The sequence below is a fragment of the Drosophila innubila genome, chromosome X (genome assembly GCF_004354385.1).
Source record: "Drosophila innubila isolate TH190305 chromosome X, UK_Dinn_1.0, whole genome shotgun sequence".
NCBI lineage: Eukaryota > Metazoa > Arthropoda > Insecta > Diptera > Drosophilidae > Drosophila > Drosophila innubila.
In genome coordinates, this window is record NC_047626.1 from 39,610,697 (window position 1) to 39,682,785 (window position 72,089).

Here is a 72,089-nt window from a genome sequence, read left to right on the forward strand (position 1 = left end):
AATATCACCTATCGATAGCCGCCTATTTAAATAAATAACAAAATATATCGACAGCGCCGATAATTAAGGAAATACAAATAACAAAAAACATCGAGCTGTCACAAACGATAAAACACGAACATAACAAAATTAAAGATATAAAATAATTTAAATTATTTCTACATACAAAATGGTTTTTGTTTACTTAATTTATAAACTTTGGTAAATTTTCTACCATATTCTGAAATAACTGTTTTGGAGTTCAAAGATCGTCCTTGGCGGATGGGGCTGAAACATACTGACCAAGTCGTTGTTCAACATTTGACCAAAGATTTTCAATTGCACACCATGTCGCCACCTAGTTGAAAAGGTAAAGATGTTTCAAAATAACCATATTTCTTGACTAATAAAGTCCAAAATAGATAAAAAAAAAAAGCCCATCTGCCATGTTTTCAGAAAATGCACATAATCATATCTCCACATAATACACTCAAGTAATTATTTTTTTTTAAGAATCTTTTAAAATTTGCATTTTTTTTCTTGCCTTAGTTTAGAGGTGCGCCCACTTTTGTCAGCATTACTCGAGAATGCCAAAACCGATTTTCAAAAGCTTTACTTTTCCTGAAAGCTAATGTCATAATATATCTGTTACTAATTTAAACACAGTCTAAGATTTAAGCCATTAGTTGAAGAGCTATTAATTTTAGAATTAAGAGAATGTTGTTTTTTTTTAAGCTTTTTATACTCTGAGCCCATTGAAAATGGGCAAAAATGGGCATAATGTGTGTAATAGGCAGAAGGAGGCGTGGCAGACCCCATAAAGTATATATATTCTTGATTAGGATCAACAGCCGAGTCGATCAAGCCCTGTCCGTCTGTTTGAACGCGTCGATCTTAGAGACTATAAGAGCTAGAAGATTCAAATTTTGATGTAGGTTCTTGGATACCATACGCAGGTCAAGTTTGTTTCCAATATTCTATGTCACGCCCACAAATCGCACAAGCAATAAGTAAATGTATTATCGATATTATGTAATGAAATTTTTGATGTATAATTTATGTATATACAAATATACAATTAGATTAAAATATAATTGTGTTAATATATAAATATGTATTTTGCATGGCAAAATTCCTTATGACGTCACAATTTTCAATATAGTAGGGCAGAAGCTGATTGCTATGCATGAAATTGCATGAGAGGAAAAGCGATCATTTTGCAGCACTACTTTTGCATCTTTACCGAGCACTGAAAGCTGCAAAATAATAATTTTAATTACTTATATTTCCGATTTCTCACACATACATATGATAAGTATCTGCTTATTATCATTGTAATAAAAAAAAAATCTCATAAAATTAGACATTGTCTTTTAATTCAAATTTCAGGCGCAGTGCAGCAGCCTTTGGCAGGCTCGAATTTGTTGCGTGAGAGGGAGAGAGCGAGAGAGGAAAATGGGTGCTGCCAGAATGCAGGCTGAGCAAAGTTGTAGTTTGTGGCTACTCTTGACACACTCTACATCGATTCCGAGCGATTTATCAACTTATCAATTTCTAATTAATTTTAAATACGTTTAATATAATACCGAGTGATATATTAGTTCAGTGGTGCATTAATAACGCAGTCTGCAGTGATAAACACAGTGACTTAAGAAAGCCGAAAGTTGTTCATAGTTTCGCGTGTGTAATTTTTATACCCTGAGCCCATTGAAAATGGGCAAAAAAGAGTAGAATTTGTTTGGCAGAATGTATTTAACAGGCAGAAGGGGGCGTGGCAGACCCCCCAAATTATATATACTCTTTATCAGGATCAACAGTCGAGTCGATTGAGTCAGGGTATAATGTTTATTTTTGGATCGGAACTCTATATCATATAGCTGCCATAGGAGCGCTACATCGAAAATGAAGTTTTAGTATAGAAAAGTTTTTTATTTGTTTATTTATTTATTTATTTTATTTATTTATTTATGCACGACTTAAAGCAGTCGGCAAAGAAAAAATTACCAAGTATAAAAATTAAGTTAAAGATTACAAATACAAGTAAAATTAAATATAAATTATGAACTGTAAAGAAAAAAAACTAAAGTTAGATCTGGGGTAAGCAAAAATTATAAAAGATCCAAAATTTGTTGCAAGGATTGGAGGAAACCCAGAAAAACCCAATCAGATCAATAAAGATTAGTATTATTAATAATTAATAGAATGAATGTCAGACCAGTATAAAATAACATGACAAGTTATTAGTTTTAGTAAGGTCAGGGATTTGACATGATATGTATTGGAAAAGTGCGGATTTTAGGGAAGGAAGAGGGAGAGAGAGTTCTGAAAAGAAAACGTGAAAGAGGCTATTCTAGGTAGTGCATAAAACACAAGAAACGAATCGAATGAAGTGTAATCAGTTGTGCATGTAGATAAAAATAAAGGCTTGTAATTCCTAGTAGACCTGCGGGGGACCGAAAAGGTGAGGCGGGCCAGAAGGGAACTACAATCAATCTCGCCAATAATCAATTTGTGACGAAAAACAACACCAAGTGTTTTCCTACGATTAATTAAAGACGGAAGATTGAGAAGACGAAGCCTATGGGAGTACGGTGGTAAACGAAGGTTGGGATCCCAGTTAAAACCACGTAAGGCGAAAAGCAAAAATTGCTTTTGAACTGATTGAATTCGATTCTGGTTTATTTGATACTGAGGGCTCCATATGCATGAACAATATTCCAGGATGGGACGAACTAAAGAAACGTAAAGGAGTTTAGTGGTGAAAGGATCATTAAATTCTTTCGACCAACGTTTAATAAAACAAAGTACTCCTTTGGCGTCATTAACTATAGTGGAGATGTGCAATTTGAAGCATAATTTGCAATCAAATAAAACTCCAAGATCCTTTACATTTTTTATACGTTGCAAAGTGGTATTGTCAATCGTATAAGTACCTAAATAGGGCCTAGAACGACTAAATGTCATGAACATACACTTTGAACAATTGAGATACAACTTATTGGCCGAGCAACATAGTTGCATAGCGTTCAAATCGTCTTGCAGACGATTATGAAGAAGGGGATCAGTGTATGAAAAGATAAGCCTTACATCATCTGCATACATTAAAATATATGAATGGGACAGAATAGTGGGTAGATCGTTAAAAAACAGAGTGAAAAATAAAGGCCCCAAGTGACTACCTTGAGGTACACCAGAAGTAACGTAAACCGAACTCGAAATGGTTGACCTAAGAAGCACTTTTTGGGTCCTACCTTTTAAGTAGGTGGAAACCCACGTACAAAGGCGGGAGGGAAACCTATGCAATTAAGTTTGTAAAGTAAGAGGTCATGGTTCACAGAGTCAAAGGCTTTACTGAAGTCAGTGTATATGACATCAGTTTGCTTTTTCTCTGAAAATGCATCATTTACCAAGGAGGTAAATTCAAGCAAGTTGGTCGTAGTGGACCGACCCTTAATAAAGCCGTGTTGTGCAGGGGAAATGATCGATTTACAGAGATGCTGCAAAGAAGAAACAAGGATTTTTTGAAAGAATTTAGGAATGGCTGATAGCTTTGCAATGCCTCTGTAGCTCGAAATATCAGACTTACTACCTCTTTTGTGGAGGGGAATGATATAAGATTCTTTCCAAAGATATGGAAAGATTGAAGATTCAAGGGATAGATTAAAAAGCTTATGCAACGGAGCAGCTAAAGAAGATCAGCATTCCTTAAGGAGACAACTAGGAATGATTATAGAAGAAGAGATTATAGTGTTATAAGAAATAGAGGGAGCAAACAGAGTGTTTGATTGAAAAATAGAATAAGGATAAGATGAGTTGGAAGTGGAGATTGGAGAATAGGTGGATTGAAAAAAATTAGCAAATAGTTCAGCGGCTGCAGAGTCGTTGCTGGCATTATCTATCCCATAAAAAAAAGAGGAAGGTAAATTAACAAATTTGTAAAATTGTTTAGGGTGACTGGAAAACTGTCTTTTGCATCGAGTTAGATAATTCTCGTAGCATAGCGAGTTTAAATTGGGGAATTCCGACTTGGCTACTGTGTACTTAGACCAGTCAAGACTCGAACCAGAGTTCTTATATTTTTTAAAATATTTAGATTTAATATTTTTTAAATAAGAAAGTCTGGGTGTAAACCAAGAAGGCTTTATAGAACCAGACGGTGGAACATAATTGGGAATGCACACATCTATGAGTGCATTTAGGGTCTCATAGAAAGAACTAAGGGCAATATCGATGTCAGTAGCTTTCTCTAAAAAGCACCAGTCGGTAGCAGGGATAACTTCATTAAGCAATGAATAATTTCCCTTGCGAAAACAACGACGAGGTGATTGCTGACATAATAGAGGTGGACTAAAAGGTTTTGAGATTGAGATAGAAATTTCTATAGTAGGGTGATGTAAATCTTCAGGGATACTTAATGGGGATGCCCTAGAGACGGCAGTATTTGCGAAAGCATTAATAAAAACCAGATCAAGAATTCGATCATTATGATTTCTTATTCAATTCATTTGAAACATCATATCAAAACCAAACTTAAAGAATAGGCATCTGGGCTGGTATTATACATCCTGGCCAAGTTTGGTTAAAATCGGTCTTCTATATCATATGAGTGCAATAGAGACGCTCAATCAAAAATTAAGTCTCAGCATGAGATATCATAACCAAACTGATAGAATATGCATTAAACTTACTTTTGTCCATTCTGGTCGAAGTTCGCTCAAATCGGGCGACTATATCATATAGCTGTCATTGGACCGATCGGTCAAAAATCAACTTTTTGTATGAAAAAGTTTTTTGTTTTTTGAGATTTCTTATGTAAACTGTTAGAATATGCATTTAAGTTGGTTTTTCAGATTCTGACCAAATTTGGTTTAATGTAGTTCCATATATCATATAATTGCTATAGGAACAATTGGTCGAAAATCAACTTTTTTAAAAGAGTACATGGGCTCAGGGTATCCTACTGTCGAGCGTGCTCGACTGTAGCCGCACCTCACCGCGAGCGAATCGAGCTGGGGGTAGGCGAGCGAAGCGAGCAGGGGGCGGAGCCCTATTGTTTTACTTTAAATTTCTTAGCTTCTGTTTTAATTTTCTTTTGCAAAGCTGCATCAATTGAGCGTCATTTAAGATATGATCAATTAAAATCTCTGGAGAAACGGCGATATAATACAATTTTATATGTATGAATGTTTTTCTTGATTTTTATGACTTCGTTGTAGAGCGGCATGACCTTTAGTATGGAATTTTTTTGTGTTTTTTGAGAAATCCTAACCAAGCTCACAGAATTTGAATTTCTTATTGTCTTACACATTATGACCAAAGTTGGTTAAAATCGGTCGAATATATTATATAGTTGCCATAGGAGCGATCGGTCGAAAATCATGTTTTAGTATGAAAAACTTTTTTATATTTTGAGATATTTTAACTTAACTGACAGAATAAGCATTTAAAATGGTTATTTGAACTATTAAATTTGTTTCTATATAAAGAGTGTTTTTTTTTCGAGGCCCATTCAGCGAAATAATGCGCTCATCGAATGTTTCTTTTAATACATCGATTGTGACGTGCGCTGTGTGGCATGTAGCGCCGTCTTGTTGGAACTAGATATTATCCACATTCATGCCATCCAATTAGGGAAAAAAATAGTCGGTTATCATGGCTCTATACCGGTTTCCATTATCGGTAACTGACTCTCCAGCATCATTTCGGAAGAGGCACGAATGGTGCGAAAATCGACTAGCAATATATACAGCTAATTTGGAAAATTTGCTATGACTGTCGGATCAGATCGAGTTATATACCGATCGAAAGGATTAGTTCTAACTTCCAGCATGGAATGCTACAACTTTTTGTAACTCACCTGGTTCATGAAATACGGGGGTGTAAGTGGGAGGGGAAAAATTTCAATGATTGGAACTAATGGGGATGTTGGGGTCTTTGTGTAAAATAATTTATTTTTTAAAAATTCTACTTAAAAATACGCGTCGATTGATACCTCGATCACCCAAACCCGATAGCTGGTTCAAAAGATAAATAAATTTAAAAATTTTAGTGGACTTCTCAAAATGAAATGAAAAGCTTGTATCAAAGCGCTAAAAAAGCTTAGATGTAATGATGGGGATTTATTCCATTTCTAAAATCTAGAAATGTTTGTTCTACGACTTTTTGAAAAACTTTAGGCGTTCCTTTAAACTTTTTTTTAAGCATATAATAAAGTTTTTTAGCTTACATTTTGGCGATTTCTGACAAAACGGCTCTAACGGTTTTTATTAAATTTGAGTATGTTGTCGTACGTAAAATTTTTTGGTATATGAAACATAAATTTTGGCTGAGGGTTTGGGAGATATTACCTGTTAACTGAATATATACATTTTTCTATCGGTCGAAAGTTACTTTTAAGTACAAAAAAACTTTTTGGTTGTATGAGATATCTCAACCAAATCTGATACAATATGCATTTAACTTGGTTTTATATATCCTGATTAAAGTTGATTATCATATAGCTGTCATAGTACCGATCGGTCCAATATTAAGTCTTAGTGTGAAAAACTTTTTTGTTTTATGAGATATCGTAACCAAACTAATAGAATATGCATTTATGTTAGACTTATAGATCCTGACCAAAGCTGGTTCTAATCAAACCACTATATCATAAAGCTGTCATAGGACCGATTGGCGAAATCCAAGTCTTTGTATGAACAAATTTTTTTTTCATAGTAAGTACGGGATCTCCGACAGTAAAAATCGGCATTCGGCACTGCGCAAAAAGTAATTTTTATGTACAAAGAAGCTTACCCTTTTTGCGCACAGTGCACAATGCCAATTTTCACTTTTTTTTTTATTTTATATTTTTATTTAAAATTTTTAGATTAAACTGAATTTTGTTCGTCACAAAATTGGATATCAGAAATTTTGGGGCTAGAAATTGCTTTCGTCACTAGACTTTTACCTCGTGTAGAGGTTTTTTTTGTGGGATTGATTTATATTTACAAAGAAGCTTACCCTTTTTGCGCACAGTGCACAATGCCAATTTTCACTTTTTTTTTTATTTTATATTTTTATTTAAAATTTTGTATAAAACTGAATTTTGTTCATCACAAAATTGAATATCAAAAATTTTGGGGCTAGAAATTGATTTGTCACTAGACTTTTACCTCGAGTAGAGGTTTTTTTTTGTACTAATTACACTAGGCAACAGCCAAAGAATTACACGAACCAAACCCACTTTTTTTAAAAGATATGGGGCCTCATATTGCAAAAAACATTTATTTTTCTATGGTGAGATTTTTTCCGAATTTCTAAAAAATCGTACTTTTTTTTAAAGGTGCGCCCACATTTGTCATCATTACTCGAGAATGCCAAATCCAATTTTCAAAAGTTTAACTTTTACTGTGAGCTAAGAAATATACCCCTAATTCATTCATACAAAGTCTAAAATTTAAAACAGTTGTTTAAGATGCATCAATTTTCAAATTAAGAAAATTATGATTTTGTGTTAAGCTGTTGAAAAAATCCACGGAGACTAATATAAATACAAGGTAAATGGCTAATATGAATGTATACGATGATGAATTTTAAGAATAATTGCCCAAGAATTGACCATGGGTCTAAAATCAATATTGAGCTTCCACTTTTTACACAAAGCTATAACTATTTCATATATTGGCAATTGTCTGTTAGGTGTTACTTACCCCTGCTCGCTTCGCTCGCGGTGAGGTGCGGCTACAGTCGAGCACGCTCGACAGTAGGATACCCTGTGCCCAGTCTCTTTATTAATGCACCACTGAACTAATAAATCACTTGGTATTATATAAAACGTAGTTAAAATTAATTGGAAATTGATAAATCGTAATCGTAATCGCTCGGAATCGATGTAGAGGGTGTCAAGAGTAGCCACAAACTACAACTTTGCTCAGCCTGCATTCTGTCAGCACCCATTTTCCACTCTCACTCTCTCTCTCTCTCTCTCTCACGCAACAAATTCGAGCCTGCCAAAGGCTGCTGCAGTGCGCACGAAATTTGAAACATTGTCTAATTTTATAAGATTTTTAAAGCGGAAAATGTTAATTTTTTTTATTACAATAATAATAAGCAGATACTTTTATATATATAAAATTCTTTGTCCAGTACATTCGTTCATTCATTCAATCACTCATCCATATATCATTGTAAAGACCAAACCGCTCAAGACACAAATTTGAAATTTTGGGACAATAAACTTAAGATAATTTCATTAAGAGATAAGGCTGCGTTTGGCCAAAATCCACCTGTAAGTGAGTCAAAATGGAGTTCAAAGTTCACATGTACTTTCAGTTTACATGTAGTAGAGTCTGGTCTGGCGCAGCAAAGTGGTGCAGAGGGTGGTGTGTTAGATTCAGAAGCAGAAGCTCCGGGTTCGAATCTAGCTTGATCATGGCTTTTTTATAAAATCAATTTAACAAAACAACGACATACATTTATTTAATTAACAAATAGCAGTGTTTGGTCAGCTAGCGAGTTCAGTACCTAAGTAGTGCTGAGGATGGTGTGCTTACCCCCAGGTGCAGGAATGCGCGGGTTCATTTCACACACCAGTATGGATTTTTATTTTATTTTTTTATTTAATTCTATCAACATATATTTAAATTTTAGGATATTTTACAATATGGTCAAAATCGGGTTACTATATCATATAGCTGCAATAGGAACAATCGGGCTCAGAACTGTTTTTGTTTTTAAAGTTATCTCAACCAAACTCACAGATTGTGTTTTTTTTTTACCATATTTTACTCCCTGACCAACTTTTGTCAAAATCGGATAACTATATCATAAAGCTGTCATAGGTACAATCAAGCAGAAATGAACCTTTAGTATGAACAACTTTTTTAGTTCTTAAGACATGTCAACCAAAATCACAGATTATGTATTTGAGACTGCCTGTTACACCCTGACCAAATTTGGTGAACATTGGGTAACTATATCATATAGCTGCCCTTGGAACAATTGAATGGAAATTGACTCTTAGTATGAAAATTATTTTTGTTTTTTGAGCTATCTCAACCAAGCTCACAGAATATGTCTTTTTTAAATGTTACACCCTGTTTAAATTTGGTGTTAATCGGATAACTATACAATATAGCTGCCATATAAACGTGGGTTTCAAATTAACCTGTAATATTAAAAACTTTTTTAATTTTTGAAATTTCTTAACAAAATTCACAGATTCGCTTTTGCACGCCAAATATCGAAGTTTTCTGCCAAATCTAGCCGCGTGCGTACAATTATTCGCTTCTTTTACAAAAAATTTTATATTATATAAATTTGTTGCTACTTATTGCATTCAGCATGAAGTTTCCAACGACAAAAAATTTCAAAGTTTTTTCAAATTACTGATAGCTGATAATAATTGCATCGTACGAACGGTGAAAGACGTAGTAGTCTGATTTGTATAAGAAGGTATCATGTCATTTAGCAGAAGTAAAAAATAATAATAGACTGATAAAAATCGTGCCGAACAAACCCAATGTTAGAAATAACGACCTGTTGTTCTTAAATGGCAGAAACTGCAGTTTAAATGCCTTCATTTGCACATATATTTGTTACTTATATTATTTTCTTACCTACAAACACGTTAATGTGATTGGAATTCAAAATAAACAAATTTGTGGGGTGCCCGGGTTACAGAATATCTTATAAATAAAAATTGAGTGTCCGAATTATAACGTTGTCCGAATTATTGAAATAGTTGAGTAATATAGTTTTGTATTAATGAAGTTTATTCAAGAAAAATATAAGAAGAGCTCCTCTTTTCAATACATCAATTCCGAGAGCGAAGCGAGTCGGGGGTTGGCGAGCGAATCAAGCAGGATGCGGAGCCCCCTAGTATTATATATGTGTAATAAATCGGAAATATAAGTAATTAAAATTATTATTTTGCAGCTTTCAGTGCTCGGCAAAGATGCAAAAGTAGTGCTGCAAAATGATTGCTTTTCCTCTGATGCAATTTCATGCTTAGCAATCAGATTCTGCTCGACTATATTAAAAATTGTGACGTCATAAGGAATTTTGCCATGCAAAAATACATATTTATATATCTAATTGTATATCACTGCGGACGGCAGTTCGCGTTAGTGACGAAAGCATCACGAAGGGTGCGAAAGGCGACTAACAATATATACAGCTAAGTTGGAAGATATGCTACGACTGTCCGATCAGATCGAGTTATATACCGATTGAAAGGTTTAGTCCTAACTTACAAAATGGCATACTTAAACTTTTTCTAACCAACCTGGGTCATAAGATACGGGGGTGTAAGTGGGAGGGGAAAAATTTAAATGATTGCAGCTAATGGGGCTGTTGGGGCCTTTTGGTAAAATTTTGAATTCGCGTCGATTGATACCTCAATCACCCAAATCCGATAACTGGTTCAAAAGATAAATAAATTTGAAAATTTTAGTGGACTTCTCAAAATGAAATGAAAAGCTACTTACTTTGTTTGTCTGTTTGTCTCAAAGCGCTAAAGAAGCTTAAATGTAATGATGGGGATTTATTCCTTTTCGAAAATCTAGAAATGTTTGTTCTACGACTTTTTGAAAAAACCGCTAGCTTAGCGCGAAAACGCAAAATCCCGCTAAAATTGCAAACCATAGAAGCTACAGATATGTTCTAAATATCATTGAAAAGGTGTGTTAGAGGGCTTTTAGGCGTACCTTTAAACTTTTTTTGTAAAGTACTCAGGTAACATTTTCCAGGTGAAATAAAGTTTTTTAGCTTACATTTTGGCGATTTCTGACAAAACGATTTATCTTAAATTTTAATATATTGTAATACGTACAATTTCGCATATACAATTTGGTATATTAAACATAAATTTTGGTTCGTGTGTTTGAAAGATATTACCTGTTAAGTGAATAAATACCTTTTTTGTATCGGTCGAAAATCACGTTTTAGTACAAAAAACTTTTTGGTTTTATGAGATATCTCAACCACACTGATACAATATGCATTTAACTTGGTTTTATATATCCTGACCAAAGTTGGATCAAATTGGACCACTATATCATATAGCTGTCATAGAACCGATCGGGTCAAAATTAGGTTTTAGTATGAAAAACTCTTTTGTTTAGTGAAATATTTTACCCAAATTGATAGCATATGCATTTAGGTTAGTTTTAAAAATCCTGACCGAAGTTAGTTTTTATCGGACCACTATATCATATAGCTGTCATAGGACCAATCGGGCAAAGATCAAGTTCTACTGTGAAAAACTTTTTTGTTTTATGAGAAATCTTAACCAAACTAATACAATACGCATTTAACTTGGTTTTATATATCCTGACCAAAGTTGGTTCAAATCGGACCACTATATCATTTAGCTGTCATAGGACCGATCGGTTCAATATTAAGTCTTAGTATGAAAAACTTTTTTGTTTAATGAAATATTTTAACCAATTTAATAGAATATGCATTTAAGTTAGACTTATATATCCTGACCAAAGTTGGTTCGAATCGAACCACTATATCACATAGCTGTCATAGGACCGATCGGGCGAAGTCCAAGTCTTAGTATGAAAAACTTTTTTATTCATAGTAAGTACGAGGCCTCCGACAGTAGAGTATGCTCGGCTGTAGCAACGCGAGCAAGGGGCGGAGCCCCCTATTTTTTCTTTATAATGAAAGAAAAATTTTTTTTAAATATGAAATACGTTCAACAACTAAATTTATATATATTTTACTATTTGCCTGCATTAATGATATTGTTACAATGTCAAAAGCAAAAGCAATTGCAAAAATTTCTGATATCCCACAAAAAAAACCTCTATACGAGGTAAAAGTCTAGTGACGAAAGCAATTTCTAGCCCCAAAATTTCTGATATCCAATTTTGTGACGAACAAAATTGAGTTTAATCTAAAAATTTTAAATAAAAATATAAATTAATAAAATAAAAGCTAAAATTGGCATTCGTCACTGCGCAAAAAGTAATTTTTATGTACAAAGAAGCTTACCCTTTTTCCTCACAGTGCACAATGCCATTTTTTGGTTTTTTTTATTAATTTATATTTTTGTTTAAAATTTTTAAATTCAACTGAATTTTGTTCGTCACAAAATTGGATATCAGAAATTTTTGGGCTAGAAATTGCTTTCGTCACTAGACTTCTACCTCGTATAGAGGTTTTTTTTGTGGGATTTGTATATATATAAATTATACATCAACAATTTCATTACACAATATCGATATTACTTTTGCTTATCGCTCGATTCTTAATCTGTACCCAAAAAAAAAAAAATGGGTACTATTTCATACTGGCTTTGTGCGCGCCTTGCATAGAAACGTATGCATGCCGGCTCGCTCGCACGTTCAATTTGCCATGCAAATGTAATTATTGAATTATTGAAATAAATGTAATTCCGAAATATCTTCTATATTTATGGGTCAATCGTTTTGAAACTTTTAGGGTCGTTTAATAGACTTACTTCCCACCTGATTGTTCAGTTATGGAGTAATATCTTAAAAATTGCGCCTGTTATTCGTCTTGTGTGTTTTTTGGGCGAAGGGGGCGTGGCATCCAAAATTGAAAACAAACTCAACCTGCGTATGGTATCCAGAAACCTACACACCGTATTTGAAGTCTCTAGCTCTTGTAGTCTCTGAGATCGACGCGTTCAAACAGACGGACAGACAGACAGACACAGCTAGATCGACTTGGCTGTTGATCCTGATCAAGAAAATATATACTTTTGGGGGTCTGCCACGCCGCCTTCTGCCTGTTACATACATTCTGCCAAACACAATATACCCTTTTTTTGTCAATTTTTAATGGGCACAGGGTATAAAAAGACCAAATTTTAATAATTTTCTGCAGCATCAAAAGTCATCGTCAACATGGAAGCGCTTTCATCGTTGGAGTAAGCTGCTGTAATTGATTTAATTCTTTTAATGTATCATATAATTTTTTAGCATTGCTTTCAGCTTTCCTCGCAATACCAAAGTATAGAACATATACTTTTTGCGAGTACTGTGATGAAAATACTAGAAAACGCAATCAGCTGTTTTATGCTAGCAGTCGGCTCGTTTTGAATTTTCAATATTTGTGAGCTTTCTATATTTTGTAGTTGCAATCAATGATCATTATGTGCGTCTCATTTTTGTCTTAATTATTTTATACACCGCTGAGACATTTCATTCACTGAACAATCCCATGCTCAGATGCATATTAACCCTTATGTGGCCCGGAAAATTTCTTATTGTAGAATAAATTTTCGAACTTACTTTTCCTGATCATTTGTTATAATATTTACAATATTTAACGCATGTCTGCGTATTTGTTTTTAAATTAAACTAAGTTTTTTTTTCACTTTATACTTGAATATTTGGTTTTAAGTGCATTTTTCTCTGTGCGACAATAATATTGATGTTTTTTATTTCTTTTTTGCGAAAATTGGTTTTGTACCGATCGGTCCTATGGCAGCTTTATGATATAGTGGACCGATTTGAACCAACTTCGGTAAGGATGCATAAGACCAACTTCAATGCATATTCTATCTGTTAAGTTAAGATATCTTAAAAACAAAAAAGTTTTTTATACTAAAACTTGGTTTTGTACCGATCGGTCCTATGGCAGCTATATGATATAGTGGACAGATTCGACCCAAATTGGTAAAGACGTCAAGGACAACATAGAAGGCACAATTTGTGACTTTGGTAAAAATATCTTAGAAAATAAAAGTTTTTCATACAAAAGGTGGATGTTCGACCGATCGTTCCTATAGCAGCTATATTGAATAGTAATCCGATTTGAACCAAATTTGGCATGGATATATAACACATTACCAGATATACACCCTGTGCAGACATTGTTGACCGATTTGAGCCAAATATGGTCAAAATGTGTTAAATAACAACAAATTTATATTGTGTGAGATTGGTTAAGATATTTAAAAAATCACAACAAATTTTCATACTAAAGGTCATACCGCTCCACAAGGAAGTCATCAAAGTCGACAAAAACATGCCTTGACACAAAATAATATTATATCGCCGTCCTTCCACAGATTTTAATAAATCATATCTTAAATGATGCGTAATTAATTCAGCTATGCAAATAAAAAATAAAAAAAAAGGGTTTCCTTGAATTTTAAAGTAAAAAAAGCTAAGAAAAAAGCTAAAAAAAAAACCTTATTTTTCTTAATTCAAGAATTGATATCTCTTAAACTACTGGTTTAAGTCTTAAACTTTATATTAATGAATTATAGATATATTCATTAGGTTTCAGAAAAAGTAAAGGTTTGGCAAATCGCTTTTGGCATTTTTGAGTAATAATGACAAATGTGGGCGCACCTTTGAAAAAAATATAAAAAAAGCCAAATTTTAAAAAGGTTATTCGTCGTTTGAAGCCCCATATCTAAAAAAAAAAAAAAGTGGGTTAGTTTCTTTTAATAACCAAAAAGTTCAAAATTCAAATTTAACCACCATGGGATGACAAAGGATCGTCATGGGCAATATTCAAGGTTCTGGGTATTAACTCTGAGGGGATCCATAGTTTCCACACCAGGTCACCAGGTCACCGGAAGCATGTTCTGTTCGGCGATATATAAACTAGACATCTGCATGAATGCATTCATTTCCTACACCATAGTACGGTACAGTAGTATAGTGTTGTTAAAATACTGCACTCATTTTTTGCTGTGCAGTATTTTCCAGTGTGCAGAAGAATCGAGTACAACATTATACTGTTCTCACTCTAGGTGAGAGCAGTAGAAATGTAGTATTCAAGTATTTCATCATAATTGTTAATGTTAAACCAGTGTTCATCGTTGGATAGCTCAAATGCGGTGACACTTTTTAAGCAGTACACAACTAACATAAAAGCAAAATTATTGGCAAATGAACTCAAGCCATCTCCTAATCGAGGCCGGAGCAAAGTTTGGGGCACTTTTTCTCGAATAGTCGATGAGGCCGGCATAGAGAACCCTGATGTAGTGGTGTGCAATACATGCAAAAATGTTTATAAATTTGATAAGAGCACATCGAATTTAGTGAAGCACAAATGCTACCTAATGGCGAATACACGTAAGCGCAGCCATCCTGAAGTTGATGCAGATGTGGAAACAAAAAAAATGTGCATTAAGCTTGCAACTGAATGGACAATTAAGAATGGGCGATCTTTCAACACTATTGCCGACTCAGGACTCAAAAATATGGCCCAATATTTAATATCTGTTGGTGCGAAGTTCGGGGAAAATATTAATGTAGAATCGTTATTGCCACATCCCACAACAATTTCACGGAACATCGGAGCTCTCTACGAATTTCATTTTAACGAAATAAAAAAAGAAATAGTGGATGGCACGAAGTTCGGATACGGCATAACATCAGACATATGAACAGACGACTTCTACAAAATTTCATACATACGATACACTACGTCGCAGAAGGAACCCTTAAAAATCGCTTGCTTGCAGTTAAATCAATGGAAGGAAAATCCTGTACCGGTAAGAACTATGAAATTTTATTGATTATTTGGGAATAAATTTTATAAAACCAAAACTTTGTAGGTGACAGAATCAAAGGCAAAATTGAAAACATTCTACGTGACTTCGGGTGTGATTTGCTAATGGATGAACCCATAATAGTCACCGACCGAGGCGCTAACATGAAGGCTGCATTTAGTGGACTAAACACTTTAAACTGTGTCAATCATTTAATTCACAATGTAATTGGCAAAGCTGTGAATGCGGTGCCAGAATTGGAGAAGATGGTGATTCGTTGCAGCAAACTCTTGAAGTATTTTAAGAAGTCAGGTCAAAATTTCTTTTTAAAAACCACCTTAAAGAGCTACTGCCCAACACGTTGGAATACGATATTCCACCTGTTTAAATCCATCGAGTTGAATTGGATGGAATTATCCAACATATTAATTGAAAAAAATGAAATTTTTAGAATTCAGGAAATTAATTTAAATGATGTAAGCGCATTGGCAAACCTTCTGGCTCCTTTTGAAGAGTGTTCAAAGCAGCTTGAGGGTAGCAACTATCCAACATTACACCTTGTTATTCCACACATCAATAAGTTAAAAAAAATATCCGCGCCTAATGGTAACGATGTGGATATTGTAAAAAAAGCTTGCTCTTAGGTTAAGTTTAATTTATATAGTTCAGAGTAATTTAAAAATTTTTCATAACATTGCCCTTTTTTTGTTTCCGCCCACAAATAAGCTATCGCAATTTTCGGAATTAGAGAAGGAAGAAACATTAAAAGGTCTAGAAAAAATTATGATAGATTCGTTTTTAAAAAACAACACTGAACCAAATGATATTCCATGCAACCCCGAAATAGATGATATTTTCGCTGACTATGCACAGCCTACAGAAAACAATACATATTCTATAATAGGCAATGAAATTCGAACATTTCAAAATGTCCAAATTCCTTATAGTGCAGACTTTAATGTACTGAATTGGTGGGCAAACAATAAACAACAATTCCCCCAACTTTTTAAGGTTGCCTGCAAAATTTTAGCCGTTCCAGCGAGTAGCGCAGCATCCGAAAGAGCCTTTTCGGTTGCTAAAAACCTTATTAATAATAAGCGCTGCAAAATTGCAACCAATGATGATTTAGTAAATAAGATAATGGTTTTGCACTCGAATATAAACGTTTTGTACAATGATTCATTTTTAGAAATAAATTTATAAAAATAAAAACTATATTGACTATATTTTTCTTGGATAAGACAATCTGATTTTCTGACTATCATTTACAAAATAATGTTTTTGCACTCGAACATAGAAATTTTGTTTGAAGCGTCATCAATAACAACTCACTGTACAGTGAGTTTACTGCACACCAAAATAGTGTGCAGTAACAAAAACTGCACACTTGTTTTAGTGTACTCATTAACTGCTGTACATCAAGGGAGTGAGTGAGACGACCAGCTGTCGATACAGACAATTTATACAACACTCACTCACACCCATTTAAACTGTGCACAAAAAAGGTGTACAGGTTTTTATAATGAATGATTCTTTTGCCCATTTGGATGCATTCATGCAGATGTCTAATATAAACCCCTTTATAACTTTTAAGTCCGGTATCTGGTTGTTGTTTTGAGTAATTTTAGCATCTTAATACCTGTAAGATTTGGACTGTAATGAGGTGACTGTAAATCAACTATTTGGTCTGTCTTTATTGCCGATAAATCCTCAGTATATGTTCGAGACAGAGCATCGGGCACAATGTTTTTGCCACCTTTTCGATGCTGTATCTCAAATGTGTAAGCCTGCAGTTTGAGAGCCCATCGTGCTAAGCGGGTACTCAGGTCGCTTTGTGACATAAGCCTCTTCAATGAGGCGTGATCTGTGATCACGGTGAATGGGTGTCCATCCACATAGGGTCTAAATTTCTTTATACTCAGCATCGCTGCGAAGCATTCCTTCCCAGTGACAGAGTAATTACGCTGACTTTTGTCACAGCATTTGCTTTTTTTGAATGTTTATTGTCAATCTTGCAGCTGACAAGCTAGCAGCTATTTTCCTCAAGACGTCAAGATGTCTTTCAATCAAAAATTAAGTCTTAGTATGAAAAAGTTTTTTGTTTTTTGAGATATGAATCTTAATCAAACTGATAGAATATGCATTTAACTTGGTTTTATTCAACCTGGCTGAGGTTCGTTCAAATCGGTCGACTATATCATATAGCTGTCATAGGACCGGTGGTTTTAAAATCAAGTTTTAGTATGAAAAAGTTTTTTGTTTTTAAAGACATCCTAACCAAACTGATAGAATATGGATTATGTTGGTTTTGTACATTCTGACCAGATTTACTTCAAATCGGTTCCATATATCATATAGCTACCATAGCCGCACCCCACCGCGACACAGAAATTCCAAGTAATTTATGCAACTGCTTTTACAAAAATTGAGACGCAAAACGCTGTGGCTCTCAAAATATTGAACTGAGCGAATTCAATTAGTGATGGAATTGTCGAAAATCATATAAAACGGTTAGACCGCAAAAACGTTAAGATACGTTAAGATTAAATTGGATTTCAGTGATAACCGACAGTGATGATGGAAGTGGAATAGGCTTTCGTTACTAGACTTTTACTTCGTGTAGAGGTTTTTATGTGTGATTTTTTATAAGATTGATTAAAGTAAGAAGACGACGTTTAAACTTTACAACGGAGGATAAGATTTGATTCAATTTTTATAGATTGGCTCAATATGCACGACGCCTGCGGGCCTCCTTCTCTTTTTCCTTCAGCTTAGAGCAATATGCCAACAATCCCTTCTCCATATCTTAAAAACTATTCTTTTTATTTATTTTTCAAGTTTGGCGCATTTTAATATGTAAGCAAACCACAGCTGAAGCACCAATAAGACCACTTAGCATTTGTTTACTCTTTGGTGTTGCGTTGGTCACACTAATTTTCGACGCTGAGCGTCTAAATTTGTGACTTTTTTTCTCTCGTCACAAAGTTTAGTGAGTACCTTCCTTTAGCTTCAATTCTCACAGCCCTTTTTTGACTGACATATCCAGCTGGGACATCTCAGTAATTATTCTGCACTAAAGATATAGTTATTTAATTATCAATTCTTGAAATGCAGGTAGCTCTCTAAAAATGTAAATTAACACCAAGTGTGGCCACATAATGTTATCGAAATGCACGGAATCATATATTATTGAAATGAAATAATTATGAAATTGTAGCCTCTTCACATTGAGCACGTCTACGGGGAACGCATCGGAATGATGGTAGATGTGAAACAGCAATTCACACTGCGAACGTCTACCATCTACCATGAGGAATTATTATACATTTGCTTGAAAAATTAAGTTCCAGAAGAAATTGGCTGTTGTTATTGCTGCTGAAAAGCTTAGCAATGATTTAATTAACAATTCATTGGTGGCATACAGACGACGAAATAGAGCAGGAGGCAGACAGACAAGAAAACGACTTGCCGTTGGCTGCCAATTTTCAAATAAAAGTAAACCATAAATAGAGTCATGTTTTAATTACTTATTATTAGCATGAATTGTAGCTAACTTCTTATCAATGTAATGTATTTTAAAAATTCCCTTTATCGACTTATGCTGCTCTTCGCGTGATTCGGGCTCTGCTTGTATAGTTGCACTCGCTCCCGCACTACTTCACATCAGCTCTGCTTGGTGATTAACTGGAGGTACCTCTGTACTCTGGCTTCGGGTCACCTGATGATGGTACTGGTGCTCAGCTCAGGCACCTTTGGTTTGAGCTCGATCGGGTCTTCTACATATTCCACGAAAACTGCAAATAGAGCATGTGTACATTATTTAAATACTAGTATTACTAGTCTAGTAATCTCAATTATATAAACTGACTGCAGTTGTCCATGATCGACAAGTTTATTTTTGTACGGACTCTTCCTGGAACAGTAAAAGCTGCTTTTTCCCTAGACTTCTCCTCTAAAGGGATCTGTCAAAAGGCATCCTTTAGATCGATACTCGTTATAAATTCAGCCTTCGGCAATCGGCTCAGGATTCCATCTATTATGGGAGTTGGATAGGCATCTTTGCGAGTGACGGTATTCAACTTGCGGCTATCACGACGGCTGCAGGAAATAAGGCCGCAAGAGAAGAAACGAAATAAGGTCAGTTTGGGGTGTTATTTCATAATGAAATAACACCCCAATTTATTTCATTATGAAATAACACCCCAATTTCCAAAATGAAATACCACCCCTATTTTGGTTGTTCTTGTTATACCCTGAGCCCATTAAAAATGAGCAAAAAAGGGTATAATGTGTTTGGCAGAATGTATGTAAAATGCAGAAGGGGCGTGGCAGACGCCCAAAAGTATATGTATTCTTGATCAGGATCAACAACAGAGTCGATTGAGCCATTTCCGTCTTTTTGAACGCGTCGATCTCAGAAACCATAAAAGCTAGAGACTTCAAACTTGGTATGTTTAAAGTTTTAGTGTGAAATAGTTTTTTGTTTGTTGAGATATCAGAACCAAACTTATAAATATGCACCTAGGCTGGTATTATACATCCTGACCAAATTAAGTTAAAATCGGTTAACTATATCATATAGCTGCCATAATAACGATACTTCGAAAATGAAGTTTTAGTATGCAAAAGTTTTTTGTTCGTTGAAATATCAGAACCAAACTTATAGAATATGCATCTCAGCTGGTATTATACATCCTGATAAAATTAAGCTGCAATAGAGACGCTCAATCGAAAATTAAGTCTTAGTATGAAAAAGTTTTTTGTTTTTTGAGATATGTCTCTTAATCAAACTGATAGAATATGCATTTAACTTGGTTTTATTCATCCTGGCTGAGGTTCGTTCAAATCGGTCGACTATATCATATAGCTGTCATAGGACCGGTGGTTAGAAAATCAAGTTTTAGTATGAAAAAGTTTTTTGTTTTTAAAGACATCCTAACCAAACTGATAGAATATGGATTATGTTGTTTTTGTACATTCTGACCAGATTTGCTTCAAATCGGTTCCATATATCACATAGCTACCATAGCCGCACCCCACCGCGACACAGAAATTCCAAGTAATTTATGCAACTGCTTTTACAAAAATTGAGACGCAAAACGCTGTGGCTCTCAAAATATTGAACTGAGCGAATTCGTGAATTAGTGATGGAATTGTCGAAAATCATATAAAACGGTTAGACCGCAAAAACGTTAAGATACGTTAAGATTAAATTGGATTTCAGTGATAACCGACAGTGATGATGGAAGTGGAATAGGCTTTCGTTACTAGACTTTTACCTCGTGTAGAGGTTTTTATGTGTGATTTTTTATAAGATTGATTAAAGTAAGAAGACGACGTTTAAACTTTACAACGGAGGGTAAGATTTGATTCAATTTTTATAGATTGGCTCAATATGCACGACGCCTGCGGGCCTCCTTCTCTTTTTCCCTCAGCTTAGAGCAATATGCCAACAATCCCTTCTCCATATCTTAAAAACTATTCTTTTTATTTATTTTTCAAGTTTGGCGCATTTTAATATGTAAACAAACCACAGCTGAAGCACCAATAAGACCACTTAGCATTTGTTTACTCTTTGGTGTTGCGTTGGTCACACTAATTTTCGACGCTGAGCGTCTAAATTTGTGACTTTTTTTCTCTCGTCACAAAGTTTAGTGAGTACCTTCCTTTAGCTTCAATTCTCACAGCCCTTTTTTGACTGACATATCCAGCTGGGACATCTCAGTAATTATTCTGCACTAAAGATATAGTTATTTAATTATCAATTCTTGAAATGCAGGTAGCTCTCTAAAAATGTAAATTAACACCAAGTGTGGCCACATAATGTTATCGAAATGCACGGAATCATATATTATTGAAATGAAATAATTATGAAATTGTAGCCTCTTCACATTGAGCACGTCTACGGGGAACGCATCGGAATGATGGTAGATGTGAAACAGCAATTCACACTGCGAACGTCTACCATCTACCATGAGGAATTATTATACATTTGCTTGAAAAATTAAGTTCCAGAAGAAATTGGCTGTTGTTATTGCTGCTGAAAAGCTTAGCAATGATTTAATTAACAATTCATTGGTGGCATACAGACGACGAAATAGAGCAGGAGGCAGACAGACAAGAAAACGACTTGCCGTTGGCTGCCAATTTTCAAATAAAAGTAAACCATAAATAGAGTCATGTTTTAATTACTTATTATTAGCATGAATTGTAGCTAACTTCTTATCAATGTAATGTATTTTAAAAATTCCCTTTATCGACTTATGCTGCTCTTCGCGTGATTCGGGCTCTGCTTGTATAGTTGCACTCGCTCCCGCACTACTTCACATCAGCTCTGCTTGGTGATTAACTGGAGGTACCTCTGTACTCTGGCTTCGGGTCACCTGATGATGGTACTGGTGCTCAGCTCAGGCACCTTTGGTTTGAGCTCGATCGGGTCTTCTACATATTCCACGAAAACTGCAAATAGAGCATGTGTACATTATTTAAATACTAGTATTACTAGTCTAGTAATCTCAATTATATAAACTGACTGCAGTTGTCCATGATCGACAAGTTTATTTTTGTACGGACTCTTCCTGGAACAGTAAAAGCTGCTTTTTCCCTAGACTTCTCCTCTAAAGGGATCTGTCAAAAGGCATCCTTTAGATCGATACTCGTTATAAATTCAGCCTTCGGCAATCGGCTCAGGATTCCATCTATTATGGGAGTTGGATAGGCATCTTTGCGAGTGACGGTATTCAACTTGCGGCTATCACGACGGCTGCAGGAAATAAGGCCGCAAGAGAAGAAACGAAATAAGGCCCCAAGTTTGGGGTGTTATTTCATAATGAAATAACACCCCAATTTATTTCATTATGAAATAACACCCCAATTTCCAAAATGAAATACCACCCCTATTTTGGTTGTTCTTGTTATACCCTGAGCCCATTAAAAATGAGCAAAAAAGGGTATAATGTGTTTGGCAGAATGTATGTAAAATGCAGAAGGGGCGTGGCAGACGCCCAAAAGTATATGTATTCTTGATCAGGATCAACAACAGAGTCGATTGAGCCATTTCCGTCTTTTTGAACGCGTCGATCTCAGAAACCATAAAAGCTAGAGACTTCAAACTTGGTATGTTTAAAGTTTTAGTGTGAAATAGTTTTTTGTTTGTTGAGATATCAGAACCAAACTTATAAATATGCACCTAGGCTGGTATTATACATCCTGACCAAATTAAGTTAAAATCGGTTAACTATATCATATAGCTGCCATAATAACGATACTTCGAAAATGAAGTTTTAGTATGCAAAAGTTTTTTGTTCGTTGAAATATCAGAACCAAACTTATAGAATATGCATCTCAGCTGGTATTATACATCCTGATAAAATTAAGCTGCAATAGAGACGCTCAATCGAAAATTAAGTCTTAGTATGAAAAAGTTTTTTGTTTTTTGAGATATGTCTCTTAATCAAACTGATAGAATATGCATTTAACTTGGTTTTATTCATCCTGGCTGAGGTTCGTTCAAATCGGTCGACTATATCATATAGCTGTCATAGGACCGGTGGTTAGAAAATCAAGTTTTAGTATGAAAAAGTTTTTTGTTTTTAAAGACATCCTAACCAAACTGATAGAATATGGATTATGTTGTTTTTGTACATTCTGACCAGATTTGCTTCAAATCGGTTCCATATATCACATAGCTACCATAGCCGCACCCCACCGCGACACAGAAATTCCAAGTAATTTATGCAACTGCTTTTACAAAAATTGAGACGCAAAACGCTGTGGCTCTCAAAATATTGAACTGAGCGAATTCGTGAATTAGTGATGGAATTGTCGAAAATCATATAAAACGGTTAGACCGCAAAAACGTTAAGATACGTTAAGATTAAATTGGATTTCAGTGATAACCGACAGTGATGATGGAAGTGGAATAGGCTTTCGTTACTAGACTTTTACCTCGTGTAGAGGTTTTTATGTGTGATTTTTTATAAGATTGATTAAAGTAAGAAGACGACGTTTAAACTTTACAACGGAGGGTAAGATTTGATTCAATTTTTATAGATTGGCTCAATATGCACGACGCCTGCGGGCCTCCTTCTCTTTTTCCCTCAGCTTAGAGCAATATGCCAACAATCCCTTCTCCATATCTTAAAAACTATTCTTTTTATTTATTTTTCAAGTTTGGCGCATTTTAATATGTAAACAAACCACAGCTGAAGCACCAATAAGACCACTTAGCATTTGTTTACTCTTTGGTGTTGCGTTGGTCACACTAATTTTCGACGCTGAGCGTCTAAATTTGTGACTTTTTTTCTCTCGTCACAAAGTTTAGTGAGTACATTCCTTTAGCTTCAATTCTCACAGCCCTTTTTTGACTGACATATCCACCTGGGACATCTCAGTAATTATTCTGCACTAAAGATATAGTTATTTAATTATCAATTCTTGAAATGCAGGTAGCTCTCTAAAAATGTAAATTAACACCAAGTGTGGCCACATAATGTTATCGAAATGCACGGAATCATATATTATTGAAATGAAATAATTATGAAATTGTAGCCTCTTCACATTGAGCACGTCTACGGGGAACGCATGGGAATGATGGTAGATGTGAAACAGCAATTCACACTGCGAACGTCTACCATCTACCATGAGGAATTATTATACATTTGCTTGAAAAATTAAGTTCCAGAAGAAATTGGCTGTTGTTATTGCTGCTGAAAAGCTTAGCAATGATTTAATTAACAATTCATTGGTGGCATACAGACGACGAAATAGAGCAGGAGGCAGACAGACAAGAAAACGACTTGCCGTTGGCTGCCAATTTTCAAATAAAAGTAAACCATAAATAGAGTCATGTTTTAATTACTTATTATTAGCATGAATTGTAGCTAACTTCTTATCAATGTAATGTATTTTAAAAATTCCCTTTATCGACTTATGCTGCTCTTCGCGTGATTCGGGCTCTGCTTGTATAGTTGCACTCGCTCCCGCACTACTTCACATCAGCTCTGCTTGGTGATTAACTGGAGGTACCTCTGTACTCTGGCTTCGGGTCACCTGATGATGGTACTGGTGCTCAGCTCAGGCACCTTTGGTTTGAGCTCGATCGGGTCTTCTACATATTCCACGAAAACTGCAAATAGAGCATGTGTACATTATTTAAATACTAGTATTACTAGTCTAGTAATCTCAATTATATAAACTGACTGCAGTTGTCCATGATCGACAAGTTTATTTTTGTACGGACTTATTTCCAACCACCAGGCAATCCGGCGACTTTGAGTATTAGGGTTATTTCGCGTTTTCCTCATTAATTAGCAGATCCTCCAACTCTGCTGACCATGTGACCCTGCAGGCAGTTTCTTTCTTTCTACATTCAATATAAAAACGGTTTTAACTTATCTGATTCGGTTATTTCTCATTGTTTTTAATCTTGTTCTTTTGGTATTTGCCATTCATTTTAGTTGACATTGTTTACGTTTTTGTAACGTTTGACACATTTCTAGTGTTGCATTCGGAAAAAAAAAGTCCTAAAAGTGATTGGGAATGTTTGGGATAGGAGCATCAATAGTAGATATTGGAACGAATGGCAAAATTTCGGCACGGGTAAAACTATGGGACCATCACGAAAATTGATGGTAGATGGTAGGTGTTGCTCTGTGTGAATTGACTATTAGCCTCAGAACAGATTTGGTGAAATCTTTTAGGGCTACCACACTTTCCGTACAATTTTCCTGGCAGCCCCACACATTTTGTATGGAGCAGCTGTAACAAAAAAATCTGTTTCAGGAATACCCCCATTGAGAAATTAAACGATAGATGTTTAGTCAAACATCGATGCACCAATTAACATCGGTATCAACAAAAACATCGCGAAATATCGTCCAAAATTGATAGATACTTGATGTTTCTTACATCTTTAGTCTGTATCCCAAATTGATGAAAATTTAATCGTGTTTCACATAAATGAAAATGAATATTAAATAAACAACTGAATGGTGTAAAGTTATACACAACAAGACGTATCTTAAAAACCAAAATGTATATTTTTTAAAATGCTTATGCAGTCTTGTCGCAAGTGATTAATCGATCTGTAACAACTGTTTAGTTTTAGCTGTATAAGATAACAATATTTTATGGGCGGCATTAACCCCAGTTTTGCCTGGAAAAAATTCTTATATAGAGAAACGAGTAAGTAAATTTCCATTGATAAGAGTAATACGGTCTTGTTTATTATTTTTAATGTAATTAATATTTGTTTTCTAATCGTCTGGCTGATTATTTTTGATATTCCAAACACATACATTTACACATGTGTATGTATATTAAGCGATATGAATGCATATGTACCTCAAAGGATCCCAGCAGAACTGGACCTCAAAGAATTATTGAGGAAAGTTGAGGAACATTCCCTGGTCATTGGGGAAACATCGATCCGTTAGTATGAAAATGATTGAGGAATATTACATTGGGAGTTCCTAGGAACAAAGAATGAGAAAGCTTCCCTATACATTTATCAACGTTTCCCCAACAAGAAACGTTGGTTAATCCTCGTGGAACTCTGCCTAAAAATCCCCAGGCACTAAACTAAAAAAATAATTATTTCAAACGTATTGTTTTTCATTTTGAGTTTTTTTTTTTCTTTTAATTTATATTGTATTAAATTTTTGTTTTATTTATGGTGGTTCTAGTGGTGTTCGAACCGGTGCTCCAGAACTGAAAATTTCTGCTTGTCTGCCACAATTTATTGTTTAACAATAATGTACCTATTGGTTCCAATTTTATGTTTCAAAAAAGCAGCGGCCAGTTGACGCCGGAATTTCAGTTCTACTGGGATATTAAATGCGTTCAGAAAATGTGCATGTGTGTACATATGTAAAATCACACAAAAAAAAAAACCTCTACACGAGGTAAAAGTCTAGTGACGAAAGCATATTCCAGCCCAAATATTTCTGATATCCAATTTTGTGACGAACAAAATAAAGTTTAATATAAAAATTTTAAACAAAAATATAAATTTAAAAAAAACATGAAAAATAGCATTCTGCACTGTGCACAAAGAGTGTGTGCTTCCACGAACAAAAAATCTACTTTTTGCACAGTGCTTCGTGTTTTTTTTAAATTTATATTTGCATTTAAAATTTATATATTAAACCTTATTGTGTTTGTCACAAAATTGGATATCAGAAATTTTTGGGCTGGAATTTGCTTTCGTCACTGGGCTATTACCTCGTGTAGAGGTTTTTTTTGTGGGATATCAGAAATTTTTGAAATTGCATTTGTCATTGTAACTTTATCATTATTGCAGGCATATAGTAAAATATATAAATTTATTTAGTAAATTTCTTTCATATTTAAAAACATTTTTTCTAAAATTATAAAGAAAACTAGGGGGCTCCGCCCAATGTTCGCTTCGCTTGCGTTGCTACAGTCGAGCATACTCTACTTTCGGAGACCCCGTACTTGCTATGAAAAAAAAAAGTTTTTCATACTAATAGTGGGTTTACATAGGGGCACGGAGAGTCATATTTGACAGCCACAGTGGCACGGAGCAATGTGAACACAAATGCAGTGACATAAAATTCAAGTGGCACAAAAAGTGAGTCACTTTCAATGTGAACACTGGTGTCATTCTGTGCCTCATATCTTTTGTGCCAAAGGCTGGCACGGATTTGACAGAAAATAGTTTGACAGCTGTTTCAGTGGAATCAGCTGTGCCAAACATATTGAGCAAGTTGGTTTTTTATTGGACACTGTGGCACGCCTAATTATGTCTTTTTTTTGCAATTCTTGTGTTATGAAATGGATTTAGTGTACAGTTTTTAGTTAATAAATTAACGTGATCTTTGAATTCATTCCCTAGAGAAGCAAAAGTAATGTGGGATGAATTTTTATTAATTGACAATGTATACTATCAATACAATGTATACTGACAATACCATCAAAAATGAAGAAATGATAGCGAAGTTGTGTGGAATGCTCAGAAACAATCATTATTTAATAAATATGCATTAAATTAATTTTGTTTTTCGTACTAAAACGTGATTTTCGACCGATAGAAAAATGTGTATTTCAGTAAACAGGTAATATCTGTCAAACCTCTCAGCCAAAATATATGTGTCGTATACCAAAAAACGCACTACAACATACTTAAGTTTGATAAAAATCGTTAGAAATCGGCAAAATGTAAGCTAAAAAAATTATTCCACCTGTAAAATGTTACCTGAGTACTTAGGAAAGAATATTTAAAGGTACGCATAAAAGCCCTCAAACACACCTTTCCAATGATATATAGAACATATCTGTAGCTTCTATAGTTTGGAAACTGTTGGCGTTTCAACTTAAGCTGGAAATACCGTTTTCCCGCTAAACTAGTGGTTTTTTCAAAAAGTCGTAGAACAAACATTTCTAGATTTTCGAAAATAAATAAGTCCCCATCATTACATCTAAGGTATCTTAGCGCTTTGATGCAAAGAGACAAACAAACTGACTTCATTTCATTTTGAGAGGTCCACTAAAAATTTCAAACTTCAATCGGATTTGGTTGATCGAGGTATCAATCGATGCGTATTTTTAAGTAGAATTTTTAAAGAATAAAAAATTTTACCAAAAGGCGGCAACGGCTCCATTAGCTGCAATCATTTAAATTTTTCCCCTCCCACTTACACCCCATTATCTCATGAACCAGGGGAGTTAGCAAAAGTTTTAGTACTCCAGTTTGTAAGTTAGGACTAAACCTTTCGATCGGTATATAACTCGATTTGATCGGACAGTCACAGCAAATTTTCGAAATTTGCTGTATATATTGCTAGTCGCCTTTCGCACCCTTCGTGCTGCTTTCGTCACTAGCGCGAACTGCCGTGCGTAGTGATATTGTTTTATAGCTGATTCAATAAGATGAAAGATAATTTATTATATGTACACTGGTCGGCATATTTTTTTGACAAAACTTAAAGTTAAATCTACTCATAATTTGAACTAACTTTACGATGATTTTAGCATCAATGAAAAGATCATTTAAATCCTGCTTAAAAAAAACATCATATATTATTGATCAGCATCAATAGCCAAGTCGATATAGCAATGTCCGCCTGTCTGTCCGTCCGTCCGTCTGCATGAACACCTAGATCTCAGAGACTATAAGAGCTAGAGACACCAAACTTTGTATGTAGGTGCCTCTATATTGCAAGCAGATCAAGTTTATTTTAAAATTCGGCCACGCCGAGTTTGTTTGTTTTTTAAATCGGGCCACTATATCATAGAGCGCCCATGGGAACAATCGGTCGAAAATCAAGTTTTAGTATGAAAAACTTTTTTGTCTAATGAGATATTGTAACCAAACTGATGCAATATGCATATGTATGGTTTTATATATCTTGTCCAAAGTTGGTTCAAATCGGACCACTATATCATATAGCTGTCATGGGATCGATCGGGCGTAAATCCAGTCTTAGTAAGAACAACTTTTTTGTTTTATAAGATATCGTAACCAAACTAATAGAATATGGATTAAAGTTGGTATTATATATTCTGTCTAAAGTTGGTTCGAATCGCACCACTATATCATATAGCTGTCATAGGACCGATCGGGTGAAAATCAAGTCTTAGAATGAAAAACTTTTTTGTTTAATGAGATATCGTAATCAAACTGGTACAATAAGCATATAACTTGGTTATATATATCCTGTACAAAGTTAGTTCAAATCAGATCACTATATCATATAGCTGTCATAGGACCGATCGGGCGAAAATCAAGTCTTAGTAAAAAATCTTTTGTGTTTTATGAGACATCGTAACCAATCTGATAAAATATACATTTAAGTTATCTAAATATTTTTTAATGTTTTTCATTATTAGTTTTTGTCATAGTAAGTACAGGGTCTCCGACAGTCGAGTATGCTCGACTGTACCACCGGCCCACTAGTTTAAAGTAGACTTTTTAAAGAATAAAAATTTTTACCAAAAGGCGCCAACGGCTCCATTAGCTGCAATCATTTAAATTTTTCCCCTCCCACTTACACCCCATTATCTCATGAACCAGGGGAGTTAGCAAAAGTTTTAGTACGCCAGTTTGTAAGTTAGGACTAAACCTTTCGATCGGTATATAACTCGATCTAATAGGACAGTCACAGCAAATTTTCGAAATTTGCTGTATATATTGCTAGTCGCCTTTCGCACCCTTCGTGCTGCTTTCGTCACCGAGCTGCCAACTTAGGCACAATTTCTAAATGTTATGTTAAAACCAAAAAGAGAGAACGAAAATAGTAAAATCCCGCATTTAGGGTAAAGTTCTCTCTGGATACAGAAGGCTTTGAAAGTAGGATGAGAAAACGGCCCTTATTATTAAAGCCTCTTTTGATTTAACTCAGAGATTAGCTTTTGCAAGCTAAATCTCGTATTTTCCTGTCAAATCTTACATTTCCCGCCAAATCCAGCTTTATAAGTCCAATTGCATGGAAACATTTAAATCAGGGGACAGAGCAAATTTAATTTTTCCGTTTTTTTTATGATTTTGAAATTTTGGCACAACATAGCTTAGACAATTTCATCGTGCGATAAGACGTCTTTTTGCGATATTCGCTCAGTAATCATACTAACCATTTTCCTTAAGTGTTTTTATTTACCATGCATTTGTTCCCGCATTAATTTAAACGCCGTCTTAATGCATGATAAATTTCAGATATTTGGTTTGAGACTGTGTGTGTGACTGTGTATAAAATTTTCCACGAATTTGACTCGTGGTATATTTGCGGACATTTTGCAGTGCAATAAGTCGTCAGAACATTGCACTGCTGGTGTTCCATGAGATCCATGGTACTCATCACCAGTGTTGCCAGGCGATGAGTGCCCGCATAAGCTAGATTTTCAGCAAAATTAAGCTTAAATAGGCTAAAAATTAAAAATGTTGAAAAACCAGCTATACCAAAATGCAACGAAACATACAAAAACATTAGGTTTTTAAAGTTTTTTATTTAAATAAAGTTATTTGACAAATCGTCGACCTCGTCACATTCTTTTTCATTGGTGTATTTATTGTTTGTATGTATAAGGCTTATATATTTTTGTGGCAAGCTATAAGAGTGACAACATTCTCAATTTCTTTGCAATCCATATCTGTAAATAAAAAAAAAATCATTTAAAAAAATTCTTATGATTTTAAAAAAGTACAAACCTTATGCTTAAATTCGTCCCTTTTCAGCCAAGCATCGCGGAATAAATGTTTATATATTTTTTTTGGCATTTTTGCTAGCTTTTCTCTTTATTAATTTCACAACTTGTGTTTCACAAATCCAAATTAAAGTTGTTGGTGATAGCACATCGCTCACGCATCAGCCATCATATCGATGACAGTATCGATTAGAAGCAAATTCACGATCATATAAATAAATGAACAAGCTCCGATATTTTTATGCCGTGAAACATTTTGAACTAATAAAATATTATGTTGGTGCTACGAATACATTTATGGCTAGAATATGCTATATGAATTTTAAAATAAGCTAGATTTATGGCTATAGGCTATTTGCAAATTTTATAAGCTATTCCGATTTTAAATATGCTAGATCTAGCCTGAAATAGGCTAATCTGGCAACACTGCTCATCACCACATTGCTTGGTAATTCTCTAGGTTTTCTCCAGTCACCCGTACTACAGGGTAACTGTTTATACATGCGTACACATTAAAAAACACTATCAAATTAGCAGTCAGCAGCAGTTTCGATACCCCGTCGTGTTTTTGCTAAATCTTTTTCACGAAAAAAGTTTGTTGATGTTAGATTCTATATAACAGGTGCCCACAAAAACATTTCTGCGTGCGGCAGTCTGCGCTAGTGACGAAAGGGTAACTCACCTGGTTCATAAGAATACAGGGTGTAAGTGGGAGAAGCAAAATTTAAATGATTAAAGCGGATAGGGACATTTGGGCCTTTTAACGAAGTTTTTATTTGATAAATTCTTATCAAAAATACGCGTTGATTGATACCGCGATTTCTCAATTCTGACAACTGATTCAAAAGATGATTTAATTTAAATTTTTGGTGGCCTTTCCGAAATGAGTTGAAAAGTCTTTTTGTTTGTCTGTTTGCATCAAAGCTTAAATTTAATAATGTGAATGAACTATTTTTCGAAAAAACAGCTAGCTTAGAGGGAAAACGCTAAATTCCGCTAAAATTAGTTGTGGGTATCAATCTTATGCTTACTTTTTTGTAAAGCACTCATGTGCAATTTTATGAAATAAGGTTTTTAAGAGTATACTTTGACGCTTTATGACAAAATAGCTCTTACGTTTTTTTTTATTAATTTTTAATATGTAATACGTAAAAGTCTTGCGTTTGTTGGTGTATGATACATATGTTAACTCTTGGCTGCGGGCTTTGAAAGATATTACTGTTAACTGTCAGGGACCGTAATCATTATAAGTTTTATTTTAAAAATCTCTCTTCAATGATTCTATAATGATTTTTACGATTTTCTTCAACAATAATAATTATTTTTGATCAAAAAAATAAAACTCAAAAATAATGATTAATTTTGATCAAAAAATAATACTCAACAAAAATGCTTAATTTTGATCAAAAAAAATAAAACTCAAAAATAATGACTATTTTGTGAGAAATAAAAATTAAACTACAAAAAATGATTAAAAATAATTTCATTTTTTTCGCTCAAAATAAAACTCAACAATAGTTTATGACTTCTGTGTTGAACTTTTTACCGATATGTTACATATTTTTTATCTATGACTTAATTCCTTTCATATGATACATCACATGTCCTTCAAGGACGAATATTAAGGATCCTATAAAATTAAATGAATTCTTTTTTATTGAATTTTCTAAGAAACAAGTCAAAAGTTCTTATGCTTAAATTTAAATTTAAAAAAAACTATTTTAGCTTTTCATTCTCTTTTTTTAGAGGTAAGCTACACCTAACAGACAATTACCAATATATTAAATAGTTATAAATTAAATTTAACACGATCCTTAATATCCGTCCTTAAATGACATTTGATGTGTCATATGAATCATATGATATGTAATCATATCGGTGAAAAGTTGAACGCAGAAGTCATAAACTATTGTTGAGTTTTATTTTGAGCGAAAAAAAATAAAAATCGTTTTTAATCATTATTTTTGAGTTTTATTTATTTCTTTGATCAAAAATAATCATTATTGTTGAGTTTTATTTTTTTGATAAAAAAAAATCATTATTTTTAGTTTTTTTGATCAAAAAAATTTATTATTATTGTTGAAGAAAATTATAAAAATCAGAATGTTAAAAATCATGGGAGAAATGCAGAGATTGCACAAAACTAAAGATTTTGGTGTAATTTGCTTTTTTTCTACGTCCATTTTAAGTGAGTGATTTTTGTATATACAAAAAAAATAAAATAATGGTTACACTAGGCAACAGCCAAAGAATTAAAAGAACCAAACCCAATTACAAGAATCGATCCTTCCTATGGCAGCTATATGAAATAGTAATCCAATTTTAACCAAATATGGTTAAAATGTGTAAAATAACAACAAATTTATATTTTGTGAGATTGGTTAAGACATCTCAAAAATCACAAAAAATTTTCTTACTAAAGGTCATGCAGCTCCACAAGGAAGTCATTAAAGTCGCCAAAAATATGCCTAGGCACAAAATAATATTATATCGCTGTCTCCCTAGCGATGCAAATAAAATAGAAAAGAAAATGTAATATATATATATATATATATATATATATATATATATATATATAAAAAAACCTTCATTTTCTTGATTCAAAAATGTATTTCTTTTAAACTACTAGTTTGAATCTTTAAACTTGTATAAATGAATTATAGATTTATTCATAGCTTTCAGAAAAACTAAAACTTTTGAAAATCGGTTTTGGCATTCTCGAGTGATGACGACAAATGTGAGCGCACCTCTGAAAAAAAGTATTAAAAAAAAAGACATTTTAAAAAATTCTTCTACAAAATATCTCACCATAGAAAAAAAAATTGTTTTTCTTCGTTTGGGGCCACATATCTCTAAAAAAAAGTGGGTTTGGTTCTTGTAATAGCCAAAAAATTAAAATTTGTTGCCTATTGTTATTTACGGTCCCTGGAATATATACATATCACGGTCGGTAGAAAATCCTTTTTTAGCACGAAATACATTTTTATTTTTATAAATATCTCAACCAATCTGACAGATACTGCATATAAGTCAGTCTTATAGATCCTGACCTAAATTAGTTCATCTCGGTCTACCATATTATATAGCTGCCATAGGAACGAACGGTCGAAAATCACGTTTTAGTACAAAAAACTTTTGTTTTTTGGGATATCTCAACCAATCTGACAGATAATGCATTTAAGTCAGTCTTATAAATCCTGACCAAATTTGGTTCAAATCGGTTCTCTTGATCATATAAGAAACTAAAACAAAGTAAGGAAAAATTGTTCGTCTTTAAAAATCTACAGTACCATTACTACCACATAATCAATTTTCTCAACTACTGTGGACTAGTGTTGTAAATCCAAATTTAAGATCAAGTTCAAAATCGAGATAGAAAATTTTCGAAAGTTGTCGATTTATCGGGGGAGAATAAAGATTAATCGAGTTTTATGTCGAGTTTTTTCCAAAAAAAAAAAATTATATTTGACCCTTGCGCATTTTGAACCCACACCAATCCTGTAGGTAATGCTCCTTTTCGCAATTCCTTCGGCTGTGTCGTTGTAATTGTTGACGTTCCGTGTTCACATTCAACCTTTTTTCCGTTTTGTGCTTGTGCAATGTTACTGATTTTCACCGTTGCTTCTTGAGGTGTGCTTACATTGCGTTGCTCCTGCTGTGTCCGGCTCTGAGTGGCCTGTCCAATTGAACTGTCCACGTGGAGCAGCGTGTGATGACGCCCGTGACAGTTTTTGCAAGTGTACTTGGATTTACACTTCCGAGAAACATCACCAATTTTAAGGCAATTAAAACATAGTGATTTTTCCTTGACCAGTGTGCGTCGCTGATATACATTTAAGCCAGAAAACTGCGAGCACGTGTTTTTCCCAAAACCGTTTTTCCCAAAACCGCTTTTCCCAAAACCAAGTGTATGATCCAGCAGTCCCTATTGTTTTGACCAGCTGCATCCAAACCACGTACAATCTACGTTGCACCATCTGTTACTTTACGCAGAATTGCAATATCTGCCTTATGAGTGCTGGGCAAATTCATGAATGTGTCCAACAAAGCGCTTACTATATGACGTGGACGATTGTACCGATCAAGAAGACAATTCCATGCAGCTTCATATGCTGCCTCCGAAATTGGCATGCGACGAATCAAATCTGCGGCTTCATCAATTACAAATGATTTTAAGTAATGAAACTTCTGAACTTCATTTAGATTCTCCTTTTCATGAGTTGTGCTCTTGAATATGTTCATAAATGCAGGCCACTCCTTGTAGTCACCTGCAAACGGCTTTATTTTGATTTTCGGTAAATCGTTATGCATTATATTTGCATTTGCTCTTAAAATTGTTGTAGTTGCTGATTGCTGCTCGGCCAAGCGTTCGTTCAGCTCTTGTTGTTGTTGTAAAAACAGGGAAAATGCGTCGTTGTTGCTAAAGAGCGTGTTGCCGCACGCACCGTTAGCCGACCCGCCATCTTGTGTGCCGTGGTTTTCTAGTTCTTCCATTCTCTCGATTTTCATCCAGCTCCTCGTACATAGCCATATGATCGGCCAAGGACTCGAACTCCTTCCAAACTGAATTAAGTGTTTCTAACAATGCCATGATGTCGTCGAGTGGAAATTCGCCTTCGTGCTTCTTCTGCCGCAGTTAACAAGCGCGTGATGCTTGCCTTCCTACGGCCTCTTGCTGATTCGAGAATTTTTAATTACTCCATGTTGAACAGTTAACTAATTTAACCAATCTGGATCAGAAGGACCAAACATAAGACGGTGAATGAAACTTTAGTGGGCTGTAACTTTATGTTTTCTTTTATTGATTGTAGAGCGCTGTCCTTTTCGATTCGCTGTCTGTTTAAAAACTAAAAACGCAATACAGAATATGACGCTTAAGACGCGTCAAGCTAAATATAATTAAAATTAGTTTACATAAAATGTTAATTCCTTTGGTGATGTTAATAAAAAATTATTTAAAAGATTTAGTTAATACGATTGGTTCATCAAAAAATACTTTCATACGAAAATACAAATGTATGTGAGCATTTTATTAGTAACAGGTAGGAACAGTTGCAATGAAAGTCTGATTATCCAGCAGTGCTACATGTTGCAATATGGGTAAATAAAATAAAGAATATGTTGAATAGTAATAAGTTTTTTATACTTATATTTAAATTAAATTATTTTTAACTAAAACACTTATTATTAAACAGTAAACTTTCTGCGATGCATATTTACAGACAAATTGAAAAACCGATAGGTAACTTAAATGAGTTTTGCGACCTATAAGATCTATTGTACCCCCTTCTGAACTTATAGCTCTTCCATAAGCCCTATCTCCCGGACGAATTCGAAGATTTTGATCGGGTTGAGGTCTGCTATGTCCCTTAACTGGATGACATATTTGCCTAGGATACTTCGTCTGCGTCTAGCCAGGGCTGCGCATTCTGCAATGACATGTATTGAGGATTCCTCTCTATTACTATTTTGTGTAGGTGGCTTCTCAGTCTACAATGCCCGGTCAGCGGACCGGTCAGTATTCAGGTCTATTCTTCCCCATGGGAATCAGTTATTCGAAACGACTATAAGACATTTCGCTTGTCGGAGACCATTGTTTGCTCTCACTCTGACTGTCTTAGATGTTTTTCGACTTTTCTCCATAGATTTTAATAAATCTTAACTTATACGGCGCTCGATAAATGCAGCTTTTCAAAAAGAGGGTGAAACCGAAGTTCTGAATTTTTTTTAAGTTTTCCTTGAATTTTTAAGTAAAAAAAGATAAAAAAAAACAACATTTTCTTAATTCCAAAATTAAAAGCTCTAAAACTACTGGTTTAAATCTTTGACTGTGTATAGATGAATTACACATATATTCGTTGCCTTTCAGGAAAAGTACAGCTTTTGAATATCGGCTTTAACGCTCTCAAGTAATGATGACAAAAATAGACCAAATTTTAAAAAAAATTCTAAAACAAAACTCTGCCATAGAAAAATATAATTTTTTTCATCGTTTGGGGCCCCATATCTATCCAAAAAAGTCAGTTTGGTTCAATTCAGATTTGGGCTGTTGCCTAGTGTAATAATTTCTTCCTTTAAATCAAATTCATTTAGTTATGTTATTCTCAATATGCTTAATTACAATATATTTATGTGTCAATCAGACATACGTTGTACGTTAGTTTTGCTTTTATTTTAACATTTTGAAAGTTACCTATGTCAATTTAATTTAGCCCCTGTACGTACGAATTTAACTTTTTAAAGTATTTTATTCATTAATGTTCATTAAATCGAATAATTTAATTCTTATAGTCTAGGAGATAAAGGTGTTTAAAGTGGTAAACTCGAATTGTCTGGAATTTAATAGCTCTTTTAATGTTTATACCACACGAACAACACCTACAATCAAAAAACTAGCTACAATCAAAAAACTCAAAGGCGTTCATTTGCAGTATAATTTTAAGATTTTGCTCAAGACGATCTTAATTTTAGTATTTTAATTTTCAAAATGTTGCACTTTTGTCCTACCTAAAGAAAATTGTTAAACAGTTATAAATAAAACGAAAACTGTTTTGAGAAACTCGTGCCGGGCTCGGGCTTTACAAAATATGTGTTGTCGGGTGTCGGGCCTCAAAAAAGAAGCCCGCGCCCCCCTCTACTTCATGTATGTAGTTTCCTGGATACCGTACGCAGATTAAGTTTGCTTTTATTTTTGAATCGGACCACTACACTCCCCGTCAAAATGTTAGGCGCAGCTTCAACTCATATGAAAATACACGTGTAGTTATTGTACGAAATCATATAAAAATTTGAACAGAATTAAAAAACAATAATTTGCTCTGCAAGTGTCAAAAACAAGGCACATTTTTCTCGTCAAATGATAAGACGCTCGAGTAATATTTTGGGTTTTGGAGAACAATTTTAATACATTGCTTTGTGATTTTGTTTAACACGGTTAAATCTTAAATTATTTCATGCGTGGAGACACCTATCTGATATATCCCTTCGCAAATCCCGTCTAAAATAAGGCAGAAAAGCGCATTTAAAGACTAATGTTTTTTCAGATCCAATTATGCAAGATCGGTATTATAAGCGATACTTTATATTCGAATTAGTATTCCACTATATAGCATTCGATAAATCCACTCTCAATCATTTTCTATCATGTTTATGACCAAAAAAATGAATTATCGCATAATTTTATTGTAATTTTAATGGTAAGACTCTGAGAAGGGTTTCCAATTTAGAATAAGAAATTTTTAAGTTGAAATTTTTGCCTAAATCCATTCAGCTACACGATGGGTGGAACACTTAGTCTCAGTACGAAAAACTTTTATGTTTCTTGAGATATCTCAACTAATCTAACAGAATATGCACCTGGGTTGATCTTATACATCCTGACCAAATATGTAGGAACAATTAGTTGAAATTACAAGGGAATCAATTCATTGTCATTGCGAACGGTATCACAGTGCCTGGGCACAGGGAATCCAAGCGGAGCCCCCTTGTTGAATTAGGAAAATGGTGAATCTTATGAGGTTTTTTTTTTCTTTCTTTATTTACATAGCTTCAATAATTAGGCATCCCACACTAGGGCCGCATGCCAAGAAGCGTGGCAATAATCATTTTTTTGGCGCTAAAAATAGTATATCTAATTGATAGAGAAATCTTCAAAGATAACGAATCCAAAAAGTTATTAAAAGCGGGTAAAAACTGTGAGCGTCAAAATTGACCCACTTTTCAGTGCACACACAAATGTGAAAATTTTACAAAAAGTACAACTTTAACACTGAATTGTAGACAAGTTACAAAACCGATTTTTATGCTTTTGCTTTCATCTGAAAAGTATGTTAGTTTTTAATGAAATTTGTTTACTTTTTATACAAACAATGCATTAACAATACACTAAAATTAGGCTATTTTTTAACTTTGATGGAAGATAACTAGATCCCAACTTCGACCGTCACTGTCTCACTACTACAGGACGCTTTGCCTGCGTCCAGCTGCGTAAGAGATTAAAAAAAAAAAATTATAAAATTTTTGTAATTAGGATAATTAAACTATTTAATGTATTAAACAATTTTGTTAAAAAATGAAACAAGATTATCTTCAAAAAAAAAACCTATTTACGAGGGTGAAAGTCTAGTGGCAAAATACTTTTCATGACCCAAAATTTCTGATATCTAATTATGTGACGAATAATATTTAATTTAATTTATAAATTTAAAACAAAAAAATATAAATTTACGTCACTAGACTTTTACGTCGTAAAGAGGTTAATTTTGGGATATCAGACATTTTTGATACTTTGAAAAAAGGTTACCAAATTTCGAAATCGATTCACAATTACATCAAAACTCAGGCAGTTTGAAGCCGTTCGGCCCGCCGAAGATTTAAGGCGATAAAATTTTATCTGATTATTTTCAGCTATTTAATATAGTCAGCCGATTTGAATAAAGTTTGGTCGGAGTGCAATCAATGCATATTCTGTCAGATTGAGATATCACAAAAAATAAAAAAGTTTTCGTACTGAAACGTGACTTTCGACCTACCGATCCTGTGGCAGCTATATGATATAGTGGACCGCTTAAAGCCAATTTTGGTCAGGATGTATAAGACTGACTTATATAGTCATTATGTATGCATGCACATGGCAGCTAAGCTTTTACTTGGAGCTTTTTACGCCAAGCTTAAGCTTAGCTTTTTAATCATAAGTTAGTAGATAAGAAGACTTGAATGAGTACACACGTCCCAATAAACATTTTGATAAAACGAAACTTAAGTTTTTCGTTTAAACTTATTCACTCGACAAAGAAGTCGAAAGAGGAGGTTCTCTCGAAGATCAAGGTATCTTAAAGACGACGACGAAGTCGTGGCTGAAGACATCGATCGTTCCTATGGCAGCTATTTGATATAGTGGACCGATTTGAACAATTTTAATAGAGACTGCAAAAAGAATTTTTCAAAAATCTCTGCTTACATTTTTTATGATTTTTTGAATGGGATGATCTCAGAAAAATTTTGTATGAAAAGGAGGAAAAAGTGGCTAAAATAGTCATTTTTAGCAATTTTTAAGGAAAATTTTGTATCATTCAAACAGGATTTAAATGATCTTTCCATTGATACTAAAATATTCATAAAGTTAGTTCAAATGATGAGTAGATTTAAATTTACATTTTGTCAAAATAAATATGCCGACCACTGTATACCAAAACAAATATTATAAACACATAAAAATCGTTAGGGCCGTTTTGTCAGAAATCGCCAAAATGTAAGCTATTATTATTATATTACATTATTTCACTTGTAAAATGTTACCTAAGTACTTTAGAAAGAAAGTTTAAAGGTACGAAAAATTAAAAATTACCTTTCCAGCGATATATAGGATATATCTGTAGCTTCTATGGCTTAGAAACTGTAGTATTTTTAGCGGAAAATACCGTTTTCCCCTTAAACTAGCGGTTTTTTTTTAAATAGTCGTAGAACAAACATTTCTAGATTTTCGAAAAGGAATAAATCCCCATCATTACATCTAAGGTATTTTAGCGCTTTTATGCAAACAGACAAACAAACAGACAAACAAACAGACAGACTAACATTCAAACAAACTGACTTTTCATTTCATTTTTAAAAAGTCCACTTAAAATTTCAAAATTAATAATCTTTTGAACTAGTTGTCGGATTTGGGTAATCAAGGTATCAATCGACTCTTATTTTTTATAAGAATTAAAAAAAAAAAAAAACGAAAAGGTGCCAATTAGCTGCAATCATTTTAATTTTGCCCTTCCCACTTACACCCCCTTATTTAATCACCCAGGTGAGTTAGCAAAAGCTTTACCATTTTGGTAGTTAGGAGTTTACTTTTCTAACGGCATATAATTTGATCTATCGGAGAGTCGTAGCAAATTTCAATATTTACTGTATATATTGCTAGTCGCCTTTCGCCTGCCGTCCGCAGTGATATATCGGACAAAGAAAAAAAGATTATTTTTAATTTTGCACGTAAAATATTCACAGAAAATATTTTTCAACTATGATCGACAAACGAGAATCACCCGGTGGGCCTATGTGTAAACAGGCAAATATCTTTCCTAGTTTAAAAGATATGATCTTTGCAACGCAAAATGAGAAATCGCCCCACTGTGCGTAGTCGTTAAAGATATACTTCACTAATATCGATGGGGAATCGGCAGTAAAACAACATTTTATAGCTTGGGATTTTTTTTTTGTCGATTTTGCTGATTTCCTTTTGCTCGAGCCCCCCCTTTTTTTTTGTTCAACATTTATGCGCAGCTCTAATTTGCAGTTCACCCAAGAAATTTAAAAAACATCTCCTGAAATTTACTTTTTGTAACATACTAATTATATTCAGCTTGGTGAATGCCACCACGTGGTTCCTCCTAGATTATCACCTAGCACCCGTTGGGTGACAAACTTATAGCGTGCGGCGAGGTTCCTAAAAAGTAAATATAGGTCATGGAGTATGACTTGAAATCCACCCATAGAAAAAACACCTTTCAACGAAATATGCAATAAGCAAAGAGCCTCGGAGCGGATTCGAACTGACGTTGACGACTACGCACAGTGGTCGATCCTGTCAATCTGGCAAGCAATAACACTAGACAACAAATTTAAACTTTTTGGCTATTACAAGAACCAAACCCACTTTTTTTGAGAGATATGGGGCCCAAACGACTAAAAACATTTTTTTTTTTATGGTGAGATTTTTTTTTAAAGAATATTTTTAGGTTTTTTTTTTATATTTTTTTTCAGAGGTGCGCCCACATTTGTCATCATTACCAGAGAATGCCAAAAGCAATTTTCAAAAACTTTTTCTTTCTGAAAGAAAGCCATTAGTTTAAGAGATATCAATTTTTGAATTAAAAAAATTGGGATTTTTTTTAGCCTTTTTCTAAGCTTTTTTACTTAAAAATTCGAGGAAAAGTCGAAAAAAATGTATTACATTATATTTTCAATTTTATTTGCATAGCTGCATTAATTACTCGTCGTTTAAGATATGGATAGACGGCGATATAATATTATTTTGTGTCTAGGCATGTTATTGTCGACTTTGATGACTTCCTTGTGGAGCGGCATGACCTTTAGTATGAACATTTTTTGTGACTTTTGAAATATCTTAATCAATTTCAGACAAAATCGATTTTTTGTTATTTTTTTTACCATATTTGGCTAAAATCGGTCTACTATATCATATAGCTGGCATAGGAACGATCGGTCGAAAATCCATCTTAAGTATGAAAAGTTGTGTTATTTCTTGAGATATATCCCACCTTTAGTATGAAAAACTTTTTTAATTTCTAAGATATCTTAACCAAACTCACAAATTGTGTATTCTATGTTATTCGTTACATCTTCACCAATTTTCGTTCGAATCTATATCATAAAGCTGTCATAGGACCGATCGGTCTAAAATCAAGTTTTAGTATGAAATACTTTTTTGTTTTTTAAGATATCTTAACTAAACTGACAGAATGTGCATATAAGTCTTATGCATCCTTACTGAAGTTGGCTCAAATCGGTCTACTATATCATATAGCTCCTATAGAACCAATCGGTACAAAATCAAGTTTTAGTATAAAAAACATTTTTATTTTTGGAGATATATCAATCAAACTTATGAATTGGAACTCATTATTTGCCCTTTACACCCTTACCAAATTTGGTTGAAAACGGAGCATTATATCATATAGCTGCCACAGGAACTACTAGTTTTCATTTAAGACTATGTGAATAAATTACAGCTATGTTCATTATTTTTCAAAAAAACTAAAGCTTTTAAAAATCGGTTTTGGCATTCTCGAGTAATGATGACAAATGTGGGCGCACCTCTGAAAAAAAGTAATAAAAAAGAGACAGTTTTTAAAAAAATTCTAAAGGTAGGTACTCACTAAAGTTTGTGAGGATCGAAAAAAAGTGATATACTTGGACGCCTAGCGTCGCAAACTAGTGTGACCAACGCAACACCAAAAACTAACCAAATGTTGAGTGGTCACATGGGGGCGTCAGCTGTGGTTTGTTTACATTTTAAAATGCGACAAACTTGAAAAATAAATAAAAAGAATAGTTTTTAAGATATGGAGAAGGGATTGTTGGCATATTGCTCTAAGCTGAAGGAGGCACGCAGGCTACCCGCACATTGGGTCAATCTATAAAAATTGCATCGAAATGATTTTTTCATCCAAGCCATACTTCTTGTACTTCTTCACTTCTTTTACTTCTTCACTTCTTTTATCCACTTTATCTTATCGTCTGATTTAAAGAAGTCCAAGCGTCTTCTTTTCACTTTAAATTTTGCCATATTTAATTCAATGTATTATCTCTTGTGTGCACAACAAACAGCTGACATTTCTCTAATGGCTGTCCTTATATTGAACAACACATATAAATGGTCAGTCGACTGCCTGTAGTATTGACAAGCGCCGCACCGTATCTGGCAACTCTTTTTTCATGCCTTTTGTGAGTACCGCACCAGCAAAACTGAAGCGAGATAATTTATCTTGCGTTCCGCCACTGTTTTCTTATATGGAGTTTGGTCTAGCGAGCGGAATTTTTTCGATGTGAGTACCTAGCTTTCAGCTGGGTATTGACATAAGATTTGACACAAGCGAAGGAAAAGTGCTCAATATTCAGCTGTCGGCGGGGAATGTCAGTGTTGCCAACGCAACACACAAAAATAACAAAAATTATGATGATAACTCTGTTGCGTCAGCTGTGCTTTGTTCACATTTTTAAAAACGCACAACTGATTAGATTACATTGAGGAGGCATAGGGATTGGAAAATTACGAAAGTGTAGGATATTTAGTGTGTTATAATTCAAAGAAGAAGAATATGCAAAGGCACATAAAAGTTATGCGCGGATTCTTCTCTTTTATAAATAAAATTATTAATTTATATAATTTGGGCCGACAGATTGTTTTAATTTTAGCTAATATTCTTGCAATTTTTTCCTGGTTGAAAAACTCTAGACGTCTATGTTTGATTTTCAAAAAACGACGATTTCTTGATCTGGCAGCTCTGTGTTATCCGGCCTCCGAACAAGCCAGCTAAAACGCTGGCTAAATTTCTATCTAGCTAATTTAGCAAATGTTTTTTTTATATGGATTTGACATTTAGTTCACAGCTTTTATCTTACGTCCATACCTAGCTTTAACAACAAAATTTACTATTTTATTTGCAGAAACTACTCTAAAATGTTAAGAGTTACCAAGATGAAGAAAAAGCTACTTGTTTTAATTATAATGTTGATACTCTAAATACATTACACAAAAAAATAAAGCAAATGGGGGCAAACTCTTCCAGTGGAGGCTCTCCAATAGCCGCACCTGCTGAGCCCGCAAGTGCTAGCAGTGAGAATGGCAACGAGAACATACCGGTACTTCAAGCACTTACAACTGTAAGTATGGGATCTTCGGGCTCTAATGTCAGCGGAGGAGGCCCTGGCACAAGTGTAGCCTATAGTGGCATTCACTACCATCGAGACCAAAGGCGAAAGCGAGTGACCGGGTTTGCTACGCTAAAGAGGAAGTTCATACGTCGGCGGCGTTCATCAAAAGCATGTGATCACGCTCGTATTTTACGCGACTTTGTGTGTGACTGGACCCCCCTTGAATTGGCTGCACTGTGTGAGGAGTTTGAAGCATTGGCGGCATTAAGAGATTTATCGGTAAGCAAACCATTTAGCACTTCCGAACTCTATCTCATAAATTTTTCTTTTGTCTAGGTGCAAGCGGAATTGGCACGTCCCCCGGCAGCTACATACAAACAAGATCTGGCTGCTCTTTATGACTTACACTTGTGTACAGATTGTGATCTTGTATTCCGTGGATCAATATTTCCAGTACACCGTTCCATATTATCCTCACGTTGTACATATTTTCGAGACTTGCTTTCTGGTTGCCCGGGATTTGGCGCACGCATATGTCTCGAGCTCCCTTCGTCGCCAATCGACGTGCAAATATTCGCTTCATTGTTGCGTTACTTGTATACAGGCGATCTTTGTCCACATGATCCGACAATTAATGTTAATTTGCTTCGTCAACTTGGGGACGATTTTGGAACACCTAATCCGCTTGAACATGATCTACGTTATTTGTTGGAAACAGGCGATTACGCTGATGCCGCACTAGTTTTTACAGCTGAAAGTACCAACGATTGTTTGCGTCAGGACACGGGTAATTCAGAGTACGGCTTCAGACCGAAACTTGAGCTTCCATGTCATAAGGCTGTATTAAGTGCGCGTTCGCCTTTCTTTCGTAATCTTATTGCCCGCCGAGCCCGTAATATTGATGAGTACATAGAGCGCTCTATACATGTTCCCACGCGTATTGTTCTTGACGAAACAGTTATACCGAAGAGATATGCCCGAGTTCTACTTCAGGCAATATACTTAGATACGGTTGATTTGACACTTATATTGCGAGGAGCAGGAACCGGCAGTTCAGCCGGCTCTCTTGGCGAGGTTCATGCATTAACAAACACTGGTCGTGTTAGACCAACTACTCTTGAAGAAGCAATGGAGCTATACCAAATTGGCCGGTTTCTAGAACTTGATATTTTATCACAGGGCTGTGAAGACTTAATACTTGAGTGGTTGTCACTTGAAACGTTGTCAATGGTTTTAAAGTGGGGCTGCCAGCCTCACGGATCTGCATGGATTTTTCGTCAGGCGGTCCAATACATGCGGGAAGAATTTGCCGCGGTAAGCGCTTCACCAGTGCTTTGTCAGTTGGATAAGAGACAACTTGTACATATATTACAAAGTAACTTCTTACAAGCATCAGAATTGGAGGTATTACAAGCTGTTCTAAAATGGGGTGAACAAGAGCTTATTCGACGTATGGAAGATCGGGAGCCAAATCTATTATCGCACACTGCTCACTCGGTGGCACGAAAGGGCGTTAAAAGACGTGATCTTAGTGACATTGAGTTGCGCGAAATACTTTCGGAACTGCTGCCTTTGGTAAGGATGGATCACGTTTTACCGCCAAACAGTGAGGTGTTATGTCAAGCTATACGCCGTGGTCTTGTCAGCACACCGCCATCGCACATGATTGGCGACGAGCGTGAAAATTTACGTGTTAACGCTTGGATACGCGGAGGAAAAAATCAAGGTCTCTTTGTTCGACCACGACTCTTCATGCCGTATTTTGAGGAGGTAAAAGCATTACTAGAAGATCGAATGGCCTCGTCTCACCATCAAGTTGAACTCATGCGTATGCGTAGGTCACGGCACTTTCCTGATATTCCGGACACTCTTTACATGGTATCGCGCATGAACGCCGTTGCAAATAGCGGTTTTGCCGCTGGCGTCACTTGTAGTATTGGTAGCGACAACATAGGTAAAGTTGAGCCAACTGTTATACCACCACCAGATAGTCAAACGATTTTAGCAATGCGTAAGCGTGAGCATAAACTTCGTCAGTCGCCAATGTGTCAACGGGCTCTGCTACTGCCCCTTTCATCAAAGCATGAAATCGACCGACAAATTCGTCTACGCGTGGTAAGAGAATTTAATCTGCCAGATGAAGTATCTGATCTGCTTGAAACTTCTCTGTTGACGAACCAAGAAAGCGGCAATAGTCAGAAAGAATGCAACGACGTTCCAACAACTCAAACACAAGAATGTCTATTAGAAGATGAAAATCAAAGTCCGCCACCGTCACCAGCAGTTACGGACACCGCTCACCAAACAGCTGTTGCCACTTCATTTTTATCAATCTCGTCCGTGGCTTCGTCAGCTTCTTCAGTGTGCGGTACAGATCCTGTGCAACCATGCTATAGTCGAAATTTGACTTTTCCACGTCATCAGTCAAGTAGCTTACTCGGTGTAGAAACTCTTTTGGCAACCAACTCGAGCTCGGCACTACAGTCAAGCTATGCACGACTATCGGCATCAGTGCACCATCGCAATGAATTACCAGCTTTGATTACAGAGGGCGATTTTCGATTTCCACATTGTAATGCTTTGAACATAGACAGGATAGTTGAAAGCGGTTCCAGTGGATTAGACTCTGCCAATGGACATCTTTCTGATATGATGCCCGATGTGGCCATGGCTACTGCGTCCTTAGGCCAGCTACATCTTACCACAGCAGGCTCTAGTTGCGTTGGTAATCCCAGTCATCGCATTATTGGTAGCAACAGTGATATGTCCGAAAGCTTGCAATTAGATTTAGGAGATGGCCCGAGTCCTCACATTATCAGTAGTGCTGCTGGTGTGATAACTTTGCGAAATTTACAAGTAAGTATCTATCTAATATTATATTAAATGATTTAAAAACTCATAAAATCATTCAATGCAGCATCAACTGCCGCAGGGCAACTACCACCACATCATGCACCGTTCGAACTCGCCATTTGATATTTTGCGACAGGAACAGCGCTCACCTGCTCCACTCCACCATCCTTCAGGTGCATTGAATTCCGGGCCACCTAGATTTTTATAGAGGTTGCAAGTGGCTCCCGATAATGGACTTTACTTTAGCACTTCGTTCTAAAAAAAATATAAATAATATTACAATTTCAGAAAAAATAGTTAATTTAAAAACAAATTAATGTAATGTAATTTAAAAAAATGAACCTAAATATGTACGCTCTTAGCTACGATTTGTTAATCTACAATTTAGATGAAATTGCGTTTGTACAAAAGATAAAGGATTAATATTAACATACTAATATTTGACGCAATTCAATGAACATATAGTTCTTTTTATAAAAATAATGAACAAAACGTTTAGCTTGCAAAAACTTTTGCATAATTTGTTAATAATAAGGCTTATTTTATTTTTTTTTCAGATTACAATTAATCAAACTGTATTTGCATTCCTCTTTCGACATGTAGCTGTCATTGTCTTCGCCAGACTGATAACACACTGCTACAATAGCGTGTTGTAGGTATAGTTAAATAAATTTTATTTGCATACTTGAATTTTTTGGGCCACATCGAAATTTTAAATTGCAAGAAAAGCGTTTTTTAATAAATTTTTTTAGAGTGAAAGTGTCTCTAAGAACTGTTAAAGTAAAGAAATATATCAAGCTACTTCATTTTATAATTTTTTTTTTTTATTTTTTTTAACTTTTAGTACACACTTAAAAATGTTTACTTGATCTTTTGATTGTTTAAACCAGCGGTGGGCACGGAATTTGCAATCGTGAGCACTACAACAACATCTACAACAAACACAACTTCTGAAGTCATAAATCAAAGCAAAATGAACACATTTATGACTCTGTGCGTCGCGACAAAAAATCTGTGTGGTTGTTGTCGGTTTTGACAAACCAAAACAATTGTACACTAAAAGAAGTTCTAATTAATTTTATTTGCAAGTCGAACGCTTATTATGTGGTAAAAATCAAAACGCATCAAAACCAACTTTACTTTTTCACACAGTGTACAAGACGCTGCTGAAGTCATAAATCATAGCAAAATGAACACTTTTATGACCGTACGCGTCGCAGCCGAAAGTCGAGCATTTGCTTTGTGTTTGTTGTTTATTTTTATTGGGGGTCATAAATGGGTTGCGCGCGGCGTCAAGTTGTTGTTGTTGTCTGAGTTTTGTGAGTAGCGCGAGCAAGGGCTTGCCCATCGCTGGTTTAAACTGATTATAATCGGTATGTCGATCAGTGCTAAGTGAGCAGCAGTCCTGTGTTATTATGTTGGTTTTTATACCCGTTACTTAAAAAATAAGTAAAAGGGTATTTTGTGTTCGTTGGAATGTATGTAACAGTGAGAAGGAGGCATCTCCGACCTTATAAAGTATATATATTCTTGATCAGCATCAACAGCCGAGTCGATATAGCCATGTGAATCTGTCCGTCTGTGTGAGCTCCTAGATCTCAGAGACTATAAGAGATAGACATACCAAACTTTCACCCACAGACTTGAAATTCGTTGGAGCAGGTCAAGTTTATTTTAAATTTTTGTCACCCCCCATTCCGGCCACGCAAATCGCGAAAAACCGTTCGTTCGTCTGTATAAATAAGAGACTATAAGAGAAAGAGTAACCAAATTTGACACACAGATTTCTATAAGCCCCACGCAAATCAAGTTTGTTTCAAATTTAAGCCACGCCCCCTTCCGCCCACACAAATCGGAAAAAACCACCACTCCCACAGTTTTTAAGATAATACGTTTTTCGTGATAATAAACGTTATCTATTATCCCACTGAATCGCATCAAGATCGGACAAGTAGAACAGCAGTTATGGCGATTTAATGTTTTCAAAGTAATACAAGTAATTTATTGAAACAAATGGATTTCAGAGACTAAAAGAGATATAGTAACCAAATTTGGCACGCAGATTTCTATGTACCCCACGCAGGTCACGTTTGTTTTAAATTTTGTCACGCGCCTCTCCGCCCTCGCAAATTGCGAAAATTTACCACACCCCCGGTTTTTAAGATAATACGTTTTTCGTGGTTATTAGAGTTGCAAGATGCTATTATCTATTATCCTACTTTAAAGCAGCAAGATCAGACAAGTAGAACAGCAGTATTAACGTGCAGAAGTTCTTGAAGCAAAACTTAACAAAAATGCATCAAATAATTCTCAACTGGTTCTGACGACGCAAATATGACATTCGGCTTGAATCGCCAATCGAGGCAACCCAAATGGTACCGATGATAGGGACTTGCATCTCTTGAATCAGCTGTACCATGCCATGCTCCACGACAGTAAACCATTAAAAGACACAATTTTTGCCTAATTTATTCATACAATATTTTGTAAACCATAAAAGTTTGAATTGATTTCAAACTCTGCAGAATTTTTCTCGTCGACCTGAAGCAGTTGCTACTTGAATTAAACCTGAAGCAGTTGCTAATATAAAGCAGTTGATAACCTGAGGGTGTTTAGACAATTGTGAACATGAAGCAGTTGATAACCAAAATCAGTTTTTAGCCTGAAGAAGCTGCTAATTTCCAAATTTGGACAAAAGCCTTCCTTTTCGATTCTCATAAAAAGGAGGAGGAGGAAACAAGCCATGCCCTAATAGGGGATTCAAGGCCTATTATAATACATTTAAATAATAATAGTTAATTCTCAAAAAACATTTTTCTTAAAAATAAAATATGTTTACAATGCTTTTATATATATTTAAATTAAGTAACGGGTATTCTATTGTCGGGATCTCGACTATAGCCTTTCCCACTTGTTTTTTTCTGACATCAGAGCGCGTTTCTTTTGTAGCTATTTCTTGGTGAAACCGTTCACCTAAAATTTAAAATTTTGATGTGCAACAAAAAAATCTAGGATGCCACAATGTTACATTTAACTATATCTACAATTTACGCTATATCGCATCCCAGAAGTTATTTGTCTTTAGCACCTTGTAATAAATGAAACATTTAAAATTTCTAACAATCAATAGCAGCAAACAAATAATTCAATTTAGGTTAAAATAACAATTACAGATTTTGATTAAATTTGAAACAAGATGGCTTAAAAATATAATTATGTATGTATATTATCGGATACATTGGGTAATTTCGAATAAAAAATTTCCTGCTCATATTAACCAATCGTGTCATTAATTTGCAAGTCGATTTAATTTAATGGTAGACAGTCATGTTTCGTAATCCCCTTTACGAAACCTTTACATGGTCACAGGCTTGGCTCTTTGTCGCTCATCGTCTATATGCGCGCTTCCGCAATTGAAATTAGTGCAGGCTTTTGTGTGTTCGGTAGTTACCAGTGGATCACAGCTTATTTGATCTACTACATTTCCAACTATGTTTGGCTTTTATTGCTTAATGCAGATATAATTTATGTAACATATTAACGAAAATATTTTGTTTAATTTTTAAAACTAAGTTAACAAATTTGCATTTAAATTTTAAATTTATCTGTGTCCCAATCATAGATAAATTTATTTAAAACTATGGGGATCCGCCCCCTGCTAGCCTCGCTTGTAAAATTTTTGGGTGAAATGAGGAGCACTTCTTATATACAGTGGGGAGCGAAAGTGAGTACAAGTTCACAATCTTTGTCTTTCGGCATCCACGATAGCAAAACATTATAAGCAATGGCCAAAAAATGATTTTTTTCATATTTATTATATTATTTGTATGAAATATTAGTAACTAGCAAACATAAAATAGTTATTTTCAAGGAGTGAAAAATAAGAAACCCAAACAACTCGCATGTACTCACATTTGCTCTTATCGTGGAAACTAAAGATATAAAATAATTTAAATTATTTCTACTTACAAAAGAGGTTTTTGTTTACTTAATTTGTAAACTTTGGTACGTTCTTTACCATATTCCTAAATATCTGTTTTGGAATCCGAATCCACTCCACTTGTACACGGCTCCAAAGATCGTCCTTGGCGGATGACCAAGTCGTTGTTCAACATTTGACCAAAGTTTTTTAATCGAATCAAGGTCGAGAAATTGTGCTGACTATTCTATCAATCTTAAATTTTACATTCCAATCAGAGAGCTGCAATGGGTATGTTCGAGTATGATCGGTCATGTGTGCAAAAAGTTCAACCAAACCAACTCAGCGGCTCGGGCGCAACGTGCTCGATCAGGTTCCGCGCCTCTCTGTTTACGATCGAGTATCGAGCGTGATTGTTTGTTTTCAAACTACTCAACTCGATTGAGGTTCGTTTGTGACGATACCCAAAGCCACGTTTTGGTTTGGGTATGCTTCAAACTTGGGTATGAATGGGTATGGGTATTGCAAACATATGTCGGTTTTGGGTATTCGAACGGGTATGGGTATGGGTATGCGAACGAGTGTCAGCTTTTGGGTATGCAATCATTATGGGTATGGGTATGCGAACGAGTGTCGGCTTTTGGGTATGCAATCAGGTATGGGTATGGGTATGAGCATGGGTATCGGTTTTGGGTATCTAAATGGGTATGGGTATGAGCTTGAGTGCTTGTGTCTAACAAGTGTGCGACAGAGCGCGCAAAAGCGAGCACGCGAATTATGGAATTGGAGGATGCGTTTGTTAAAAAATAATTATTTTGGCGAAGTACACGACGTAGTACAAAAACACGACATTTATATTTCAGTGGCTAGAATCAACTAACTAACTCTTTATTCAAAATGTATAAATGAAAGCTTTTACATAAAAATGCTGATTAACTTATGCTACGTACATGTGTCTCCATATCTATTTGTATTGGTATAATTATTTGGAATTCAATGCATATTCCATGATTATGCTGATTAGACTTATTTGACATACATGTGTTTTAGTATATATTCATGTTGGTGCAATTAATTGGAATTAGGTGTATTGTATTTGTGTTTCGGTTGCTAAACCGGATGCTTTCGTTTTTAAAAGAGTTTATTAAACTCGTGTTGCGAAATTACTTATTAAGCATTTAACGAGTTCAATAGCTCTTGTACTTTCTGGCTAATTGGGGTTTGTAGACTGTCTGGTTTTATATTATGTTCTGGGAATGGAGTGGACTTATACATAACTTCTCCCCCCTTTAGAAAAGAATTCTCCTGAATTCTATTATTATTAAGCTGGACTTTAATTTTCTTGTGTTTTAACATAATGACAGTTATTAATATAATTATTATTAAAATTACTGCGATATTAAATGAATAGGTTATGTTTTTATGTGTCTTTAAGTTTGTGTTAAGTTATGTTTATCCAGTTAATTTTGTAATTTTCTAGTATGCCTTCAAATGTTATTTGTTTAGTAAAATTTTGTATTTGTTTCTTTTTTTCATAAAGTGTTCTTTCGTTTTCTATTTCGAAAGTGTTTGTAAAATAGTTGTCGTCTATACCTATTGTACAATTTGCAAAATGTAATAATGTATTATTTGTAATTTGTACTTTTTCGTTGATACAATTTTGATATAATGTTTCGTTATTGGCATTTTTGATTACTATGGTTTCTTCGTCTAATTCTAATATTTCCATTTCTTTTTGTTGTACCAATTTACAATTTTTCTTAAATATACAATGTTTGCTTATTTTCATTTCTTTTAGTTTTTTGTTTATTTCATATGTGTAGGTTACATTTTTATAATTAAATACTAATTCTGATTTATAATCTATTTCTAATTTTTTCTCATTAGGTATTGGTACAATTTGTTGCACTTTAATTGTTGTAAAATTTTTGGGAATTTCTATTGCGAATATTAATAGATTATTAGTAAACAATGCTGTAGTTAACTTGATATGATTTAGTTTGTTGAAGTTAATGTTGTATTTCTTTATCTCACTATCTATCTAATATGCTAGGGTGTAATATATTGTACCTAGCCGATGCTACGTTATCTTGTAGATGTTCTATCTTATTTCTTATTAACTGAATTTTTATTTGCTGATCGTAATATAAGTTCTCCTGATATCTATTATTTTCGTATTTTCCAATTGCGTTTAATTGATTTTCAATTGCTTTTCTGTCTGCCTTTATTATTTGCTTGATATATTGAATTGTATCATTAAAGTATGTATTAATATAAATTTGTTTATTCAATAATTCATTAGTTTCTTGCATATTTTCTTTGAATTTTGATAGATGATTTTCTATTACTTTTCTGTCCTCTTCGTCCATGGTACCGAACATCCATTTTGCTCCACTACCAATTGCATTAACTAGTCCTCGTCTTTTACGTGTGTAGTTTCCGTATAATGTGTAAAGTTTATGTTTTGTTTCTGTCAATTGTGTTTGTAATATATGTTTGTTGTCGTTGTTTATCATTAATATGTTGTTTTCTAGGTCACTTAGAATGTTATCGATGTCTTTTAAATTTATTATGTGTATTATTATGTCCGTTGCTGTAACTATGTCTTGATCTTTCATCTCTATTTGTGCATACCCGTCTTGATCAAGTATTTGCTGGGTTGTCAACGTTCCTGGTATCGTTTTCATTGTCGTCAGTATTAATATTATCATCATTAACATCTTCTGAAAATTTGTAAGTTCTTTTTATATTTTTTTGGTCAATATTCTTCAATTTAGCTTTTCTATATTTCGGGGCTTCCTTATGTCTAACTGCCTTATAATTCTTTATAAACCCTTCTTCTCGTTTTTCCTCATAATTTTCTCTGTTATTGTTGTGTTTTTCTAACATTTTTTGTTTAGTATTTTCTATATTTTCCTTAATTTTTGTCAAGTCTACCTTATTGCTCTGGGCTTCGTTAGGAGTACATTTAATTGTAGAGTGATATCTGTTATTATAGTTTCTCACGGCTTTTTGCATTATCTGTTTTACTGTCATGTTTGATACTTCTGTTTTATATATTACTCTAAATTTTTCTGCTACTGAGTTATGTAACCTTTCTATGTCCGAGTTTCCTGTGTGACTATTTGGTTTAGTAAGATGTAATTCTATTCCTTCTTGCGATAATAATTCTTTAATTCTGATAGAGTTAAACTCATTGTCAGCTTTAATTTTATCTGGTCTTCCTATCTTTGTGAAATGTTCTTCTAGTTGCTCTACTATGGTAATGTGGTTTCTGTCGTTTAATATATATGCTGCTGCAAACTTGGAAAATTTGTCTATAACTGTTAGAAAGTGCGTATTTTTCACTACATATGTATCTATATGAACAATTTGGTTCTTATCTGATGGGGTTTCTGTTTTCTTGAACTTGTTTTTAATAGGGTTCCTATCATATTTAATTTCTTTGCACCAATCACATTGGTTAATAACCACTTGCACTAATTCTAGCAATTTTGGGTAATATATTCTGTTTTTAATTTGATTGTATGTTTCTTGAATACCTGAATGCATACTTTCTCTCACGTGGTAAAATGATATCTGTTTCACTGCTTCCGTTTCTGATTCGATGTCTTGTGCTCTGAGTGTGCATTTTATGAATTCTACCTGCTTGTCGTTGGAAAACATTTCTATTAATTTTTCTTGAACTATATTGTATTCATGATCTGGTAATTCCGAGTATATTCCTATTTTTCCTTTGTTTATATATCTCTTAAAAATTTCCCCCATTGTTGAAAAATCGTGTTTTGCTATGAATATTATTCTTTTATTATTTACTGTTTTATATTCTTCTGTCTTGCAATTTGTAATAATTATCTGCGTTTTATATTTATTAACTAATTCCTCTTTTATAAAAAAATGATCGTGTAAGTTTTCTTCTGCTGAGTGTATTGTCGCTATTGATGTATTATCTTCTTCGTCTTCCATGTTTGCTATCGTATTTATACTTGATTCTTTGTCGTTATTTTCGTTATAAGTGTAGTCGTTGTCTTCAAGTCTACTTAGAAAGTCAGCTACTCTATTTTCCTTTCCTTTTAAATAATCAATCTCGAATTGGTACTCTCCTAGCTTCAATAACCATCTTTGATGTCTAGGTGAAATGTCTTTCCCTTTATGTTTCGAATGTAAGAATTTTATAGGTTTGTGATCTGTTAGTATTTTAAACTTTCTTCCATACAAATATGGTTTAAAGTAATTTACACTCCAAAGAATTGCCAAAAATTCTTTGTCGGTTGCCGAATAATTTTTTTCGTGATTATTTAATGTTCTAGATGCATAGCAAATTGGGTGTCCTTCTTGGGATAAAACTGCCCCTATTGCATAGTTCGACGCGTCTGTCGTAAGAGTAAATATTTTTTCGAAATTTGGAAATCTAAGAATTGGGTGTGAGCTGATCATATGTTTTAATTTTTCGAATGCCTCAACGTAAGTCGGATCTTTTGAATTAATTTTTACATTTTTCTTTAAATATTTTGTTATTGGTTGTGCTACTTTAGCGTAGTCTTTAATAAATTTCCTATAGTGACCCGTTATTCCTAAAAAACTTTTTATCTGTTTTTCCGTCCGGGGTAGTATCAATTTTTCTATAATCGCGATTTTATTGGGATTTGGCTTAATGCCTTCTTTTGTCAAGATGTGTCCTAAAAATTCTGTCTCTCTTTTCATAAAATTGCATTTATCTATTTGAATTTTTAAATTTTTTTCTTCAAGAATTTGGAAGATTTCTTTGATTGCCTGAATATGTTCTTTTAATGAAGTGCTAAAAATTAGTATATCGTCTAGATATACGACACATTTTTTATTTATGTGGTCCCTCAAAATTTCATTCATCAGCCTTTGAAAGGTAGCTGGGGCATTTTTTAACCCGAATGGCATTCTTATAAACTCATATAAGCCGTGTGGCGTTACGAATGCTGTCTTCTTCCTATCTTCTTCCTTAACCAATATCTGATGATATCCCTTTGCTAAGTCTAACGTCGTGAAGTATTGTGCTCTTCCGAGTTTGTCTAAAATTGAGTCGATGTTTGGGATCGGGAACTTGTCATCTATGGTAATTTCATTCAACTTTCTATAATCAATTACAATTCGATATTTTTTTTTGCCTGAGTTGTCTATTTTTTTCGGTATTACTATCAGAGGACTTGAATATCTTGAATTACTTTTTCTTATTATACCTTGTTCTGTCATTTCTTTTATTTGTCTCCTTACTTCTTCCTCATGTTGTGGTGGATACCTGTAAAGTTTTGAATTTAGTTGTTCGTCTGTGGTTGTCCGTATTTCGTGTTCGATTTCTGTCGTACTCGTCAATATGTCTCCTTCTTTAAAAAATAGTTCACTGTACCGTTGTAAAATAAGTTCAATTTCTTTCCGTTCTTCTTTATTTAAATGTTCTAAGTCTAGGTTACCGAGGTTTCCTTCCTTACTTTCTAATGTACATACTTCCTTGTACTCATATGGGTTATTGATGATTGAATTTTCTTTATGATTTAATGTTAAGATTTTTTTTTCGATGTTGATAAAAGCGTTTAGAAAATTGAGGAGGTCTATTCCTATGATGAAACTATATTTCCTTCCTGTTAGTGGGGCTACTTTCCATCGTACCCTTGCGTCATTTGGTAAATTAAATTCTCTTGGTGCTGCTGTGTGTATTTCGTACTGTATTACGTCTCTGCTGTTTATCGTGCTGTATGGTATTGGTCTGTTCAATTTAATTTGTCTGTAACTGTTTATTTGATCGTTCACTAAGCTTAAGGTGGCTCCCGTATCTATTAACGCTACGTATTTTTCCTTATTTATGTTAAGTTCTATTAATGGTAGGCATTCCGAGGCTGCTTCGTAAAAAAAACGGTATTATTAAGCTCTGCCTGTTGTTCGTAATAGTGGTTTGAATCGTTGTTTTGGTCGTTGATGTCTTCGTTGTAATCGTCATTTTGATATTGGTCATCCCTACTCCTGGTCTGGTCAGTTTCTAAATTATCTATTTCCATGGGTACTGCATTACCTGGTTTATACTGCCTAGTTTGCTGCGAGCCTGTTTGTTGCTAATTTTGTCTACTTTGTCCTGAGTTGTTGCTTCGTACGTTTTGTTGTACATTATTTTGTCTAAATTGCCCTGAATTGTTATTTCGGTAATTATGTTGCTGGTTCTTATTAGTTTGGTTCCAATCTTGAGTTTCTGGAACTTGCTGATTATTCTGATAAGTGTTTCTATAGTTTTGCTGTTGGTTATTATTCTGATTAACATTCCTATAGTTCTGTTGTTGTTGCATATTTTGATTATTATTTCCCTGATTTCTGTTATTCGGCCCTGCCTCTGAATTATTTCTGTTGGGTCTGGCTTTTCTATATTGATATCTAATACAACTGTTCTCATATCTGCGTAACATCATTGTTTTCAATATTGCGCCTAATTCTCTCTCTTCATAAATTTTGTCTAGTAGTGTGCCTTGTGTCATTTCTTTTACTGTATTGACTAATAAGCTTTCAATATTACTTAGATCTATAAAGTTGTCGTTCTTATGATAAACTATTAGCTCATCTGTTTTATATTTTATATTTTGTATTTCCACAGCTAGTTCGCTCACCGTATTCACTTTTAAATCGCAGATTCTTCGGTAGAGTTGGTGTGGTTCCGTGTCTGGTCTGTACCTCAATTTTAAAGTTGCTTTTATCAGCTCCCAGTTGTCGGGTTCCGGTACGTTGATCACTACATCCTTTGCTTGTCCTTGAATCGTCCTATAGAAAATGGTCCGTGCGGCTTCTCGCTTCAATTCCGGGTCTTGTATTGACGAGAGTAGATACTCCACGCTGCTGAAGAATGAATTTATCGAGATGTCCCCTGTTCCCGTGAACGTGGCTAGGTGACTAATTGTTTTGAACAGTCGTCCTTGCTGCGCTGTACTAGTGTTGTTGGTCTGAAGTTGTACATAAGCTTGCCGTAACTGTTCCAGCTGTTGTTCTCTAATAGCCAGTTGTTCTAACAGGTCTGCCTGTGGCATTGATGGGTTATCGTGAGCCATTCTTGTTTTGTCGAAATTCGCTAGTCTTTGCTGCTTTCTTGACGCCAGAATTTTAATTTTTATTTATTATTGCACTACACTGATTTTTACTTAAAACTGATTTTTAGTTTTATTTGTGCAAGAGTTGATTCCGTTTGTACACTGTACTGATTTGTAGGTAAACTGATTTTTAGTTTTCGTCGGCCAATAAATGTTAATTATTTTTATTTTCTTTCGCCCTCAGTTTTCCTTAATTTATTTATTTGGTTCGAATGTTATCGCTGGATCCTCTTTAATGAAAAAGGATCCTACCGGCTGCGCCAATTATGGAATTGGAGGATGCGTTTGTTAAAAAATAATTATTTTGGCGAAGTACACGACGTAGTACAAAAACACGACATTTATATTTCAGTGGCTAGAATCAACTAACTAACTCTTTATTCAAAATGTATAAATGAAAGCTTTTACATAAAAGTGCTGATTAACTTATGCTACGTACATGTGTCTCCATATCTATTTGTATTGGTATAATTATTTGGAATTCAATGCATATTCCATGATTATGCTGATTAGACTTATTTGACATACATGTGTTTTAGTATATATTCATGTTGGTACAATTAATTGGAATTAGGTGTATTGTATTTGTGTTTCGGTTGCTAAACCGGATGCTTTCGTTTTTAAAAGAGTTTATTAAACTCGTGTTGCGAAATTACTTATTAAGCATTTAACGAGTTCAATAGCTCTTGTACTTTCTGGCTAATTGGGGTTTGTAGACTGTCTGGTTTTATATTATGTTCTGGGAATGGAGTGGACTTATACATAACTCGCGTGGTGTTTACTTTTACACTAAAATGTGTTTATTAAAGAAATAGTATGTATGGTACAGGTATAAGAAAATGTAAAATTTTACTCTTTGTTTGAATAAGTATAACTTTTAGGATTAGGTAAATAAAATTTACAACTATAGTTTCCTCAATAATTTTAAATAAACCTTAAAATTAACTTCTAGAAACAGGTTAATAATAATTAGTTTCTTTCGTTTAATTTACTTAAAAAATGCAGTCAGTAAAATGTTTAAAGCATAAGTTCATTTTTAAAATGCAAAAATAATACTTATTATTAATTACACGTTTTTTTTAATATTTTCTAAATAAAATAATTCATATATTTTCAATTATTATTTCTTTGTCATACAATTGATTTTGCCATTCAATAATAATTTTAATACAAACTAACCAACAAGAGTACAAAAAAACTTACGCGTATGTATACGCTTGCAAGCCTGCATAACCAAACGCAGGCAACAATGCGCCCATTTAGATACCCAAAACCGATACCCATGCTCATACCCATACCCATAGCCATACCCATACCTGATTGCATACCCAAAAGCCGACACACGTTCGCATACCCATACCCATACCCGCTCGAATACTCAAAACAGGCTCGAGCCTCGTGTACTATAATCGATCTGATCGTTTGAACAAAATGAGTAAGCATCAAATCAAGTCAGCCTGCCGGTTCGATCAACACTCGTGATTGAACAAAAACAAACGAACACAAACGGTCGTGAACACAAACGGGCAATGTGTTCGAACTGAGCGTTCGTTCCGCCACCTACTGTCAATCTTAGTCCACTTGATCACTATGTAGCGTTCTTAGTAAAACCTGCACGACTTCTGTAACGCTGGTGCTGTTCAGCCTGACACCCTCCTTTGCAAGAGCATCTGCCATCTCGTTTCCATCATTACCCTGGTGGCTGGCAATCCAGAGGGTATGCACTGACTTGGTCATGCTTAATGTATCCAGTGCTTCCCTGCTTGCCAGGACATTTTTGTAACTTACGACCGATGATTGCATGGATCTGATTGCCGCCTGGCTGTTGACAAAAATGTCGATTGTGTCTTGTGCTGGGTTTATGTGCCGAACGACCTCTGCTGCTTTCCTGATTGCGAAGACTTCCGCCTGGAATATGCTGCAGTGGTCCGGTAGCTTATATGACAGTCTTATTTCAGGATCTGCACAATATATAGCTGCTCCTACTCCTCTTTTCATCTTTGAGCCATCTGTGTATATGTGTGGGTGTTGAGTGTGACCCAGGGCCGATTTCCATTCGCCTGTTCCCATGAAAGCAGTACTTTTGACATCAATGCGAGACCATGTAGTTAGATGATCTGGCCATGTCCCTCCCGATGTGGCTGTGGCCTTAACCTTGTAGTGATAGGTTACCGGATGCTACTAGGCGTTGGGCTGACTTCCCCGCAGCAAGTTGTGCGTAGATGTCGAGGAGTTCGATTCCGAGTGCTTTGGTGGGCGTGGATCTCAGTGCCCCGGTGATGCAGAGCATTGCGGTACCTTGTATCTCTTTGTGAAAAGAATAAGGTCCGTCTTATCCGCATTGAAATCGAGTCCGACTCCTTTCATAACGGAGCTGAGGGTCGACGGACAGACACCCGTAATAATTATGCATATGTCATCGGCATAGGCGGTTATTTTTGGGGCCCTCCTGTCAAATCTCTTGATTAGGTTGTCGACCACCGTATTCCATAGTAGGGGAGATAGGACTCCACCTTGTGGTGTGCCTCTGTGTGCCCCTTTAACTATAGACGCAGTACCCCAATCGGATTGTGCCCGCCTGCAACATAAGAGGTTGTTTATCTAGTGGATAAAGGCTGGGTGGGTGCTGGTCGCTTTAAGACAATCTGTTATTGCTGTAGTGGATACATTGTGGAATGCTCTAGAGATGTCCACAAAAACTCCTAGTGCACATTCTTGGTGGTGAAGGGCTTTCTCAATAGATGGCACTAGTGAGTGTAGCGCAGTTTCTACTGACTTCCCTTTAGTGTAGGCGTGCTGCTTTTCCGATATGAATCGTCCCACATCGTTCCTGATGTGAAGATCCAGCAATTTTCAAGTATCTTTAGTAGAAACGAGGTTAGGCTTATTGGCCTGTAATCCTTGGGGCTCATGTGGCTGCATTTTCTTGCTTTGGGCAGGAAAACAATCCGAGAGGTTCTCCATTGTATAGGAACATAGCCTGTGCGTAGGCATGCGTTGTAGATCTTTAGTAGCCATGGGGTGATCACGTCTTTCGTCACCTGTAGCATGGCTGGTATTATTCCGTCAATTCCAGGGGCTGTAATACCATTGAAGGTGTCAATGGCCCAGGTACTCGTACCTTGTGGCATCGGGTACCTCAGTACATCCCAGGAAGTGAGCTGACTTGAGAGCTTCTAGGGTCTCTTCACTGACTTCCGCCCATCTGCATTCTTCTAGTTTAAGCTGACTTTGAATAGTGGGCTGCTTGGAGAGCAGCTTCCTAAGTCTAGCTGTTTCAGTCACTTTCTCAATCTCAGAGCAGAAGTTCTTCCACGAGTTTCTCTGTGCTTTACGTATGTCTATCTTATATCTTCTGAGCATGAGTTTATATTCCTCGTGTACAATTTCATGGTCCGCTTGTTTGGCGATCTTGAAGAATTCTCGGACATTATTACTTTGAACTGTGAGGTCTGTGTTCCACCAGCGTGGCCTGGTTTTTCCCTTTTGTTCTTGTAAGTGGGGACGATACGTAAAAAGCATATGTTAGATCCTTGGACAGGGTTTTAAGAGAACCCTCAATATCCGTAGCGGATTCTATGATACCCGTTTCGTCGATTTACTCTGTGGATTTTGGGGGTTTCTGTAAGCCGTTGCCTTATGTACATGGTTAAAGTTACACTCGAATTTAATATACATGTGATCTGAGAAGGATGGTCCTTCACGGACCTTCCATCCCGATATCAAGTTCCTATTGCCCGTTACTAGTGTTAAATCGAGAACGTTGAACGAGGTGGGCCCTACATACGTATGTACCTCGCCCACGTTTGCTATGTCTAGGTTAGTTGATAGAATAAAATCAAGGAGTGACTCACCTCCGTCGTTGATATCTGGGCTTCCCCACACCGGATGGTGGGAATTGACATCCGTACCAATGACAAGATGCTGGTCTTTGGAGCTCGCCTCGTCTGCCAGTTTCCTTAGCTCCTCAGGTGGCGCCGGTCTGTCGTGTGCCATGTAGCAGGATGCCACCATGAGGCGCTTCCTGTCGTTCTCCAGCAACACTACAGAAAACGTTGTGTGAGGTTGATTTGAGTCCGGCCACCATGTTGCCAGCTGCAATCCATGGTTCCTGGACTAGTGCTACATCGGCGGGCCCTTGCTCACAGGCTATAAGGAGCTCCACCGATGCCGTTCTGCTATTATGCAGATTGATCTGCAGAACACTAAACATCTTGGTTGTCTGCTTCACCTGACGGGTTGACTACAATCGCCAGATCACCGTCCTCTGCATCCACCATGTCGTCGCCTATCGTCAGACCCTCGGCTGCTACAAGGATGGACTCCAGACCTAGGTCTTTCTCCACCTCTCCAGCTTTAAGCGTGTGCGCATTGATGTCCTCCGGTGGTGTTATACACATAATACGCTCTATAACACAAGGCAAAAGCACAAATCTGAATTGAACCAAACGGACTTTTTTGGATAGATACGGGGCCCCAAACGACAATAAACGTTTTTTTTTCTATGGCAGCTTTTTTTTTAGTATTTTCAAAATTTGCCTTTTTTTTCTTGTCGTTTTTAGAGGTGCGCCCACTTTTGTCATCATTACTCGAGAATGCTTAAACCGATTTTCAAAAGCTTTACTTTTCCTGAAAGCTAATGTAATAATATATCTATAATTCATTTAAACACAGTCTAAGATTTAAGCCATTAGTTTAAGAGCTATTAATTTTTGAACTATGAAATTGTTGTTTTTTTTTTTATACCCTGAGCCCATTGAAAATGGGCAAAAAAGTGTATAATGTGTTTGGCAGAATGTATGTAACAGGCAAAAGGAGGCGTGGCAGACCCCATAAAGTATATATATTCTTGATCAGGATCAACAGCCGATTCGATCTAGCCCTGTCCGTCTGTTTGAACGCGTCGATCTCAGAGACTTTAAAAACTAGAAGCTTCAAATTTTTTATGTAGGTTCCTGGATGCCATTTGCAGGTCAAATTTTGTTTTCAATTTTGGATGCCACGCCCCCTTCGCCCACAAATTGAAAAAACGATTTACAGGCGCAATTTTTAAGATATCACTCCATAACTGAACAATCAGGTGGGAAGTAAGTCTATTTAACGACCCTGGAAATTTCAAAGCGATTGACCCATAAATATAGAAGATATTTCGGAATTTATGTTTATACAAATATACAATTAGATAAAAATATAATTGTGTTAATATATAAATATGTATTTTTGCATGGCAAAATTCCTTATGACGTCACAATTTTTAATATAGTCGGGCAAAAGCTGATAGCTACGCATGAAATTGCATGAGAGAAAAAGCGATAATTTTGCAGCACTACTTATGTATCTTTGCCGAGCACTGAAAGCTGCAAAATAATAATTTTAACTACTTATATTTCCGATTTCTCACACATATATATATTAAGTATCTGCCTATTATCATTGTAATAAAAAAACGTAACATTTTCCGCTTTTAAAATCTCATAAAATTAGACATTGTCTTTTATTTCAAATTTCGCCCGCACTGCAGCAGCCTTTGGCAGGCTCGAATTTGTTGCGTGAGAGGGAGAGAGTGAGAGAGGAAAATGGGTGCTGCCAGAATGCAGGCTGAGCAAAGTTGTAGTTTGTGGCTACTCTTGACACACTCTACATCGATTCCGAGCGATTACGATTACGACTTGCGATTTACCAATTTATCAATTTGTAATTAATTTTAAATAAGTTTATTATATTAAAGTTTATTATATTAAATTGGTAAATCGCAAGTCGTAATCGTAATCGAGTGATGTATTAGTTCAGTGAGGCATTAATAACGTAAAACCGAAAGTTGTTCATAGTTTCGCGTGTGTAATTTTTGATACCCTGAGCCCAGCGCCGTTTCGAGGGGGGGGCAAGGGGGGCAATCGCCCCGGGCGCTAAGATATTAGGGGCGCCGATATTTAAAAAAGAGTTAGAACTTAGAAAAAATTTGAGGGGCTGAGCCTGAAAACAAATAAATCAGAAAACGAAAAGTGCGAAAACAATTTTAATATGTGGCTGCAGATGATAGCAAAAACATACCAGAAACTGCTACATTTCGAATTCCATTTTTAGAATCAATCGACCCCATCATTTAGCAACTAAAATTGAGATTTGAGGCACTTTTTATTGTTTCTGATGATTTGAATTAATAAACAGGACTTTAACACTAAATCCAAATTGGACACTGAACTTGAAAAGCATACAATGAATTTGACAACGATTTTTTAACGATTCACATCACATCCTTTACATCACATCAGCACTAGCACATCGTTTATTTAGCAAACTTCAAATAAATTTAAACCACTTACGATTATCAATTGGACAATATAACTTGGCAGTCTCCGTTTGCTATCAATCGAATATCTCCAAATATGGGTAAAGTAATTTAACCTTTAATCAATTTTACAATTTTAGAAATAACAAACCATTATAAAATTAAAGTTTAAAATTCTTAATTTTATCATGTATTTTTAAAGTATGTATTCAGGATGGTATTGTTAAATTCAGACAATATGCGGATAAAATGGCAACAACTCAGCATTTTAAAAGTCAAAGAAGTCTCAAATATTTGATTTAACTAAAAAAAACAAGAGCTGACGTGGTCCTGGCCAAATTTTCAATTTAACTTCCGATAGGTCAACATCCTAAGAGTATTGTCACCCAATTTGGTTCCTCTAACTCGAATAGTCTCGGAGATAAAAGTGTTCAAACTGCTAACTAGCTAATTATCATGTTATAAACTTTTATTGTAGTAACATTTAATTAATTTTAGTAAAAATTTTTGACACTGGAGTTGTCAATTTAATATGTTTTTGAAGGAATTATCTTTGTTTTGTTTATTTGCTTAAAAAATGTGTTGCTAAAAAGAAATTGTAGGGGGTGGAGGGGGCGCCGACAAAATCCTTGACCCGGGAGCAACTTTTCGTCGCAACGGCGCTGCCTGAGCCCAGTGAAAATGGGCAACAATCAACTTTTATAAAAGAGTACATGGGCTCAGGGTATCCTACTGTCGAGCGTGCTCGACCGTAGCCGCACCTCACCGCGAGCGAAGCGAGCCGGGGGTAGGCGAGCGAAGCGAGGTGGGGGCGGAGCCCCCTTGTTTACTTCAAAATTCAAGGAAAACTCGAAAAAATTTCTGAATTTCGGTTTTAATTTATTTTTGCAAAGCTGCATCAATTGAGCGTCATTTAAGATATGATAAAAAAAAAAATTGTTTTTTCGGTGCGCACTGTTCGACGTCTCTGCGGATTGATTTTCGACTGATCGGTCCCATGGCAGCTATATGATATAGCGGTCCGATTTCAATCAAATTTGAGCAGGTTGCATAAGACGATAAGGCATTTTCTAAAACTTTCCTCGATGTGGACAGAGCATAATTAAAAGACTTCAATTCCTCGTCTTCCGTTGTGTTGAAGGGGTATGGTTTCATAATCTTTGTCGACAATTTAAAAGCAGAGTCCGCAAGAAGCACCACAGGAACGTCGACTCCGCCGATGCGGTTTGAATTATCTGCAAACAGCGTTGTGCAATCCAGCATCCTTTTTAAACTGGTGCTTTCAAACACCTGGGAATCATGGCAGCGACCTTGGGCACCCACATGCACATGAAGAAATCTATATCAAGAGAAAAATATACAATTAGTATATTGGTTAAAAATTACTTATATTGTACTCTACCGAAAATCCACCAAAGCGAAAAGTATGGTTGAGTACCATCCTTTATAATTATAATAATCTGCAGCTTCAGCTACACGAGGATGAACTTCGAAGTGGCTTCCATTTATAAGAAATTTGTTTCATAAAAAGCTTCATAAAAAGGAAACAACCTTACCAATTGCACCGAAGTGGCAACGTCAACAAGTGTGAAGATAATCCACATGAGACCCTTGAGACACCATCACATCCACAAAAATTGATGTTCCCGTTTTGGATGGCATGAATGTGGATAATATATGGTTGCAACAAGACGGGGCTACATGCCACATTGAAGGAAACATTCGATGAGTGCTTAATTTCGCGGAATGGGCCTGTCATTTGGCCACCAAGATTGTGTGATTTGACACCATTGGATTATTTTCATTGAGGATATGTGAAGTCGCTCGTCTACACCAACAAACCACAAACGTTAGGGGACTTGGAAACCAACATTCGTCGCGTTATTGCCGACACACGCCCCAAATGCCCGAAAAAGTGCTTGAAAATTGGACCTCTAGACTTGGCTATATTCGAGCCAGCCGCGGCGGCCACATGCCGGAAATCATATTTAAACATTAATGGCATAAAATTATCCTCCAATAAAGCCAAATTGACGGACATTAAAATGATTTTCTTGTGTATTATTTCAATTCGAATTTCTATACCTCTAAAAAAAATACCCTTTATATAGAAACATATTTAATAGTTCAAATAACCATTTTAAATGCTTATTCTGTCAGTTAAGTTAAAATATCTCAGATAACAAAAAAGTTTTTCATACTAAAACTTGAATTTCGACCATTTGTTCCTATGCCAACTATATAATATAGTCGACCAATTTGAACCAACTTTGGTCATAATGTGTAAGACAATAACATGCCGCTCTACAAGGAAGTCATAAAAATCAAGAAAAACATGCATAGATATAAAATTTTATTATATCGCCGTTTCTCTAGAGATTTTAATTGATCATATCTTAAATGACGCTCAATTGATGCAGCTTTGCAAACAAAAATTAAAACCGAAGCTCAGAAATTTTTTCGAGTTTTCCTTGAATTTTGAAGTAAAAAAGCTTAAAAAGAAACCACACTTTTTTAATTCAAAAATTAATAGCTCTTTAACTAATAGCTTAAATCTTAGACTGTGTTTAAATGAATTATAGATATATTATTACATTAGCTTTCAGGAAAAGTAAAGCTTTTGAAAATTGGTTTTGGCATTCTCGAGAAATGCTGACAAAAGTGAGCGCACCAAAAAACTACTGCAAGAAAGAAAAGCAAATTTTAAAAGATTCTAAAAAAAAACTCTGCCATAGAAAAAAAAGAAATGTTTTTCGTCGTTTGGGGCCCCAAATCTATCCAAAAATGTCGTTTTGGTTGAATATGTTGCCCATCTTCAATTACTTGAGTGTATTATGTGGAGATATGATTATGTTCATTTCCTGAAAACCCATCTGCCATATTTGATCTATTTTGGACTTCATTAGTCAAGAAATGTGGTTATTTTGAAACACTTTACATTTTCAACTAGGTGGCGACATGGTGTGCACAGCAAATATTGTTAAAAAATGGATTGGAATTTAAAATTTTAGATTGACCACTGCGGACGGCAGTTCGCGTTAGTGACGAAAGCATCACGAAGGGTGCGAAAGGCGACTAACAATATATGCAGCTAAGTTGGAAAATTTGCTACGACTGTCCGATCAGATCGAGTTATATACCGATCGAAAGGTTTAGTCCTAACTTACAAAATCATCAATCATCAAAATCCAAATCATCAATCATCCAAATCCGATAACTGGTTCAAAAGATAAATAAATTTGAAAATTTTAGTGGACTTCTCAAAATGAAATGAAAAGTCAGTTTGTTTGTCTGTTTGTCTGTTTGCATCAAAGCGCTACGGAAGCTTAAATGTAATGATGGGGATTTATTCCTTTTCGAAAATCTAGAAATGTTTGTTCTTAGACTTTTTAGTTTAGTTTAGCGGGAAAACGCTAAATTTCGATAAAATTTAAAATTCAACAGTTTCCAAACCATAAAAGCTACAGATATGTTGTAAATATCACTCGAAAGGTGTGTTTGAGGGCTCTTAAGCGTACTTTTTTTTTCTAAAGTACTCAGGTAACATTTTACAGGTGAATTAGGTTATTTAGCTTACATTTTTGGCAATTTTTGACAAAACGGCTCTAACGATTTCTGTTAAATTTTAATATGTTGTAATACGTACAATTTCGCAATTTTTTGGTACATGAAACAAAAATTTTGATTGACGGGTTTGGAAGATATTACCTGATAAGTGAATAAATACATATTTCTATCGGTCGAAAATCACGTTTTAGTACGAAAAACTTTTTGGTTTTATGAGATATCTCAACCAAACTGATACAATAAGCATTTAACTTGGTTTCATATACCCTGACTAAAGTTGGATCAAATCGGATCACAATATCATATAGCTGTCATAAGACCGATCGGGTTAAAATTAGGTTTTAGTATGAAAAACTTTTTTGTTTAGTGAGATATTTTAGCAAAATTGATAGCATATGCATTTAGGTTAGTTTTCAAAATCCTGACCGAAGTTAGTTCTTCTTCGGTCCACTACTAAGTCTTAGTATGAAAAACTTTTTTGTTTTACGAGATTTCGTAACCAAACTTAAAGAATATGCATTTAAGTTAGACTTATATATCCTGACCAAAGTTGGTTCTAATCGAAGCACTATATCATATAGCTGTCATAGGACCGATCGGGCGAAATCCAAGTCTTAGTATGAAAAAATTTTTTTTTCATAGTAAGTACGGGGTATCTGACAGTAGAGTATGCTCGACTGTAGCAACGCGAGCCAAGCAAACAGGGGCGAAGCCCCCTATTTTTTCTTTATAATTAAAGAACAAAAATTTTTTAAATATGAAATACGTTCAATATCAAAATTTATATATTTTACTATTTGCCTGCATTAATGATAAAGTTACAATGTCAAAAGCAAAAGCAATTGCAAAATTTCTGATATCCAAAAACCTCTACGAGGTAAAGTCTAGTGACGAAATTTCTAGCCCCAAAATTTCATATATCCAATTTTGTGACGAACAAAATTCAGTTTAATCTTAAAATTTTAAATAAAAATATAAATTAATAAAAAAAATTGGCATTCGGCACTGCGCAAAAAGTAATTTCTATGTACAAAGAAGCTCACCCTTTTTACTCACAGTGCACAATGCCAATTTTCGCTTTTTTTTATTAATTTATATTTTTATTTAAAATTTTTAGATTAAACTGAATTTTGTTCGTCACAAAATTGGATATCAGAAATTTTGGGGCTAGAAATTGCTTTCGTCACTAGACTTTTACCTCGTGTTGAGGTTTTTTTTTGTGGGTAGAATAGTCAGCAAAATCTGTCGACCTTGATCCGATTAAAAATCTTTGGTCAAATGTTGAACAACGACTTATTCAGTATGATTTAGCCCCATCGGCCAAGGACGATCTTTGGAGCCGTGTACAAGTGGAGTGAAATCGAATTCCAAAACAGATATTTAAGAATATGGTAGAGAATGTACCAAAGCTTATAAATTAAGGAAATAAAAACCATTTTGTATGTAGAAAAAATTTAACCTATTTTATATTTTAAGTTTCCACGAAAAGAGCAATTGTGAGTACATGCGAGTTGATTGGGTTTGTATAAACTGAGCCCATTGAAAATGGGCAAAAAAGGGTATAATATGTTTGGCAGAATGTATGTAACAGGCAGAAGGAGGGGTGGCAGACCCCATAAAGTATATATATTCTTGATCAGGATCAACAGCCGAGGCGATCTAGCCCTGTCCGTCTGTCTGTCCGTCTGTTTGAACGCGTCGTTCTCACATACTATAAGTGCTAGAGACTTCTAATTTGTAATGCAGGTTTGTGAATACCATGCCACGCCCTTTTCGCCCACAAATTGAACAAAACGATTTACAGGCGCAATTTATGACATGGCACTCCCTAACTGAACAATCAGTTGAGAAGTATGCGTATTAAACGACCCTGAAAATTTCAAAGCGATTGACCCATATTCAGAGAAGTTATTTTGAAATTACATTTAATCATATCCGTCTGTCTGTCCGCCTGTTTCAATGCGTCGATTTCAGAGACCATAAGAGCTAAAGACTTCAAACTTGGTATGTAGGTACCTGGATACCATAGGCAGATCAAGTTTGTTTTTATACCCTGTGCCCATTAAAAATTGGCACAAAAAAAGGGTATAATGTTTATTTTTGGATCGGACCACTATATCATATAGCTGCCATAGAAACGATACATCGAAAATGAAGTTTTTAGTATGAAAAAGTTTTTTGTTTGTTGAGATATCAGAACTAAACTAATAGAATATGCATCTGGGCTGGTATTATTCATCCTGACCAAGTTTGGTTAAAATCGGTCTTCTATGTCATATGGCTGCAATAGAGGCGCTTAATAAAAAATGAAGTCTAAGTGTGAGATATCTTAACCAAACTGATAGAATATGCAAGTTAAGCCTTTCCGTTATCCCATGATAACGGAATGGCATCTTTACCTAAACATAATTAGGTTCCTGTGAATTCCTTGGTTTCTTTGGTTGCTTGGTATGCTCATGGAAGGTTTCCCCAATCCAGCGTCTATTCCCAGTCCCAAGATTGAAGTAGCGAAGGCTTGGTTTAACGTTATAATTTATTGTTCAATAGCTTATTTTACGTTAATTAATTTGTTCAAGATTTATACAAGTCTCTTCCAAGTCCCAATTAAGTCTAACCCTAGCTGGCTGAATTTTTCCACAGCAAACCTCGTTGCTCGTCTTGGTGTTGGCGTCGACGTCCGCGTCGGTGGCCGTCTTGCAGACGGTGCAATATGATCATCCCGCGTTTTTGTTGTTGCGCCGTATTTCCATACAGCAAATTGCGGATCGTAAGTATTAGACTGTTTGGCCCCGAACTTGCCGGTGTTGTGCAACAGCGGATATGGTGACCGCTGTCTCAGCGAAGCCGCTGTTTCGGCGAGTCAACGGCACTTAGAATGCTGACTCGGCGCGGGGGGCGACGAGGGAAGTAGAACGCTGGGCTGTAAGCGGATATTGCGACAGCGCTTGGAATGTGCAGCTCATCGCGGGGGGCGATGAGAGTAAAGGGGGAAATACTGCACTGTTAACTCCTCCCCCTTCAAAGATCTGCGTCTCGCAGATCAAGGTGCCTTGGGGGTGGCTGTACTCATGGCCTGTGCCTCCAGTTCGTCTCTGCCCTGATGTGACGGGACTCCTTTTGTAGAAGTGATCTTTCTCCACACCACGTACAGTAGAGCGACTATAATGAGTGTCATCGCAGCTTCTGTTAGAATTGAAAACAAAAAGTTATTGGATATAGTTGACAATTTCTTTAAATTCTTAAGGCTAAAATCGTGGACGTATTTTAGTGAAAGCTTATATCCAGCGGCGGTGATTTTCGTTAGCACGGCAGGCATAGCCATCACATGAGTTGATTAATAGCTGCTGTACGATAGATTTCCGATGTTGACGGTCTCGTTGTCATATTGGATAATGAATGAGCCCAAAAGCTGATGGTTCCCTGAGTCCGCAGCGACAGTACCATTGAAGTTGGTAAGGAACAAGGTCCCGTCGTCCACTAATTCCACTATCTCCTGGTCATTCCTCGGGTAGTCGCAAAAAGCGTGGCCTCCTTTCAACAGCCTAGGGATACAGCTCATCTAGTTTTTTCAGGTCCTTTTCTTGGCAAACTGTTGTATTACCAATAGAGAGGCAGCTCCCCAGTACGGCATAAGCTTCCTCAGGGGACATCGGTAGTTTGCTGAATTCCAGTACCATCTGTTTTCCTTTGGTGATTGTGGGGTAGAGAAGCATCAAGCGGTATTTCTTGTCCACGACCTTGGGTAGTGACAGAACGTAAAGCAGGGTCGTTCCGTTGGTCAGTATTGATGGCTCAGAAAATTCCACTGCTTCCACCACGTTTTGGGTCTCCGTCAATAGAGTCTCGACCTCCTTCTGGTCCTGCAAATTGGTGTTAACGACAGACGCCTTCGCTAGCTGACAGGCCCTCGTGATTTCGTCGACCTGGTTCACCAGAATCATTGCTTTGTGCAATAAGACTGTAGCCACATGTACGTCCCCGTCAATGCCATTCACTCTTGTCATGACGTCGTCGAGCTTTTGTAACGAATCGTGCGTCGCATCGAACAGCCGTGTATTTATTTTAATTTGCTAGTTGTTGTTTTGGACTACGTTGTCTTGCGCCTAAAGAAAAGAATTCCAGTCTGAGGCATCCGGTGACCCGGCGACCCATTTCCAAGCGGATCCCAACCAGTCTATGGAACGTGGTTTACGATGTGCGGTAGCGGTCATCTTTGTAATGCCATCCGTCACTTTTTGCAGGTAATGGCATACCAGCGCTCCGATTCTGCTATCGGTGATTAACGATGCTTCGCTAGTGGTTTTGTCGATGATCTGTTGTAGCTGCTTTAAGTCGATGACATGCGCGAGCTTGAACACTCCGTTGACACGC

General features: G+C 35.4%; 1 protein-coding gene across 1 annotated transcript; it reads left to right on the top strand.

Moving 5' to 3' along the window:
* The first annotated feature begins 25,356 nt into the window (after window positions 1–25,356).
* Window positions 25,357–47,489, top strand: LOC117789938 (BTB/POZ domain-containing protein 7). The gene is made up of 4 exons (XM_034629152.1): window positions 25,357–25,630; window positions 43,787–44,272; window positions 44,330–46,849; window positions 46,911–47,489. Exons 2-4 carry the CDS (start codon window positions 43,889–43,891, stop codon window positions 47,052–47,054), a joined length of 3,048 nt encoding a protein of 1,015 aa, XP_034485043.1. The 5' UTR covers window positions 25,357–25,630; window positions 43,787–43,888; the 3' UTR covers window positions 47,055–47,489.
* Window positions 47,490–72,089: the final 24,600 nt, after the last annotated feature.

Bases quoted from the DNA above. Each gene is read 5' to 3' on its own strand.
- LOC117789938 (XM_034629152.1), top strand. From the start codon at position 43,889: ATGGGGGCAAACTCTTCCAGTGGAGGCTCTCCAATAGCCGCACCTGCT. The intron at 44,273-44,329 runs GTAAGCAAACCA...TCTTTTGTCTAG, and splicing joins CGGCATTAAGAGATTTATCG to GTGCAAGCGGAATTGGCACG. The intron at 46,850-46,910 runs GTAAGTATCTAT...CATTCAATGCAG, and splicing joins TAACTTTGCGAAATTTACAA to CATCAACTGCCGCAGGGCAA.